Raw genomic sequence first — 66723 nt, forward strand, 5'->3', positions numbered from 1 at the left:
ATTTATGTGGTCCAGCGTTCTTCAAAGGGATTGCGATTGGCGGAAGAAAGCGGAACGGGTCAGAACAAAGCGAACAAACGACCACTCCAGGGGGGTTTGATGCGAAGAATAAAAATAAAACCCGAACCCGAACGGCGATTCGCCTTGGCTGACGAAGGGGAAGATTAGAAAAGTCCCGGGTGACAATGTCACACTGGAAAAATATGGCCCTTAAATGATACTCTTGATCGACACTTTGGGATAAATAGCTTAAACATAATTTGTGTTATTTGAAAGCGACGATTTCAGTGTCTTGTATCAGGATTGTGTCAGTTATGAAGCCTGCACAGTTGTTTCATATTACTAGATTTATTTAAACTCACTTTGAAGCTTAAAAGATATATTTTACGATGGAATGGTTTGTGTTTAATGTATTATGGACACTTTCCAAGCAAGAAGTTCTTTATTTTTCCTTATTCAAACAAAGTATTTTTATTTCTCTTCAATTTTATAATCAATGGTTTGTGTTTATTTTATTTTGGACACTTTCAAAGCAAGAAGTTCCTTGTTTTTCCTTATTCAAACAAAGTCTTTTTATTTCTGTTCAATTTTATAATCAATGGTTTGTGTTTATTTTATTTTGGACACTTTCAAAGCAAGAAGTTCCTTGTTTTTCCTTATTCAAACAAAGTCTTTTTATTTCTGTTCAGTTTTATAACACAAAATAAGGTGTTTTTTCGTATGACAAACAAAGTTTATGATAGCGGAAGAGGACCGAACTTTCAGAATACGATCATTCTACTGCCAATAAAATTAATATCCTTGGATTGGATGTGGCAACGCCGAGAGCCGAGAAACCAAAAACTGTGCGCAGGTACTCGCTTCACGGTAGTTCTGGCAATACACAATTGTCAAAGTTTTATGTCCCGGGACCGTGAAATTCATAAACAAACTCCTTGGCAGCTCAATCGAAACGGACTTTCTTGCCCCGCGCCTTGCTTTGGGAAGGGAAAAGTTGTGCTCTTTCCCATTTTCTCATCCAAGTTGCAACGCCACGCCGGGGGTAAGGAACGTTTCATTTATTGTTCACTAGAATGCCGTTCGGTATTGTTTGTTAGCTTTCATTTTCCACCGAAAATTTCGTACCGGGGAACATAAATCAATTTATGGTTTAGATGACACTGCAGCTACGCCAGTACAATGCCAGACCATCGCCACGTTTTCCACGTGCTGGAAGAGGATTCCTTTTGGTTCCTTTTTTTTTTTTTACTCGTCGCTGGAAGTCATTTTCTTTGCTCAACTGTTTCACTTTGGGTTGCGGTCCTGCGGATGGATGCATTCTTCTCCAGTTGGGCACAAAACCAGCCCATGCTGTTCACTTTTATTGTGTTCGCCAAAATAAAAGCGATGCTCAAAAAAGGGAACCCGAGACAAAAGACAACCGGGCAAGGTCGTTGGCACAAGGGAGGGCGGGGGGGGGGGGATTTTCGGTGGTGCCGGTACAATTCCATCTCCCAAAACGTCGACGGCAAAGGGGTGGTTTTTCTTTTGTGTGCGCCAACTTCTTCGTTTCGCTCGGTCGGGACGATGCGGGAAATAATGGTACAATAATAGCGCTCACTTTTCGCGATTCTCGCGTGGATTTTGACGGATTCCATCGGGTTTCCACCGCCGTCCAGATGGATGTTCGTACGTCTAAACTCAGCGCTTGATAGTCTCTTGTAGTTACGGATCTTCCCCGGATGTCGGTTCGGTTCGAACAGAATTAAGAACTACACCTCAGAGCATCATCGTCCTGATTTTCCATTGTTTTTTCGTTCGACAAAAGGTGGCAAACGAAAGCGAGCCGTAACGAGGTAAATCCGCTGACGCCAAAGCGGCTCCTTTTCCAACGTTCACGAGCAGATGGGGGAGAAAACACCCTAAAGCGAAAATAAACCACTATTTCATTCTCTTCGGGTGGGGGGGAGAAAATGGCAAGAAAACCTTCTGCTCACCAGTCGTACAATAATAATTCGATTTCGATCAGGAGCTGCAGGTGAATGCAGGTGAGGTTCTTTTCCCCCCACACAAACGTGCACAGTTCTCACAAATCGCTGAAACAGCTGTTATGTGCACCCACCGTGATGCATCGAGGTGCATCAATGGAATGTCAATTTCCTCCCCCTCGAACATTTTCCCCGAAGGGTTGGACATTTGGCAACCAAACCCCTAAAATAGTTAAGGGAGAACGGCAACAAACTAATCACGCTGTAAGTAAATTGTAACCTTCATTCGGAAACCGCACGCTCGACGAATGTGCTTCCGAATTCCCTGAAACCACAAACATCTCCTTTTCCCCATCGGAGGAATACAATGTTGATCCGGACACAGCAGCATGTGGAGGAGGGGAGGTCCGATGGGGTGAGCAGATTGCCGGTATCTGCACCGGAAGCGGACCCGAAACCCCGACACAATGATGCCACAATGATGCCGTAACGACCCGGTTCGGGCCGAAAATGGATAGGTTCTGAAATAGATCGTCCCTGTGGGCGGGGGGGGGGGGGGGGGGGGGGGGGTAAATGGGGTCAACATGCGAGGGCTCATAAAACGACGGACGACGTAACGTATAAAATGTTGCACAGAGCGTGGGCTAGGGCGGAAGCGATCGAGAAAAGAGAGCCCGAAACTGCCATCGCACAATAAACACATTTTTCATTCCTCGTCAGCCCTTTTCCGAAAACAAACATTTCCCTTTGTTAGAACTTTTTTGGCCGTTCACTTTTTCCTTCTCCAAAGTGCGAGCTAATGTAAACAGACATTCAGGTTTCGATCTCCCGAAACCCGCGTGGTTTAACTTTTTGGAAAGTGCTCTGCGGGAAAGCAAAAGAAAGTTTGTAACTTCTTTGTAGAGGGCAACTATCTTACGATCGTCTTCGGGCGGAAGGGCAACTTCTCGGCATGGGGACACATTTGATAGTCAAACCAATGGCAACGCACTCACGTACCGTACAGCTCGTAAAACTCACGAAACTATGATACGATTTCCTCGCCATCAACAGTGGGACCCCATCGTCGGGCATCGGCGTCAGACAGATTGTAATCATTTTCTGTTCGGTCTCGATGGGAGATCCACCTCCGCCGTTTCTTGGCCACTTTGGGCTCGTCGAGGTGCAAGGACGATGCCTGCTTGTCGGGTGTCTTGGGATTAGAAAAAGCTATTAGACGGCAATGAGGTTACCGAAACCGAAACCACCGGATAAGGACGAACGCCGGAAGTGAGGTCTACGGCCTAAACGGAAACCGCTCGTCAGCTGATGATGAAATGGTGTATCGTGTCTGGATCCTGGGGATGGGGTTTTTCGGGGTGGTGGTTTTCTTATGCGTGTTTCGCCACTAATGGAGGCACCATAGGAGGCACAGCGAACGAAGTCCAACTAATCATGAAGCCATAAAGCTTGATTGTGCAGGGAGCTCTAATGAAGACGAGTGTTTTTTTTTGTTATACAGAAGTGTCAAAATTTTCTTTTTTACTCTTTCGCTTGTCTGACGTTTCCTGTTTTATAATTTTTTTTAAATTTTTTTTATTTTAAATTAAAACGCTAACAAAACTAAGTGGTTAGGAAAAAGGGATAAATAAGTTCAATTTTATAAAACTTTTCTATTATATAATAATGTAACAATTAAATAACATGATTTTCTTATGTTTTACTATCACGGATTATGATATTTTTGGCAAATGAATAATTCTGAATCTCTCCTTATTCTTTTTTGTGACAATACATACCTAATATTTCAAAGGAACGTGACTCATCTTCTGCCTGGAAACCTCCTGAATTCGGATGGGCAAAAATAGTCACAAGGTGATTCATTGCTTCTCTTTTTTCTTTTATTGTTTTCTAGGACAAAGTTAAAATACTCCGTATCGTACAAATGAGGGTGAGTAAGTCAAATCTCCCGATATCTAGAAGCATGAAGCTTTTTACAAAAAAATCAGTTCTTATAGCAGCTTCGAGTCTTGGAATTTGCCTTGGAACACATTGATTTGAAACGTGCAATTTCTCCTCCCCATTTTCCTCATTCGAGATGGTCCTTGCTGACTTACTGCATTTGATTTCATCCTTTCTTTGGGCCACCTCCGGCTTACATTTTCGACTGATTTCCCGCACCTTGTGCCGAGCGCTCGTCGTGCTTTACAGCTGGTGGTTTTTCAACATTTTCCCACGCGCCGGACCGAGGGCTCACCTGCCACCCGTGGAAGGACCAGAACAAAAACAAACCTTAACCTCAAACCTGGTGGGTGAAGGAAAAGCGCTGTATCGAGGACAACGAACCGCTCGAAACACCCGCCCAGAAGAGAGGTCTGAAAAAGGAACGCGGGCGGAAAGTGAAAAGGATAATAAAGAGAGAAAACACAAGTTTTTTTTCCTGCATCGAGGAAAACACAATGCCGCACATGCCGGCCCCGGCCGAGCTCAAACGAACGGTTGGAAAACAAGCGCGAGCGATTCAGGTTGCAGCAATCCTCAGGACATCGTCTGACGTTGAGGGAGTCGCATTTCTGGACGTGGCAGAAATTGAGCCAAATCGAGCGAAGCTCACTTGGACCTTGGAAAGATATTGAAGTGCTGTGAAACCGAACCTTCCCGAGGCAGACGGAGCCCGACGCAATGCCAGACGACCCCGGCGGCGGTACCAGCTGGAAGGATGCAATGGAACTTCGGTCCTGCAGTGCCGACCGAGCAAGGGCTACATAAATCACGGGCTAATCGGTCGAACGGGATCATTTCGGGCGGTGTTTTTCTTCCCATTGGCATGGTGCATAATCAGCACCGGTCGGAGGAGTGAGGGAGGGAGAAATGTGAGAGAGAGAGAGAGATGAGAGAACAGTGTAAAGGAGGACAGTTTTTAGAAAATCCGCCCAAGGACGAGAACGGGGGCCCTTCTCAGCGCGATATCGGAGCATGAATGAAATATGAGCAGGTTTTGTCTGGTAGGAGTGAACGGATAATGGACACCAGGATAAGATATCATTTTTGCAGTCTTTTGCAGTGAATTGTAGAGGATTTTTCTAAAGGACAATGAATGGAGGGAATAGAAATTCGATACCGGGAACGCAGTGTGGAAGAATGGGAAAATCATAATTCAAATATTTCAAACTCGATAAGAGTAGTTGAAGGAGTCTTAAAAATTGGAATAGAACGAACGAAAGGAATGAAATGAAAATATACCAGAAGTTTAAACAATTTATCGTAGGAGAGTTATTTTGTATCGTAGAAGAGTTTTTCATCTTATTAGAAAATTAAATCATTTCACAATGTTTTGTTAAAAAAAAAACAAATCAATAATCGTCATTCCAGCATTTTTATCCCTTGCAAGGTTTCCTGCTGTTTTTACATTCCATCCTTCCCAATCACTAGGCCGGATAAGAACTTCTAAAAAAACTCTGGCCGGAAGCATCCGATAGAAGGTCAAATTATCCTTCGCTTCGGCTGGCAAAAGTTCATTCGCTTTTCACGGACGGAACCTCAATCGCATCGTTTCCGTTATCATTTGCCTGCCTTCACCTTCGGCGTTCAATAAAGTGATCGTTTTCTTTTCCTCTTTCGGTGGCCCAACTTTAGTTCATTTCATGTGGCAACATACGGTTACGATTAAGAATGGGTGATGGAGGCAAAAAAACATCCCATGAGCTTCATTTCGTCCTTCCGGAAAATGCGCCGGGGCGAGACAAACCGGGAGAATCGCGCGTTCTCCATGCCAGTCGTAGACGTAATGGCCACTCGTTGAGCAACGTTGGACAATGGCGTGACAATTGATGTTCCCCCCCTGGGGAGGAGATTGCAGCTCGCAACACCGTGTATTGGGAGAGGGGAGAGATGCAGGGTTACTTCCTGCCGGAATAAAGAAATAAAAAAAGGAAAACGTAATGAAAAAGAGGAACGAATCAAATAGGATCGAATAGTTAGCCAGCTGAGGGCGCACGGAACCGATGGCATGCGGGGAAAAAGAAGCGTGCTCTCGTGGCACGCCATTATGTTGCATGAAATTGAAGCAACGCGTAATTACAGCACACCCATTACATAATTCATTCGATGGCAATGACACGACGAAAATCGGCCATCCGGCTCCGTGGCGCAACTGGCCCAGCATTGCCCGCACAATCAGGACAAACCCAGCGTGAGCGACCCGATGCCATTAGTTTTCCGCAGGAAATTGCATGCTAGCAAAAGGGAGGGAACAAAACGTGTCAGAAGAAGGGTTTTTAATGGGTTTTGTTAGAACTTCGCATTTAAAAAAAATCTATTTTTCTTCTGGAAATGAAATGGTTCTTTATGGCCTTTAAATTTCGTTGAACTATCTTATCACTTTTTATAGAAAACTCTTACGCCAATAGATTATGGAAAATACATCTGAAAAAGATTCGTTTAAACTACATTTCACAATTCTTATTACCTCTTTAATACAATACAATGTATGTACATGTATCCGAACATCCTTTCTAAAGAAGTAATCTTCATTTGTACTTTAAACAGCAACACTCAAATGAAGGTTCTTCATTACATTCCGACGTGATTGGAACGCAACCGGCCCTTTTATCAGCGAAGGTGGCTGTGCGTGACTGTTTTGATTATATTTTAAGAATTTCCAACTTCGGCTCATGCGCCACCGCACTCGCCAGCCCTTTGCAAACGACTTTGCTTAGAAAACCCGCAAGCCGCAACTTTCGCGATCGAATCTAATGTTTGCGCTTGGAAAAACTTTCCCTCCCATTACGGGGGGGGACGAAAATTCGCCGAAAGAAACTTCGTAATGGAAGATGTTTTTCCCGTGCGCTCGAGCCGTGTTCCCAGAAACCGACATGGAGCGAGCAAAACCTTGGGAGAACTTTTGCACGCGCCATGAAGGAGCGCCACCATACGCTAAGATGAAATTTCAAAACGTTCCATTCAAGTTACGCCCCGAGAAAAAACGCTCGAAGCGACAGAGTTGAAATGGAAATGTAACAACATGAACCTGTAAAGTGGTTTGCGAATGATACCCGGGCTCGGTATCGACGAGAGGGGCCGGTTCGGTGGAAAGGATTGATATTTTATGAATCATTTTCGCAGCTCCTGTAGTGCTTTCGTGGAAATAGAAATTATTAAAAGTCCACCGCCCAGAGTAATATGATTTATTGGGCAATCGATCTTTATAGAGTTCTAGGGAAATCGATCGATCAATATTTTCCCGAAAGTGTTTAAAATCTACCATCGTTTGGTGGACAAAGAAATCGTTCTACGAAATGTTTTCGATTCATGTCCCGGAGCATAAACATTTTACGAAATGTTATAGCTTTCCCAAAATTATCTTGTATGTTTTCTGCTGTTAGCAGTATAAACAGCTTTTAGGGAAAATTATTTTAAAAATTCCTGAAAAAGCAGTTTACTGTTGGCCACTGGTAAATAAACTTAGTGAAAATTAAAAGAAAATCCAGGACAGTTCTACATGAAAAATAGGGAAAGAGTGAACTATTTGAAACAGGACAATCATTTGCAGCGCGTGCAGCAACTATTCATTCTACCTGAAGCCACAAAGCCCTGGCAACTTCCGTCTGCCGTTAAGACAATTCGAACAACTTGCCCAAACTACGGACACACCCTTTGGAAAATTCCATCCAACCCCCTCCCCCAACCACTTCCCGGCCCCGTATCCTTTATCGGACGTTCGTGCATCCTTTGTTCCGCTGCTCGAACCTCCGGCGGGCCTCGAGGTCTCCACCGTCGGGGAATTCTCAAGTGTTCTCCAACCCCCGCCCCCGCGAGTCTCAAGCAAGGTACAAAAGAAATGAACGTCTCCCACTCGAGAGAATGGGCCCGGAGAAAACCTTGAATGAAAAGAAACAAAGGGAAGAAAAAATCGGCACAATGGAAAAGCGGCAGGGCCGCCGAAAAAGGAATCCTCTAATTTATCTTACCATACAAATCTCTTGTTCGAGTTTCGGTGCAGCCTTTCCAGCGCCAAACTTTTGCCCACTTGAGTCCCGTCCACTTGTGTGTCTGTGTGTTTCTGTGTTTCTATGGGTAGGTTCTGCGTTGGGCTCGGAATCCGAGATGCTGTAATGACGGTACCAGGGAATGCGAAGTGAAGTGTAGGCTGGGTTGGATTCCTTTTTGGCAGTTGGTTGTTTCTAGAGCGCCCCGTCATGGCGTATTTAATTATCATCTCCATACGCCTCTCGAAACCAAAACCCCGGCAACTGTTTTTCCACAGCATCCACTTCAACTGCAACCGAACCTCTTTCCCCGCTCGGTATGATTGTTATTTTATTCTTATCTCCCGCTCCATGCATGGCCAATTTCCACCACTTTGGTGTTTGCTTTCGCTTTTGTGCCAAATTTTTCACAGTTTTGCCAACGACGGCCCGGAGGGCTTTCCTTTCCACCTTTTAAGCCAATCCAACGAGGTCCCGATTTTGTGTTCCTTATTGTCATGGCCATCAAAGTCCTCGGCTACGGAACCGATCGCATTTGGACGATGGAACGATGTTTATCCTGCGAACGCTCTTAATCCTCTTTCCTGCGAACGCTCTTAATGTTTTCCTTCTGTTTTGTTGGCGAAAACGTAAATTGGTTGAGAAGCGAAGCATAGATGGGTTCCTTTTGGCCGCGACGATAATAACGATAATAAATGGACCTAAATCCATCCCGAATTCCCCGTCGATAATCTAGCTCTGGGCAGGCAGGGTTCTGTGTGCCTTCCCGTCCCTTTCTCGGATAAATATTTAAAAAAAGGAAAAACATGGAACGGCGCTGGAACTGAACCGTGCAGCAGCAAGATGATTATGCATATTGATGGGCGTCAGCTGTTTGTTTCGGCTGGCCGGGGATAATGATCACGTCGTCGCGACGTGTACGGCCATCGGCGCTCTCCCGGCGAGGGTTTCGGAACGTGTCGTAACTCATAAATTAATCCCTTTTTGCACCGGCTCCGGTGAACAAATGGGGTTTCCCGAGGAAAAACTCGCCGGTGAACGTACGGACGCTCAATCATCGATGGAGATACGATTCGGGGCGAACGTTTCTGGCCGTCCACTTTTTCCCGGGATGGAAAAACCGAGGGGGTGGCAAAGGGATGGCCAGGCCCCGGGTTAGAAGGTTTGTACGAAACATCGAACGAGCCGCATCGAGTTTGCTTCGAGTGGGACGTTGTCGAGCATGGCGTGACGATAGCCAAATGGCCGGGATGAAACGAAGCCATGATTGAGATGGTAAAACGAAACCGTTCAAAAACACTCATTTCACACCGTTTTATGAAGCTGAAAGTTCATTACAAACACGTTAAGAACAGCGACGATGAATGAGTTTTCTGACATTGATAATTCCTCGCTGGTAAAATTTGTAGATAAATAAATTGTTTTATTTTATAATTGGTGTCTGAAAATTAAGCCGCTTCTCCTCGAAACTGATGTTAAACACATGCGAAAACGCCGACGTTATGCCAATGACAGAATCTCAACAGATGTCCTAAAGGTCCACACTCCAAAACACCACTTGCCGTTGATTGATCGTCGAAAGATTTTCCGGAAATTTTTCCCAACCCACCTCACGATCGGGTTAACCTCCACCATCAGTTCAATCAGCCCTTTTCTTTCTCTCTCCCTCTCGCTCTTAGCGTCAGCAACCCGAAGAGCACGAGTCCAGCACTCGCGTCAACGCGTTTCCGCCGAATTTATCTCCATCCGGCGAGGGACACACACAAAATGGGAATGGAAAAAAGAGAAAACATCAGCACAGATGAGTAACACGTTTGTTGTCGGATGTTCCCCATCGCGTTTCAAGTGTCTTCCTACACGCGTTACGCCTCGTTACGGTTGCGGAGTAAATAAATAAAATGTTTTAAACCGCACACTCCGGAAGAGAAGAGTTTTCCCCTCAGGCGGCCAAAACCTGGTCAGGAACTACCCCAAAAAATCACACTTCTTACATGTTGCAAATGGAAATTCTGGTCAGTTTTAACGTTCAAATGATTTTATTCTGGCCCGAACAATTACAGGCAACTCGCAATGTTAATTGTTTTTTTAAATGCGACTTTTGATGTTTTGTTTTTGTTTCATCAAGATTAATTATATGCTATATTTTTATTCATTTGTCAATGGACTTTTCTTAATTTTGTAATCCGATGTCTGCTTCAATGAAAAACTAATACAATCATTACAGTTTTTCGTAAAAACAACATAAAATCTCAAAAATGGAATACTTAAAACTTTTAAAAACCAACCTTTATCACACAAGCATAAACTTTGCTACATTTTCCATGAACAGGATTGGAAATGAAAATAAGTGATAACATCTCAAAACACCTTAAAGGTTTTAAAGCACGGAAACAAATAAAACAACGCTTGCAATGTATTCCTGGCCCAACCAAGCGTTCCATGCGTATATTTTAGCAGATTTAACTTTTTGCTAAATGATTATCGTTGCATCACATCGTTCCTCCCATCTTCCCCTTCGCCACTTCCCCTCACCAAAGTGCGTCACCAAAAAACGGTCGCGACGTGAATAATTTATCTTGTCGTTTGCAAACAAATTTACTGTTACAAACATCCCCGGGAACAGTTTTGCACAACCGTGCTTAGCGTGGAATTTATTTGCGTTCCAACTGTTCCATCAATCAGAACGGTTTCCCAACGGGGCGAGAAGCGGGAGGGAAGTGTTTGAAAATGTTTCAATAATCCCTTTAGCTAAATGTTCAAGATGCGAGTTTTTGGTACTTACTCCTGTTGTCATACATTTTTAAGGCCGGAAGCGTTGTAACTTTGTTATGCATTTCATTTCATCCCCGGGAGAAGCTACACTCAAATTGATAAATAATTTCACGAGCCACCCCGTTCCCCTAGCCTGCCCCGCCCCGCCCGGAGGTGGTCATAAAACGCGAGACTTACGGCACATGCAAGAAACGGACACATTGTAGGAAAACGTAATGTAAAGTGATTCATGGCGGTGGAACATTACACCAGTTTCGCTTTGTGGCACGCTAATAAAACCCGTTTCCGGGATGCTGCTGGCACGCGAAACCGCTCCCGAAGTCCTACGATTTATCGTCTTCATTTCCATTCACGCTCGGCCGTGGCGTCTGGCCAGGAGGTTGCAAAGAAACAACCACGACCGCACGAAAAAGATGACAAGCGGCAAGAACCTCAGTCCTTTCGGGCCACATATCAACGGTTCCGAAACAGTTTCTTTTTCCGACCGAACGGCCTTTTCGGTTGGTTTTTACAGCGCATTTAAAATATGTACACTCGCGGGGTTGCAGCGCGGGCAAGCTGAAAACCATAATAGACGTGCATAAATTTCCACTTTTGCACTACTTTAGTTTTCCCTTCCCTAGTTTCGGGCGCAATAAATGTGTGCAGAATATAATCCCACCAGGAGTGGCGGAAAAGAAACACGAACACCCAGGTATCGCTGGAAGATGGCACCCTGAGGAGTAATAAAAGTGGCTCTGGTTCGTTCTTGCCTTCCTTTGCTGCTAGTTTTATCACAACTTCCGTCCCAAGCGCGGAACAAAAAAAGAAAACGGTGACAGCCCTGAAATGGAACCGAAACCGACACAAGAAAAAGGATGTCGCTCCGAAAGGGCGAGAAAACTTTTCTCCGTTCGATATCGTGCTTCAAAAAGTGGAAATGAAAAATGATACTGGCTCGTGGAAAACCCCGATCGGATAGTCATCGGAAGCATGGATCGAAGCTATGGGCGGCCGGTCCGTGTGGTGTTGACTGAAATTTTAAAAGCTATTTATTTTTCATATGTGTGTATGAATAAGGGAAGATGGGAAAAAACATGGTACGGAATTTAATAGCTCAATAAATTTACAACGATGCATATCACGTGTCTTGCGTTGCCTCTTCCCTTCAGAAAAAGCGTGACGCAGGGCTGCAGGCGGTCGTGGTTAGAAAGGGGTGTCTTAATGTCCCCGAGGATGTTGTGGGTTTAAGGGTGACACTAACGCACAGACGAGGTAATCATAACCCATTTATCATGGGAGTCAATAGTGGAATTCGGTGTAGAAATGTTTAAAATGCAAAATATCATTATTGATTGCATTTGATGACGGGCATATTTCGTGGGATACCGAATTATGGGCAAGCGCTGTGTACTTTGCATAACTCAGTCATGCATCAGGAACTCACATTCAAGCAAGAGAATCTAAACATCCCTTAGCGGGAAAACTTGCCTAATTATTTGTGACCATCACTCATCGAAAAGCGAGGAAAACATTTCACAATTAAAACCGGGAGAACTGTCCCGTGCGAACCCTTATGCCGTTCAACCGGAACATCCTTCACATTCGAAGTGTTATTAAATTATGCAACCCCTTTCTACGCTATGCAAACGGCCCTTTGCCTTTCCAACCTTCTGCAATGGCGATCTAATCTAAGCAAAAAAACCGTTAGACCATTCGTTCGCGGAGCTCAAAACCACCCTCCACGCATCCCCAGGACATGTTCCGCCGCGGGTGGAAATATAGCAAATTTATGATAATGTTGTCAAAACATTCCGCCCCCTTCATTCGAGCGCCCCGAGGGGAAAACGATTGTCCAACGTTTCTTGGCTGGCTTGGCGTTGCCTTTCGAGACTGCACCGACGGCTGCAGAGGTCAGCTCTAGATTACATTACGGGAAGCATTTGTTATCCTCTCCATTGCAGGAATCTCGCACGGAAAATCTAGCCAACGGTGGTCGTTGCCGTCGATAAAATCTAATGTGAAACCCCGTTATGGAATGGTATGCAAAACATACGCAGTATTAACATTTCCATATTGCACCCTTTTTCATCGAGGTCTTTCTTCATCAGAGTCGGATGGCATGCACCGGTTTAGGTGACATTCAAATAATCTTTTCAGATAGTGAATCAAATCTGATATTATAATTCTGATCAAATTTGTATACCTTCGGATATTTCTGAAAAAACGTAAAATTTATATTTCAAATGACGTACGAGTCCACTCGAACTCCCACCAATCCAAGCACCCGACGGGTGAAGCTTTTTGTTGATGACATCAACAACTCCCGAGTTGCTCCCGAGGATGCAATTTACATGCGAACGGAACACACGTCGGTTCGAAATAATCAGCACAGTTCGCCTTCCGCCGTGATGATGATGATGATGATAGGCTAAATTGAACGGAAACCGATGCCACGGTAATAATTGATTGATTGAATGCATGCCGAAGTGCAGTTGCACTCGACCTCGAATCGGGGGGATTGCGAAAAACAGGGAGGGAGAGACAAAGAAAGACCGATAACAACATGCACCGAGAATTGCATCGATGGGATGACGAATGAATGCGGTTCATTGATGGGCAGGTTTTATTTATGGGTGTTGACTTTCCCACCGGGCTCGGAATCCGTCCTTCTGCCGTCATCGAAGATGGCGACGATGGTGCGTGTGCAAGGGGCAGACCCCAGGGTTCGCCGGGTGGCACACCTTTTGTCCCTTGCGCAAAGTGAGCCCCCTATATCTGGGTCAATGTAAAAAGCCGCAAAGCGAGGGAGGGAGAGAGAGAGAGAGTATCGCAAAAGGCTAGTTGGACAGAAACGGAGATAATACAAGTCACACACCGAAAAACAATTCTAAAAAACATCCCCCCCCCGATCGGCCAGGTTGGGGTGGACAAATGGGAATTAAATTGCCATCGACACGTCCGTCGGTTGTGAATAAATTACTGGCACATGTCCGCTACCCGGTGGTATTTATTTTTGCTTTGTGTCTTTTTACAACTTGTGCTGCGTTCTCATCCACCCATTTGCCCCGCACACGTTCGCATTTGGAAAATGGGCGAGAACTTTCGTCTAAAAACCGGCCGGCTTTGTTGTGCCTGTTGTTTGTCGTGTTGCATATTTTCATCCGATCGAGGATTGATGTCACGGATGGGGTTTTTCTCACGAAAACAAAAAATAAGGTACATTTGAAATGGATTCGTTTGTGGCGTTTGTGATGTTTTAAATACAGCACGAGGGCGCGTTCAAAACAGTTACCATTTAGTGGGAGTCGGGAGTATAATTTGATTTACACCACAATACACTTTTATTGACCATTCCGGTCCATGGTTTGACGATAGTAAAACAGAACAATTGTTTCGAACGCAAGCAGATGGCGTCCGGGAAAAGGTATGGTTTAAGTGTGGGATTACAATTTTTTTATAAAGCAAGAAACACTAGACAAGTTACTTATCATAACCTAGAAGAGGCTAACATAGTTACCTGTATAAGTATATCTGTATAAGTGTGCTCAACTTTTGTGAAAAACTACCAAACAAATAGCAGTTATCAAAGAGTGTTGCACCGGAACAGTATAATTCCGATCGTTTCCACTGACCGAAGTCCGACGTGTTCCGAAGCCAAAGCAGAGCCATTTCTACAGTCCACGAGCTCGACGCGGTCGTAAAACATAAATGGAGCATGAAATGTAAAATAATTTGCTAAACGAATTACACACGTACAAGTGTTCCATATGCACCGGCCATTCGGCTTCGGGCCCCGTCGCCATGGGCCGTGCAATATGCGCCAGACAGTCGCACGTTCCAATTTGGTTCAGTCCATTTCATTTCATCCGAGTTGAACGTTACGCGACGGTCGCCACCGGTCGTGCTCGAGGGTTAGAGGATGGCCGACGTTAATGCGAGCCGTACTTAATTCACGCTCAAACGGAAACAGCAACCCCGCGGACAGGGCAGACAACTCGGGCCGTTCGGTGTCCGACGCTCCGCCGTCGCAGTTGCGATGAATGTTTCGGATTGTACACTTTCGACCCATTAATGATCGGTTGCGACAAGCGGGTCCGGTGGAAATGGTGGCCATGTTCATGGACACGTACGACAAAGAAAAAGGTGCTACAGTGATTACTACGAAGGACGATGGAGGGTTATGGCAATGCGAAGAAAATTAATAGCACGAGTGGAAAGAATTAGCAAATCGATGTTCATTCATCTCTTCAAATAGGAAACAAAGCGTCACACAATTTAAATAAAAAAACGATTAGAATTAATTTTATAAAAATGAACTTGATGATGGGCAAGCGGACTGCCAAGAGTTTCCTATTGTAAACCAAAAATGAGGTTCAAAACGTGTTGTGTGTGACAGTGATTGTTTAGTGAATGTTGCTGTCGCTTAAAACGGGTTTGAAATCTACTAAATGTCATCACTTTATAAAACTTATTAGAAAAATATAAACAACACGAACATCATATTTAATTGGTTGATTTACCTCTGAATTGTTACTAACATTTACATAGCGGTTGTATTTCATTGATATTTTCGTAATAAGTATTGGAAAATAGCTGTTATTGAATAAAGTTAACCCTTCATTTCCATTCCTTCGTCGTATATATATGTTTGTGTGAGTGCGTGTGTGTGTGTGTGGACGCGCTTGTTTGTGGAAATTTACTCTTAATTTTGCATTTTTGTGTGCCTTTTTAATTCGTCACCTTCTGTGTATTCACATTGTTTTTTTTTCTTTCGTAATCGATTTCATAAGCACTACTAAATACTACAAACTTCCATTAGAGCTATGCTACTATTATTCCTTTACGAATCATTTTTACCGGTCCTAGTCCTACTTCATGATCCTAGTGCATTACATTTGCATCGATTGAATCATCACACACATCGGCACACACACTCACACACACTCTCGCCGACACATATTCGCCGTACAGCCGCCTGCTGTACAGAGTGGTCCTCGTTCTAGGATTTGGCCCACCCCACGCACCCCAACGACGTCTTACTGACCACCGACGTCCGACGTGCGGGAGGGGGAGGGAGAGGCGGGCCATCATATGATAATATGTTTATACAAACGATCTCTATTTACGCCGCGATCCTGATCGCGGATCGCACTACGGTGAGGGATTTGTTTTAAAAATATGTGCTAGAAATCGGTCATCAATCCGGTGTTGTGGTAAAGAGGTAAATTCTTCTTAAATGTATCGAAAATTGTTTGGAAATACTTCAGTAGTCTCTCGTTTACGATATAAAAATATGTGTAACAAATAAAATCACTTTGCTGTCTCCGTTTAGGTGATTTCAATCTACATCGCTAGTGTTATATCATATATTGTTTTTTTTTCTTTAATCTTATCTCTTGCTCTTCATCTCCTCCGTTCCTCGCTTAACGGTTGTTACATGCAATGTATTGACTTAATCATCTTATCCACAAGTCATTCTTTACCGGTCCCGCTTCTTTTACAGCTGCCGCGAAGCGAAGAAAAGCTATCCGAAACAAACAACAAAATACGCATAAAATCACTTTCGTGTGCTTGGTGAAATTTCATGGACCCGTTTGTTAGTGAGAGTGCGCGCGCTCATTGCAAAGGTGTGAATTATTAATACTACAGATATTTCGCGTGTTTTCTTTTTCTTAAATTTTCAACGTGTAGCCGCAAAACATATATAAAATGAAAAACAACATCTTGCGTACAGAAGTAGTAAGACTTTTAAAATACATCATAAATGTTAACAGTAGTGTGCACCATCGGTATTTTCTTGTTTTTTTGTTGTTGTAGATTTTTCTTTTTTGTTTTTGTTTAACGATCATGCACTAGCACACCGGTATCACACGATCGTAGGGGGGAAGGCTACGAAGGGGGTGTGTGTTTATTCCAAATTCAAATTGACCTTTCTGTGTGTATGTTGTTCATTTAGATCACCATATTTTCCGAGCGCTACCACCCGAGAGAAGGAGGGAAGTTTACTAGTTGCTGGTTGATGCAATGTAGAAAACACTACCAACAAACCCCCGGATACTTCTCCCCAACACTCGCTCTCATTCGCTAGGAAATGTTTTTAAAACTTTTATCCAATTTAAATACTCTTACTATGTCGTCTTAGTTTTGTTTTTTATCTTACATATCTATTATTATATCTCATCATTTAACATTTCGATACCGTTGACTTTCGAATTATTATGATTTGCTCTCAACTTGCGTTACTTTTGTTTCTTTTTGTTTGTTCTCTTACAGATAAATATAATTCCTCAGTTGACTATAGGTTGCCTTCATTTAGTATACATACAGAGAGAGATAGAGGGAGGGATGGAGTGAGGACATATTTATAAACTGTTCATATAGAGATATATAGTCATATAAAAACAAAAACAATTCTCTAAGCTGCTCTCTTATATCTCTTCTGTTAGTAACATTGTTGGTCCATTGGGTTCGTATCAATCGCAACGATCTGTTGTTCAGTGTGATCATTATTATCGTGGTTCGCTATTCGTCGTAATTTAGCTCGAGCGACCGAAGAGCATAATCGGTGTATGTTGTATTGTAGTACTACGCTAAGTTATCTAGGAGATTTCGTCTATCTACATTTTAAACACCTGTCCAGAGCCAAGATCCTGTCGATGATATAAATCTATTCACCTCGATCCGGTGCAGCAGCCCAGAGTCAGCTTCTAGTGCGGTTTTGTACGACCTAATTCGACGTACGCAGGAGCGGGGATTCCGGTCAGGGAGTGGTGTTTTGAGTTTTCATCGCAGCATCGGGTCCTAAGAATGTAGCTCTACACGAAAAATACACATAAAACTAAAATAAAAACCGTCCGCTTCACTTTTGCGTTAGTGAACCGCATCGATATCCCTTTGGGCGCGGGAGATTTTCAGCTTGTCCTTCGGCGTATTGTTTTCGCCCGATTCGAGGGCAAACATTTTCATCTTCTCCTTGAACGACAACTTCTCCGGCACGGGTTCGCTCTTCTGTTTCTGCTGCTGCTCGGCCAAACGGCGTGTCCGGGGGTCACTGGATGGGGAGATGAAAATAAGATTGATCAGTTACTTGATACTTTGAATAGTTTCTCCTGCCCTCCGGCACTCACCGATAAACTTCTTGGGCGCCAATAACGCCGGGTGTCGCTTGAATTTGCATGTTCCAGTTTTCGCCCTCCGGTGTCGTCGGGGTGTGCAGCATGGCCGGCATGGTTTCGTCGATGAAACGCTGCACAGATGGAGAAAGGAGAAAGTGTTCGATTAAAGCACACCATGGAAAGCTTTCTGGGGCGAAAGCTTCATTTCATAATTTCACCCGTGTACAGTCGCGCCATCGTGTGGTCGCGCACGGAAGCACATTACTTACATCCGGATCCGGACGCTCGTGGATGGTACCGAGTTCACCGGGTTGCCCGGTCGTGTCACTGCCACTTCCGCCGACACTTCCACCGATCAGGTGACCTGCTTGCGTATATCCCGCGGGGCCAGCTGGGTTGTTGTTATTATTGTTTCCCGCATCCTCATCGTGGAACGAGACACGCTTATTGTCCTTGTAGTTGTTGTTGCTAGCTGCGGCAGCAAGCAGCGCTGAGGAACTGGCGCCTGCCACAATACCGCTGGCCGCAGTGGGTGTCGCCGGGTTGCTTCCAACAAGCTGGTTACTAATGTTATTGTTCATGTTGTTGGGGGCCGTCATAAGGAGATTGTTGTTGCCGTATCGTCCTCCCATCGTACCGCCCATCGTCGACGTGTTGGTGGTGGCGGGGTTGTTGTTCAGCATATTCTGCTGCTGGTCCACCAGGGCGGGACTGTTGGCACTGCTTGTCGGCACCCCATAGGGTAACTTTCCGCTTGACGCCGGACCGGTGCTAGTGCGAAGTTTCTGCTGCTGCTGAGACATAATCACATAGGAGCTGTTTCGCTCCGGAGGTGGTGGCGGGGGAACTGCTCCACCATTCGCGTCGGTCATGTATCCACCGTTCATCAACATTTGCTGCTGCTGTTGCTGTTGTTGTTGCTGCTGCTGCTGTTGTTCATGAACCATCATCGGATGACCGTACTCACTGTTCTCCCGATCCTCACCCATCAAGGCGGTGGCCAGATTCAACTGGTTCATATCGTGCACCATCTGCGACATCATCTGGTTGGCGTTCGTGTTGTTGGCCGTAATTTCGCTCAGGTTCAGTTGCGACCGAGCGGAGGGTGCGTTGGTTCCGTCGTGCGCAAAGCTGGCCGTCTTGGCCGCACCCTTCGACGGCGACGAAGGCGTACTGCTGTTGGTGTTGTGTTTAAGGATACTTTTCGGCTGAATCAATGGCTGTCCACTTCCTCCGGTGGTGGATGTCTGCTGTTGCTGCTGGAAGTTGGCGATCGTCGTGGACACGGACGAAACCGTCGACGAGTGTTCACTGTTGGACGCAAGGGACAGCGTGTCGGGCGCCTTGATGTCGACTTGTTTAAGCTTCGTCATCGGCGCAGTTAGTGGCGCTGCGTTCGGTTGTGTCAAGCGGACCACCTCCTGCACGCTGCCATGCTCCTTCGCGCCGTACGGTAGATCGTTGTCGTAGTCTTGATCTTCCTCCATGGCGCGCCGCTCGAAGTCACGCTCCAGGTTCAACGTGCGGAGCTGTTCCTCCTGTTTCGGGGTTCGCTGGGGCAACGATTGTAGCTCCAGGATCTGTTGGTCCCGCCAGGCGCGCACATGTTCACGCCTCAGTTCACTTTCCTTCTCCTTTTCCTCGCGCTCCCACGGGCTGCTGCCGATCGGGGGGAGCGTTTTGCTCTGCGTTGGCATCGTTGGGTAGAAGCCTACCTTCGGTGGTTCGGAGCTGGAGTAGGCATTGTTCGGACCGGATTGCCCTTGCCCTTTGAACAGTGGATGCGTTGACACGGGCGGTAGCGGAGGTTGATCTTCCTGCGAGCGCATCGGCTTCGGGGCGGTAGAAGGAGGCATCATGCCTTGCTGCGATGTCGGCGGTTTGTTTCCCGTGGCCGCCGTATTGTAAGCGACCGGTTGCTGTTGCTGCTGCTGGCGACGTTTGATCAGTTCGTTCATTTCGGCAAGCTTCGCCTGCCCGCGCAACAGCGACGAATGATGCTGTGCGGCCAACTGTTGTTGATCGTGAGGGTACATCTGTGGCGACAGCATAGGACTTCCGTTTGCACTGCCATGATAGTTGTACCCACCACCACCACCACCACCACCGGCGGGACTTCCCGGGCCGCCCGGAATCATGTTCACATTTTGCATGCTCTGGCTGGCGGAAATTCCTCCAACGGCCGACGGGTACCCACCACCTCCACTAGCGACCGAGTGGGCAATGTTCGGCATCGATGGGGCCATCATTTGGTTCATGCGGAGACTCTGCTGCGCCTGCACATCGCGCATGAAACCGTTCACATTCCCTCCAGCCGACGGTGGTGCCATGGGCAGCTGCTGCTGCTGCTGCTTCGGCCCCATCCCTCCGCCGCCCGCCAGACGGTTGTTCATCGTGTTGTTAACATTACTCTGCGATATGTTCGTTAGATTACCGTTATTACTACTACTAGGCGGTTGATTAGGCATCGTGTACGACATAGTGTTTGGTGTTGCCATTAACAAACTACTCGGGTTGGTACTGTTACTGCTATTATTGCTATTAAAATAGGCAGACGCTGGACGGTTTAGAATTGGGTGCTGCTGTTGCTGGTGGTGTTGCTGTTGCTGAAGCTGGTGTTGGTGTTGCTGTAGCAATTGCTGCTGATGCTGTTGTTGCTGACCGGGGGAATTGAGCGACGTTTGTAGGGGCATTGGAGGTCTGAAAGAAACCCGAATCGTTAGCGATGGCCATCCAATTATCTGCTTTCCTACATCGTACGATGGGATAAGAAGCGGACGAACGACCTACCTTTCACCCAGGTTGGGATGACTTTGATTTTGCGCCCGGTACACGCTGAGGTTTTGGTAAAATCCTTGATCCTGGTTGTTTGCCGCGGCGCCTACAACGCCTCCGCCACCAGTAAGGTTGTGTATGCTGCGGGATTTGTTGGCGGAAGAACCTGTGTTTATGTTTAACCGAAAAAAGGAAAAAAAAGTGCGAAACCGGTTATTAAAAAATTCTTTCCCATTGCGTGCATCTGTATTGTGATTGTTTTTGTTTTGTTTAATGATTATGCCTCTACCAACCAATATTGCCAACGTGGTGCAGTGCGGGAACGGATTTGCTGTTTAGTAGCTGCTGCCCGGTGGATGGTGATGGTACGGGGGGTTTACTAATGTCACCGCTGCTGGTACCGACCCGAGTCATGTCCCGTTCGGACATTCTTCGACCACCTGTGTGTGTGAGTGTATGTGTGATGGACGCACATGTGTGTGTGTGTGTATGTGGGGTGGTTAATAGAACGTAATGAGTTACGATGTGAAGCATGAAACAACCGTTTCACAAATGCAATTTATATAATGCTTTCGAATATTATTATTATTAATATTAGTGCACGGAAAACATTTGCACAATTTGATATCTGCTTAAAAAAACAATAACAAATGAATATGCTCAAGCAACGCAAAGCATGCAAAAATACATTCTAAGATATATGGTTAGTGAAAACGTTTAGTAATTGTAACATGATTTCAAAAATGTAATTATTATAAATATAAAATATCAACTTCCTACGGTTAATCGCAAAAGCTACTCCAGCAAGTAGTTACAAACACTCTTGGTCAAAATATTACTCATCCCCCATTCCCTTGGTGGCAGGAAGACTTTAAAGGTTCGACGAGGATGAATGCGAATGCGGGATGGCAATGAATACAAGTACAAAGTTTAAGAACGAAATAGAAGTTTAGATAAAAAAGTAATAAAATAGTGAACAATATAATCAAACTGCCAAAGCAAAAAGAAATCGTCACGGTGCATCGATTCCGGAACTGAGCACGCTCCGACAAGAAACTCCAGCCGGAATCTTGCGTGTGTGTGTTTTTTGTGTGATTGTACCGCAAAAGCAGGCGTGGCGTACTTGAGGCGTTGCGGAGCCCACACGAAACGGGTAAAAAACCGGGGGCCCCCGGTTAATGGAAGTGTAAGGTGAAAATTTGCTCAAATTTACATTCAGGTCAACTTTCGTCATCGTCGACCACTGGTGCCGGTGTCGTGTCCACGTTGCCGCCATCCAGTTTGCCGTTGATCTGACGCAAAAGCCGAAGGATGTTGTGCTGTTTCTTCAGCTGGCGTGGCGTGGTGGTTTGTCGGACCCCCGGCGGGGCCAAATCGGGACAGCTAGCGGTCGTCGGTGGCCTCGAGGGAGAAGAACTACGACCGCCGTACAGGAAGCTTAGTGCGACCGGTTGGTTTTCGATGTTGGCGCAATCCGGCCGGCAGCGTTGCACTTTGCGCAGCATGAACGCATCCGGAAGGACGTGCGGGTTGAGTCCGTGCTGTGCCGCATGGAAGTGGTTGGCCATCGATGACGGCCGACGGTGGTTTAGGGGTTTCCGTTGGACGGTGGTGGGGGATTTTAATACGCCCAGGTGCGCGTGCAGTCGGCACCCTTCGACTGGGGGGTGCCCTATGGAAGTGTCATTCGCATCGTACGCGGACATACTACTGTCGATGGATCCATCGTAGGACTGTGAACGTTGGAGCGTTGCGGTTTCGGCATCCAGCGATATTTCGTTCAGTTCGTCCCCGACCGAACCGAACTCACTCCAACGCTGCAGCTGGTTCATTATCTTCAGCTCCTCCTCGTTCGACAAGCCGTTAGGGCTTTGGTTGGCCGCTTCGGAACGCACCGGTATCGTCGTGTTTTGATTGTCCCGTTTCGGTGGATCTTTCCGGTGGGCTTCACCCATCGGATTGTTGTTGACGTCCTTCAAGGAGTCGTAGAATCTGGTCAACGCTTTCACCTTGCCGTGCCCAAGTTTAACCACCTCTGCTTGAAGCCCGTGCGTGGGTGACGGTATCGCACTTTCCATCGCGGAATCATCATTGTCGCCCTCGTCGGATACCTGCAGCAGTGCCGGGGCACAGGTTTGCGCTGAACGAACGAACGAGGGACGAGGGGATTAAAAGCAAGGAAGGTTGTAGAGACTGATTAGGGAAATTTAGGGCCATAACATGAAAGAGGCTTTTAACGACCGATGGTGAGAGAGAGAGGTGTACGAGACATTACGAGCGAAAGGGTACTCAAACAGACGTCCAGGGTCGTTGAGGATGCACACTGGGCGGTAATAAATGTAATTTGTATAGTACTGCCGCTTTAGATATACCCGCGTAATGTATATTGTAATTATTTCCCTTGGGTGAAACGTTCGCAACGCAACGTTATTGCCATGACCAACGTACCATCGGGTTTATGGCATAAGGCAGGGGTCGGCAAACGGTTTCGGCTCGCGCCCTATGCTTATTACACATTGCGTAACCTAACTTTGATGCATGTTTTGCAGTTAAAAATATCATCAGAATATACAACATAAAACCGGCACTTTTTCATGTCAATTGTTGGCAATCATTTTGGTTTTACTGTTTTTAGTTATATCTTGTTCATGAATCTCATTGGAAAGGAGAACCCTTATGTTCTGAACGTTTCGAAATGGACCCCAGTTCCATTTATCCGAAGGCTTGCCGACCCCCCAATGGACTAACACATACATATTTTCCTCGTTGTAAAATGCAACACAACCTTCCCATCGACAGACGATTGGCACCGTGCATTGCATAAACAAACAGCAATGGATAATACGATAATTTAACAAGACGTAATATTCATAGCAGACGGATGTGTCCGGTTGTAACATCGAAAAAAAGTATGTAACATGCAGAACGAAACGGAGCAAGTGCCTTGGCCATACACACGAGTAAAAAACGGTAAACAATCGAATCGAAAAAGGATAACGTTTGATTAATTGAATTCATTGGGGGAAATATGTGTACAGTGCCCATGTGTGTACATCGATTTGCGGGGCTTAATGGGTGTTGCATTTTTGGTTGTAACAGCATTTTTGTGTATAGCATAACGGATATTGTAGACAAATATGAATAATTTTTGTATTTTGTAACAACGACACTTATACGATAAACAGCCAGAAAGGAGAAACTGGTGGAACAGAGAGTAAAGAACCGTAACGAAAGTGCATGGAGTGGAGGAGTTTTGGGAAATCCCACGGCAAAATGCGGGGACTAGATTACGAACAAGAACAAGAGGGGAAAGAGAAAAAAAAACAAAACGCTTGCCGTCTGTCTGCGGTCACTTACTTAAGGAGAAGCAGAAAATGGGAGCCCCGCACGTGGCGTGTATGAGTGTGAGTGAATGGTCCGACTGGCTAGAACCGACGAAAAGACAAGCCGTTCGGGGTCGCTGTTTTCTGTCGGCGGTTAAAGAAAAGAAAAACAGAGCACAGAACAACCAACAACAAGAAACGCACGCACGCAACACACAGCCCCCAGTTGCGAAGAAGCTGGGATCCGCGTGGGAAGGAACAACCGTGCTGAAGGAAGGAAACCCTTTCGGGGCACGCACTCTTATCGCAGCATGTTTCGAAGAAAGTGTACAAGTTGTCTCGCCGTACCTTTGGTGCCCCCACTTCCACCGCCACTACTACTGCTAGTGGCCAGGCCTCCTTCTCCTCCTCCTCCTCCTCCGCCAGCTTGCCCGTGTTGATGATGATGATGGTGAAAATAATGCGGCCGATCCGTCGTCGTTCCGTCGGCTTTGAGCAATTGGATGTTTCGCAGTAGCTTACAGTGATCGTCGTCGCTATCCGGCCCCGTGCCCCTGACGATGGGCCGTTCGTTATTGCTATCGATTGCAAAGTGCTGCTGTACCTCCCGGCAAGGCCGCTCGCGGTGCAAGGGATGGCCCCGCGGACACGGCACGCTCGCTTCACTGTCTAACTTTGCGTTTCGTTGTCGCCTGTCGGCAGTATTGCTGCAATAGTAGTTATTATTGACATTGATATTGGCCGTCCCACTGAAGTGGCGCACCACGTAATCCCTAATTGTGTCTATTGCGGCCCGCGGTTCCACACCGCCCTTCGGCGGCTCCGGCGCGGTTACTATGATTGATTTCTGGGGCTCTCCCCCCCCGACATCCCGTTGCTCGTCGTTATTGTTGTAGTACTCGGGAGCGTCGGTTACTCCGTAATTGTTATTATTACTACTATTATTATTATTATTACTATTATTGCTATAGGTGGTCGAGCTAAATGGCTCTGAAGTGGCCGTCGCCGCGGGTGGTGCTGCTGGGCCAATGTCGGAATAGCGACGCTGTTGAAAACTTCCCCCGGAATATTGCTCCGAGCTGTGGTTACCGTTGTTGTTCAAGCGGTTCGCCACACGCGACGCCAGTGACGACGCCGATGGGCCAACAACAGTGCATTCGTCACCGTAGATGTCGTAGTCGATTTTGCTTTTGCCAGTCTGTTCTGCTCCTTCACTATCATCGCTATCATCGTACGGATGATGATCGTTAATGATGTCGAAACTAACCGTTTTACGACACGACGCATTGCTGCCGCGACGGCTGGCCGCGTTGACCATGATGCTGGGCAGGCTGGTCCCGCTGGGTACTGCCACCGGGGGTGGCGGTGGTGGTGGTGGATCCGGCTGCTGGTTGTCCACGCCGGTGCCACGACTCCGCGAGCCCGGAGCATCTTCTTCGTCGCCATCGTCTTCGTCGATGAACGGGATGTCGTCCAGGTTGACGTCCGCCACGAACGAGAGATTGGATTCGGTCGACGGTGCTTGGACGCGTATCTCGAACACGCACGCCGTTGACGACCGTCGTTCCGCGACGGGCGTTTCCGGTTCGGCTGCCTCCTCAATCTTGATCATCTCCCTGCTGCTGTGGCTATTGCTGCGCGTGTCATAGTCCTCGACGTAGATCGATGGCGGTGTGTCGTAGCGCAACACCGGAGGAGGCTTCGCGATACTGATTCGACCGATACTGTTCAGACTGTTGCTTCGGTGGCGATACTGCTGCTGCTGATGGTTGTAGTGGATGCTGTTCAGGCTCGTGCTCGATCGGCAATCCCGGTAGCGAGGATCGAAGTGAATCTGCTGCAACTGATCGTTCGAAAGGATGTCCTCGTTCGAGAGCGACAAGCTGTACCGCCGCTGGTGGCAAATGTCCGGGTTCGACATCCGCCGGTACGACGCATCGTGCTGCGTAAGGAATGGGTTCGAGTACGTTTGGTTTATCATCGACGTGGAGAGCGGCTGGCGGAGCGATCCCCGTCGCGATTGACGGCTGCCACCGCCGGAACCGTAGAAGTTCAAGCTCTCATTCGACCGCCCAAAATGATACCGATGATTCCCATCATTATCGTACACATTGCAATTAAACTCGTTTTCCATTTCTGCATCCCCCACCCCCAATACGATGAACGAGCGTAACGCAAGAGTTAACAAAAATGTGGACAAAACGAGGCACCAAACAACAGAAACGAAACAAGCACAAACAACGTCATGTTATTATGTTACCATCCGGAGTTAGTTGATGTTAGCCAGAGATGTTAAGATGACCAGCGATAAATCCAGAGCCGCAAGATAAATGGTAGGAAGTTGAAGAGAAAACAACGAGCGATAATAGAGCGATACCATTTAGCTACGCTTAGCCGGTCATCATTTGTTAGTAGCCGTTTTTAAATCTACTTTAGCTTACATACACACCATACACCAGAACCTTCGAAATGTGTTTTAAATAACATTTATTCTAGCAGGAGTTAATCAATGAAACATGATATTATATGTTCAAACTTAAGTTTAAAGAAACAACCGTAGATTATGGATTGTAACGCTTGTCAAACAAAATAGAATATTCGAAAATTTATTTTGAATAGTTGAATATAATTTAGATCAAACCAATTTTGAGGTTTTATATTTATTTTACACAAATTTTTACATTGACAGAAATTAAGGGTTATGACCAAGTTTGAATCAGAGTAAGCGATGCATTACAATCCGTAAAATACTATGCATTTCCTAGGATGATGGCGTATAATGTGTTAGTCCACGGCAGAGAAGGAAAGCGTTGGGGAAAGCAAACTTACCGCGCTGGATCACGGGACTTGGCTGCTGGAGAAGGGTGGCTAAACCGTGATAGATGGCACCTTGCTTCGCGACTTTCAGCGTAACGATCGGACCGGTGCGCACGAGGTGGTCCGCCGCCCGCTCCTGTGTGATACCGATCAGACTCTGCCCGTCCACTTCGAGCAGCTGATCACCCGCCTGCAGTCGTCCGTCGATGTCTGCCGCACCGCCACCAACAACCGACTTGATGTAGATACCGAGCCGTTCCTGACCGGCCCCTTTCGCCGCCACGATCGACAGCCCCATCCCGTTGGCGTTCTTGTGCAGTTTGATGATTTGCACTTCCGGCTGCGGAAGCTTGCTCGACATTACGCTCGGCGAGCGACCCTGATTGAACTGATGCATGTACACCGTCCACAGGCCGATGCTGGTCGGCTGGGAGGCTAGCCGGCACCATCCGGCCATCTGGAAGGGGTTCAAAAAGTCCACCAATCCGGCCGGAATGCCGCGAACCACATCGCAGCTGAAACCGTCGTCGGGAAGGAGCAACGCGAGTGGCAATTCCGGTGACTCCTCCAGCCGTATCTCGCGCCCATCGGCGCGGCTCAGCTCGTCCGCGACCGATTCGGCCATCCGCACGGCCGTATCGATTAGGTTCCGTGGGATCGTCTCTTGCGATAGGAGTGCCGCCATTTGGAGCGAGTTCAGCCGGAAACAGGAACACGCCAACTGCTGCACATCCGGGACGGACGTTTTGGGCGCTTGCAGGAACTGGGCGCACTGGTTAATCTTCGCCAGGTGACAGTCGGCCGCCAGCTCGAGACCTTGCTTTTCCGCCCACAGCTCCAACAGCGACAACCGTTCGCTAAGCGCCTTCCCCCACGCGCTGGTGCACATATGCGAGGTCGTTACAAACTGCAGGAAACAGGGAGAATGAAACACATAAACTTGTAGCATTCATAAATTACGGCGTCGAATTTGCTCGTTGCTTACCTTGTTGAAGCACACCACGTTGATGTAGTGAAACAGCTGGGAGAACAGCTGGATGGTGAGGGCCGCGTTGACGCGACACCGGCGCAGCAGGGCCATGGCCGAGCCGAGCACCGACAGCACCAGGCCGGCGGCCGAGTCGTGATCGATGTTCTCCGACAGGAACTGGTTCAGCGTTTGCGACAGCTCGACGTGAAAAATCGAAACGAGATTGCGGAACGCGGTCTGCACGCTCTCAGCCAGCACCTCCTGGGCCTGCACGCTGAACGCCGATATGTGGCGGTCCGATTTGAGGAAGTGCAGAAACTCGGAACTGTTCGCCATCCAGAAGGAGAGTATCTTCGCGTCCGTGTACTGCTCCTGCACGACGTTTTGGATCAGATTGGCCACGTGATGCAGGAACACGGTCAGCTTGTGGGCCCGCTCGGTTGGCTGCAGATCGGGGCGGTAGTGCGTCGACGCGCGGTACCGGGCGCACAGGTAGAGCGTGTAGACGGGCGCGAGCTTAAAGTTGGGCGAGTTCACATCCAGCTCGCTGATGACGGACTGAAGGAATGGCTCCTGGTTTTGCTCCGGAAACTCCAGCACCGCCGGAAGGATAGGTTCCTGGCCGCCCGGTTCACCAGCGATCGATGTGGCCGCGTGCGACGGTTGCAGCTTCGGGAATGTGCTTGTCCTGCGGAACAAAACGGGGGCGAAAAAAAAAAAACACACGAGAGTAAAGTTACACCGTACCGTTAACATTGTTCTAGGCGAAGGAAAGCATCCTACGCTATCGCATAAAGCATGCAAATTAATCGCCCCAAAACACAGAAAGCCTTTCAACGACGGTAACGCGCACACGGGAACGCCCACGCCAGACCAGCGAGACGCTTTTTTGCGGCCGAAACTAAACCTTCCGATAGCTGGCAGGACGGACTGGCTCGTGAGTTAGCTCGACGACGACGACGACGACGACGACGGCTCAGATTTGGGTGGTGCGTGAATTTGGTCGAGCAGATTTGGGAGAGATAGAACCGGTGTTGAATGCGGAGTACGGGTCGGTCGCGACCCTAACAGTACCTGTCCGTGGTTGATCCGATTGACTTGTAGCTGGAAATGGATTTCGTTTCTGTTTCACCGCCATTGCCAGCTCCACCCCCGTTCGGTCCTCCGGGTCCGGCACCTAGATCTCCCTCGCCATGCTCCGTCGTCCCGGTTGGGTGCATCTTGGAGCCACCTCCTCCCGCCTCATCGACCGCGTCGGGACCATCCAGCGCCGTCACGAGCAGTCCGCTCGGATGATGATGACGGTGCATGTGCGAATGTGGCTGATGCTGTTGCTGTTGTTGTTGCTGGGAAACGCCGGCCGCGAATAAATGTTGCTGATGGTGCTGCTGCTGCTGCTGTTGCTGCGCCGATTGACCAACTTCCGCACCGGTCGGGGGAGCATTGTCGAGGAAACTGCCAACTGCACTTCCTCCGACGGTGGGTGGAACCGTTTGCACGGAGCTGATCGGGCTGATGGGGCGACTTTCTTCCTCGTTCCAGGACGTCGGGGAGGTCGGTGATCGGCTGTTGTTCAATGGCGCCGTTGGGCAATTCAAAGGTGCAACACGAATTGCGAGATTTTTCAACCCGGTTTCGATGCAAAATGTGGTGGGCGTCGTTTTCCCCAGACATTGGCAAAATGATGTCAATGAATTTCGAAAGATGCAACGACAATAAATGATGCAGGTTCGTGGGTGGTGCGGGTGATTTTGTGCACATTTTGAGAAGAGCGACGGGTGTGTGTGTGTTGCAAGCGAGGGTTGGCGAAAACAACACAAAAGCGTTAACACCAAGTAACGGCGGCCACGGGATGGTGTTACATTAGCGTACAACAGAACAAAACACAAAAACACATAGAACGAAAAGAAATAAATAAAAAAAAACAAAACAATGTTCATTAGTAAAACAAGTATGATGAAAAAACAAAAATGATGAAATTAACTGAACAACAAAGAAAATGAAGCTGATGTTATTTACTTTCACTATGACAGTGGAACCGGAGGCGCAAGGATGAAATGAGACATACAAAAATGCAAAGCAACAGGAGGTCGATAAAATTAACAGATTAAATAACTAAAAATATTATATTGCGACTTGATTGTGTCGTTGCGAGCGGCAAAATTTATTTAATTAAAACACTAAAGATAAGCGTACAGAAACCGCACTGGATTGAACAAACAAAATTAACTGATAGCGTGTATTTAAACACACATACACACAGAACTACACAGCAAGGAAAAGTGAAATTAGTTAGCTTCGTAAGCCTAGGTTCACTGCATTAACCACCAAAGGCACGTTCGTAGCATTTTCCTCCCCTTACCTAACACCTTACCATCGAATGTCAACTAATTTGCTAACCGTCGGATTCGTGGCCGCAACTTTACGACCACCACCATCCCAGAAACTTACCTTTCGTACAAACAAGCCGAATCCAGCTGAGATTGCGACAGCGCCAGATTGTAGCGTCCATCCGAGGGTGAGTCGACGAACCGGTAGGACGCAACCCGCCCGAACATGACCACCGAGCCGTTCTGCAAAATGGAAAAAGAGAGGAAGGCATTTAAATACACACCAAGTGGGAGAAAGTGGGAAGACGGCGAGCCGAAAAGGGCGCAAGGACGAGTCGGTGGAAACAACCGTTCCATACACACACACACAGCCCGTGTCGACACCCGCGCGTCGGCAGGGATTTTTGTCGTAAAATTCAATACTTTAGCTAAGAGAGTGCTGCGCGAGAACAAACCACAAAAGTGCGCCAACCGAGACCGGAAGGAAGGAAGGAAGGAAGGTCTCCGTTTTCGGTGAAGGCGGCTGACAACGAATCTTGCTGGCACGAGCTCGAAGTCAACGACGACGACGACGACGGAGCAAGTTTCCGTAAGGTAAACGTGGCCCAAATTGAAAGTACTTTATTTTTACGACTCCGGCCTTCGCGTTCGCTTTCGCATCGCTTCATGGCGGTGCATCGTTTTAATTTTGAGCCCTAAGGATTGCGCCATAATAACTTCTCAATTTGCCCGAAAGCTTAAATATAGTTGTAAAAAGATGGGCAGCCATAGCCATTGGGGAGGGTTGAAAGAAAAGCAAAACAGAACTTCCCCCCCCAATCACGCAGAGCCCTTAAAATGGAGCAATGAAAATCAATCGGGCAATATTATGCGAAAAGCGCAGCTGGGCAATCAAAATTCAATCAAAATAATGCGCGAAAACGGCCCGAGCAATAATCAATTGAACGGGCGGGAATCGAATGTAGAATAAATAAAAACAATTGCCCTCGGTTTGGAGGTCGCAAGAAATGTCCCCTTTTTTTTCGTTCTTGAACTTTTGTTGTTTCGCACATTTTCCCTTTTTCCCGCTGGCGGCACTGGTTCCGCCGTCGGTTAATTAATTTTTAAGTTTTCCCAAGCACTACGTTAATTCACTCAATTTGCATCATTATAAAGCTCGCGGCGAAGGAAAACTCGCGCGCGCGCCAAGGGCAAACCCTAGCCCGTTCCCAGGTGGTATATTTTTAATTAAGAACGCAGCTGCGACGTTCGTCATCCAATCCTGGCTGCCACTCGGCGTACCTTACCCCCCCTTCCGCAGTTGAATCCACACACAACTCTGGAGGAAAAATGCTAGCAGCTTAATTTAATCTCTTTCCGTTCTGCTCCATTTCTACCCTTTCCTTCCGGCAGGTGGTGGGCCGGTTCCTTTCAGAAAGAGAGCGAACCGAGCGGTCCGCTTTCCATTTTTCCAGCAGACGCAAGGCAACCGGAAAAGCTGCAGCAGTAAATTGCAAACTATTAATCATCATCAGTGGCCGGAGCACGGGCTCTCTTGTTCTTGTTCTATCTTATCCTTTCCAAGCAGCCGGATGTAGGAGGATCAATCGAACAAAAAAGAATGGAGGGAAGAAAAAAACGGCGCACGCGACAAAAGGGAACGCGAAGACTGTAATCCATTCTTTACTTCTCAAGGGGGGTTTGCTTGCTGTAACTCGGACGGGACTAGCTAACCCATTCGGTTGGAGGCTCTTGTCTAACCTGAACACTGTGCAAAAAAAAAAAAAAAACCAGGAACGATGAAAAACGATTTGTGTCGAGTTGTCTTCCGTGCTTCCGGTTTGGGTCACTAATCGAAAGGACGGCGAGCGGAAAAAAGGACGATCTTGAGTGGAAGTCTAAAATTGGTTTATTTCACTCTGCTGAGCACCATTCGATTTCCACATGCCACGGTCAACGGACGGAAGGCGAAACTACGAGACGCTGTCGACGTCAACGACGACGTGACGTTTAACCTTTTCTTTGATTCTTCCGCATCCGCTTGGGAACCACCGCAGCAACCTTCCAGGGCTGCGAATGGCCAAGACCGAGCGACAAAAGACGTGTGCTTAGAAGACACTTAAAAACCATTTCAGATCGTTATTTGTCCCGCTGGACGGTGGACGCATTCCTTGGAGCATACCAAAAAAAAAAAAAAAGGGAAGCCCCAACTCTGGAAAGTCGGGGGAGACAAATCATTTCTAATTTAAAACAACCGCAATTTTAAACTCAACCATCTTCGGGGCGAGGACAAGAAAAAGCTCGCTAGATACAACTTCCATTTATTCCCAAACCGCTCGCTCCCACTCGCTCTCTCTATTAGCTTTGCGGTTCGACTTGATTGTGGTTGACAGATTTATGAGCCAGCAAAGTGGTTGACATCATCATCAACGTAGGGATTTTTGGTCGGTGCTGTTTTTCTTCCACCACTGAGAAGAGGCTTTTTTCTATGGCAACACAATTTGCCACCATTTTCCCTTTTCGCCTTGTGTTGTATTGTTTCGTGGCCCATTAACCCGAATGCTTTTGATACACGTGACGGAATTCGGAAAAGGTTTGGGAAAGGTTTTTCCAAGGAAGAAGAAGAAAAAAATGGGAAAAAACTTGTCCGAAAAAGGATAATGTAAACAAACAAAAACATTAGGGAGGGTCTAAGCTGCTTGATCTTGGGCGGGAAAAAAAATCTGAATCTGTCGTCTTCAGAGCGCTGAATTGGTTGGAGAACCCATGGCATCTTTTGGCGATGCTTCTCTAAGGACGTTTGGAGTACTCTTAAACTCATATGTTGTTTGCTAACTTTGCAAACATTTGGAGTGAGGTCTGAAGATGATGCTGAAGATTTAGTTTGAGATTGATTGTGAAGAAAAGCATCGTAAACATTTCGCTTTAAAAACTAACCTTATCTTATACCGAGAGCAGCCAAGCAAATAAATCAATTTTAAATTCTTAACAGTAGGGATAAAGTTCCCTGTTCACAATTTGCGGTTTAAATTTTCAATCAGACTCGAAAGATAAATATTTTTAAGTGATAATAATAAGTCAGGATCGAGTGTGCAAATGTCTTAAAACTTAGTCCAGTGTATTTGTAAGATGGAAGAGTTTCAGGTAAATCAACACCCATATTTAAGCTGAGACATCGGCAAGTTGCTGTTTATAAAGTTGAGGAAAAAAGTCATTCTGAGAACGGAGGAAAACCTTCCTGGCACGTGTCCTCATTTTAACGGTGGTGCAGGTAGCAGATCTATTTTCAAACGCCGCCTTTTCTATTCTAAGTTCAGCTAAGCACGAATATGGGTGAACTTTTCACTCCCCGACTCACCCAACGAAGCGCTGGCTTTTTGAGGGCATTCAATCGAAACCATTCTCACCAATTTGTGCCAGTGTCGATGAAAAACAACCGATTGTGACACGAAAAGTGCATAGTGCACCAGGGCAGCATCCATGCTTCCCGTTCTGCTCCCGACGGCCAATCTGTAACCGTGGTTGGTTCTATTTATAGAACGACGAAATCCCACCACGTAACAAATGGTGCTCCGTTGGGTTTGGCTGCTGCAACACCACGAAAGCTAGTCATAACAGCTGCTGCTTCACGCCGGGAGAAATATGCACACGAATTTGGGTCAATGTTTTCTCCCAATAGCAGTCCTTCGGAACGGTGGTTTCCCACCCGTCGGGGAACCGTCCACATCCAACGATGCCATCTACCAGATTCCGCCGGGGCGAACGATGCAAAGTGACAAGTAAATATTATCATAAAACCAATTTTCCCCCATTTTCTAAAGTTTGCTTTTTGTGTAACCAGCGGACACCCGGTCGACGCTGCATTAGGAAATGCAGATAAAATATAACCCAATCTCGGGAACCCGATTGGGGGGGGGAGGTCGGTGCGGAAAATCTCACATAACCGTAACCGAATTCATATTTTTGAAACGGAAACCAAAGCGCAAACCTTCTATCCATGTCGGATGTCGACCGCATCGGATATTAACGAATGTTTTAATTCCATAACACCGAAGATGAAGATTTAAGGCTCTGCGGGAGAAGCATTTGTGGAAGGGACAGACACACACACACACACACACACACAAACACACTCTCCCAGCACCATTATTGGCGGCCCGATTCACGCTTCGCCGGGCCGTAATCATCGATATAAATTATTTAACGCTCGGAAACGGGGGAGGAAACTTAGAACGGGACCCCGCTTTTCCCGGCCATCCACGAATACGTTTACGTTTCGATCGGGCGCCATCGTTTGCACGCCATCAGGCAGATGCTTTTTCCCCGACCGGTGAGAGGGCCGGCATCGAAATATTCAATCAGTGAAGCTCGCCACGGACGGAAGGAAAAGGGTACCGGAGATAATCCCCGAACGATTCGGCGTGCCGGCGTAGGTAGTTGTTTTTCCCGGCGTTGAGAAGACGACCACGATGGTATGGGGTGTTGTTTCGCGAGACGGTATTAAGACCGTTTGCGATTACTCCTTTTGCTTACACACTCGAACGCCACGCAAGAACCGTGCTATAGCTGCCAGACGATGGATGGATAATCCCTCATCCGATCACACGGTTTTTCCGATCCCAGGGTGGGACGGAGATAGACGCGGGATGGGAAGGGGGAGGGAAGATACTTGAAACCGATCGCTTCCTCCGTTTGGTCGCTTGCGGGAACGGGAAGAAGGGATGCGCACCGTAGCATAATGGCTGGGAGATTAGCTGTGGAAACTGTTTCATCTTCCATCCTTCTTCGACGCCTTGTTGTTCGTCTCGAGACTGGGCGCCTCCATTCCTCGAGACCACCCCGTCGGTTCATCAATGATTTATTCTAGTCACAGCACCAGTGCCGCTTCACCAGCGTGGGATTAAAGCTGTGTGTGTGTGTGTGAGTAGAATGGGATTCCTCCTTGATGATGTTTAATGTAAATTAAATCGGTGATGTGTACTAAAAGGCCCCCTCCGCCGTTTCGGTATTCGATTCATTGGCTGTGTAATATTGTCGACCCTGAGCGTTACCTGAGCATCCCCTGCTGCGAACTCCCCCAGGGAGGGCGAGATGAGCTTCATTCAGCCGCCGTTCAACGGCTAAAATGAGGCGAACGAATCATAATCGGGTCGGCTGCTTTTGGGGGCTTTTTGAAGTTGATAAAAAATTCACGTACCGCTTAGCGGACGCGCACTCGATCGTTCTTTCGGGGTTTCGGTTCAAGCATCATGGTAGGGGATATAGTGAGGTTTGAGCTACTCGCTGGCCGACTAAGCCAGCATCTTAATCGGTTAATTTAAGTCATTGGGGATACAGGTTTGCGACTCCCGAATGCCCTGCTGGGGAGATGAGTTTTTTGTTCTGGCAATTCCGCAATTTTGCCCCCGTTTAATTATGCATACGGGCACGGGACGGAGATGGTGTGCGTGAGGGATTTGATTTTAAAGATGATTTTGCGGTACAGTGAAGTAATGAACCAATACCAAGGATATGGAAACGGGGATTTTTCAACAGGCGAGGCAGCGGGTAATACCACAAAAATTAAATTTAAATTAAATTTAAATTTAATTAAATTAAAAACAAAAATATCGAAAACATGTTTTGCTCATATTTTGATAAAAATGGCCAACAAAAAAATGGGAAAAGATAGCAGTTTATTATAACTGTGTCAGTTGAAATCAGAATCGTAGCAGTTGATATTATAATCCTCCTGGCACAGCAGCTTGAGCGAAGTACGCAAACTAGCGAATGTGAACGTATACCGCACGAATGACAGCCCAAAATTGATCTACATAGCAGGTGGGTTCATAAAGAATGAAGCTCTTCGATTTCATTGGAACGAAACTGCTCACAAAAATAAGTAAACAAATGGCATGCAGTCGTTTTATAATAAAAATAAAGTGATTCATCCGAGATGAACCCACCTCATATGTTGGACTACCTTCGAGTATCATTCGTGCGATATACGTTTACATTTGCTAGTTGCGTACATCGCTCGACTTGCCACACCAACTTTATAATATCAACTGCTACGATTCTGATTTCAACTGACACAGTTATAACAAACATTATTGCGTTATAAAATCAACTGGTACTGTTGGAATATCATGTGCTGCAGTTGGAATAAATGCTGCTACTGTTATGAAATCATCTGAAAATCCTTGTGTATTAGTTTTAAACCTTTTTAGGTTTTGGCAGCCTTAACATTTTACCATTTCTGATCAAATCATACAATGTGGCACATTGCATGTAGGAATCATGGTATCATTAAAAGATAAATAAAATTGAAGGAATGTTCAAAATACACATCTTAGACAGATTTTCTATTTGGAGGAAAATTAAAGGAAGAGTGTTTTCCCTAAAAAGCGGTTCAATAATTTCGCTCCCAGCACGGACTTTAGGATTTATCCGATCGCCCTGATTATCGTCATACCTTGGTCGGGCATCTATTGAAATTTATTTTTGTCCAGCTTCAATTGGTTATGAAAAGTGCTAATGATTGTATGTTCAAGATCTTCAACACGTTGAGGAAAACGTTACAAGGGGTGAACAATTCTTGTATGTCATAACAATCATGAAGTTTGCACCAATACTTGAAAATGAGACGTCAAGTAACATCCTAACATGACGGAGAATTTATGAATATTACAAATAAGCTGACTATTTGGAAACGAACTAAATATTTCCTTTTACCAAAATTTCTATGAGAAAAACAAATCATTTTTCCTCTCAACTTCATCAAAACCACATCACAATAAAAGCTGAAAAATGTACAAGAAAAGCAGCATAATTAAAATAAAGTCACTTACATGCAGTATCGTCGGCTGCTGGATGTGGTGGCCGTTCACGAACGTCGTGCCGTCGGCGTGCAGCGGCGTCACGGTGCACACGCCGTCGTGCATCGAAATGAGACAGTGGCGCGCCTGGATGGACGGGCCGAACAGCTGCAGGGCGTTGGTGTTGGCCGACCCGACCTCGATCGGTTCGCTGCCGAGCTTCACCCGCCGTCCACCGTCGCCGCTGTGCGTGATCTCGATCAGCATCGGGCCCTCGCGGTCGCCCCCGATATTGTTGCCACCGTTCGCCACGCCGAGCGGTTTCTTTTTCCGTCTGCGCGGCTGCGAATCCGCCGGTCGGCGACGCACGTGAAACATTATCGAACCTGCGGGAGAAAGGAGGAAGAATGAAAATCAATTTAGCGAAAAAGCGAACCGAGAGCGCGCGCGATGCGGAAAACGCTAGAATGGACCTCATTTGCTTGCTTAATGTTTTGTTGCCGGTCCTTTTCTTCGGCCTTTCCTCCCCGGCCCGACGGCGAGGATGGACCGGAATTTCCCGGAGCTGTTTAATTATCTTCCTTGATGGTTTATTATTTTACGTCCGATCTCCGCCGACCCACGAGCACGAGCGCAACCCCGGTGGCGATCGGCTTTTCAACGTAAATTACATTTTCGAGAACACCTAACCCCTTATGGAAACATTCATACCCGTCCCCTCTCCTCTCTCCGTTTGCCGTTTCCTTCTCAGGAAGTGTTGGTAATTTGAATTCTACGCGGAATACACAATTTACGTGCGTAATCGCACCCGACGCTCTGTGTCACGGTTGGCCCATTGCCCGGTTGCCGGAAGGTGTTCTAGCCGTGAAACTGTTTGCCCACAAACGACGAAACACAGAAGGTTCGCATAGCATCAACACGCCGAGAGCCGGTTCTCGCATGCAGAATGGTTCTCGTTTGCCTATGCTAATTACTACACATGTACATAATTAAATGCCTCGACACTCGACCGTTCGGATGCTGACCGAACCACCTTTGCATCGGTCGTCCCATCTGTATCGGCGTTTTGCTGAAGCAAGCAACGACCAACGGTCTGTGGTTGCCCCAAGCACACACAAAACCCCACACACACACACACACTCATATGCAAACGAGAGCGGGGCGTAACAGCTTGGTGGAAATTGAAATCCATTTCCACAGCGGCTCAAGTGTGCTGCCCGATCTTCAAGGGCGTCACTGAACGATCTCGCCCTCGGTCGAAGATAATGCAACGGGATGGTTGGAGCCCGCTGCTCCAATGTTACCAGATGGGGTAACTGTGCGCAATAATTAACCGATTTCATTTTCAAAAATATTGTGTCTTGTATCTGCTCCATTGCGGTGAGATGACGCGTATGGTTCGAAAATGGGGTCAGCATATTATTTCACGATTAAGATTGCTGCTATTTATAAAGCCGAGCGTTCGAATGTCGTAGAATGTTAAGTGGATCCACTTGCAAACCAATTTATCTCAACGTCGATGGATCGTTTTGAAACAGCTAAACGTGACTGACGCTACAAAGGAGTTTAAAAATAATAAATACACATTCAAATCATACATTCCTTTCCTTCAAAAACACAGCGGAAACGACTGGACGATCTACGATCGATTTGTGGTTTACATTTGCTTTCCTTTCCAAAACATAAAACTCCCGGGAAACGGTAGAATAATACCGATCCCACCCCAAGCTCTAGCGCCGCCCGGTTACAGGATAAACATCAAGGAGATCCTAAAACGCCCGCTCGGTTAAATGATACGTGTCGCTAGAATAAACTCTTATCCTCGGAAAAGCCGACAAATAGCACCACTTTCAATCTCGATAACATAGAAAAAAGAACCGACCGGGATTTGGGAAAGGGCAAAAAGAAAAGCCGTGTGCTTTAGACAGCAATCTCCCACTCGGTGGCATTCCGTACCGGAACCGGAGAACCCCAACGGTGCCGTATTCTGTGTGTATATATTCTGTGAAAGCAAACAACAACAGAAGCCGACCGAACGCTGCCTGCTTTGTTTTTTCCTCACCCGCTGCCGGAGAACGCACACCAGGCGCCTACCTAGTGGTAGTAATCCCTGGGATAAGGAACAACCGGAATCCTGCCAGTCCCGTTCGGAAGGGGCGACGACGGTAGATCCTTTGGCGACACGTGTGACAGGCTGGTGGGTAGTAACAGTAAGTAATAGGGAAGGGAGGCAAGGAAACGGACACACACGCTTGCAAACGCTTATCCCCCCATGGAGTGTCTCGTGTCAGTGTCTCCGATAAATCCTATAACATTTATTAAAAGCTTTTTCGGTACGGTACAGGGTCTTTGGCGGGCGGGGGGGGGGGGGGGGGGGGGGGAGAAAAAAAACCGGGCGAAAAGGGGAGTGTGTGGGTGTGTGGGTGTGCGTCCTGCGGAAAGATCATGGCTCCTTAATGTTACGATGGGTTGATGCCGTTGGGCCGTTGGGAAAGCAAAAGTAGCAAAACATACAAGAACCGCATTACGACACACCACATGTTGCCTCTAGGACGTTCGTGGGGGTGGAGGGCGACGAGGAGGGGAGGATTTTTTCTTCTATCCCCCCTCTCCCCTTCTACTTTCCTTTACCCTTTTCTCGGCCAATAGGCAAGAGTTGACCCGTTGACCCCCGGAGCGAAAAAGCGCTACGCGATCGTTTGCGATGGCGAATGCCAGACGAAGGCACGCTTCGATAGCGATTTGGGGGATGATTCAGGAGTTCTAGCGTAGAAAAAAGGAAGCAAGAGAAGAAGAAAAAAGCTCGAGCCATGTTGACTGAATGAAGGTCATGGGGCACTGACGTTGTTTTAACGTATAACCAACCAACCCCGCCTTTGCCGACATAAAAACAGAATCATTATCTATCGCCCAAGCGAAGCACCACATCGAAAGGTTAGGCCAAACGAGATGGCCAGCAGGCACACACACACACACACACACACACACACACCCAAAAGCACATCATAATTGAGCTGGTAACGATGGATGGCCAGCCGTAGCCACGTTCTTCAGGGTTTGGTGCCGGGCCTTGTTTTTTTTTGGTTGTTTTTGTGACGATATTTCATGGCGAGCGTCAAATTACACGCTGGTTTTTCCACCCTCACGTCCGAGAAATTGGTGAGAGTCATAATCGGGAGGCAGCCATCATTATTATGGGGTGCGGTAAGGATTGGGATTTTTGTTTTTATTACTCCACCGAAGCAATTCACATTTCAACGGTAGATCATTTCCCTCCCCTCGCCAAAAATGGCACGCAGAACGCGAACTGTTTGTTTGGATGATGATGATTGGTGCAGCGCCGCATGTGCGCCACCAGGCGTCTCCATCGTTTGAATAAGATGAATCGAACACGTCTTCGGCTTCGGGGCGCGCCGAATGCACGTCTCGTTATTGCTTTTCCGCACGTTCCCGCAGCCGGGCGGTTTGTTTAAAAACCGTTGTTTACCGTCCGCATTACGAGATTTCGTTTGCGATTTACCATAATGAAGGTGAGGAGTGGCAAGGCACGGAGGGGGCGATGAGGCCGACCCGGTGGATCTTCTCTCAACGAGCGTCAGTGTGCGGTGTATTTTATTTTTGTTTTTTCCCCCATCAGCACGAAGAAGAACACTGACGTCATTTTTCGCCTTTCACGAGCACGGACGATGCAGATGTGCAAAACTGCTTGGAGAGCTGGAGTAGCGAAGGAAACTTAAATATAGGTGCAAAAATTCACGGATCGTGACGTCACGCGGGGATGCGGAAAAAAAGCGTTCTCCGCGAAGCCATTCTTTCCCTTCCTTCACTCATTTCTTATTCCCTCCCTTTTTCATTCCATTGCCTTCGCTTCTTACCGTGTTTAACTTACTTCTTTTGCAAACAAACGCGCACACACACAGAAAGAAACCACGGCATCCCAAGGCATTTTCTTCGCCGAGAGATATACGGCCGTTGCTGCTCTTTTTGCTGCGCGTGTGCTTATCTTCATCAATTAATCAAGTTCACTTATGCTGACTGGAAGCGATTTTTCAACCGCTGTTGTTTTTACTTAGTCTTACGAGTGCGCTTCATTTTCCTTCCCCATTTCAAACCGCAAGCAGCGCCGGACCGGAAGAGCTCTGGCAGATCCGAGTCGAGTAGATTCTGATTTTCACAAAATCACACCCCACCCAACAACAAAGGCGGAGTGGGGCCGCGCGATCGTTCGGATAAGACCCCTTATTACTCGGCCGGCCACTCGAAGATGGAGAGGGGAAGCGAAGGACGCCAGGGGAGAGGATGGGGACAAAACAGTCCACTTTAAACTTTTTCATTAATTTACAACAAGCACCAGCACGATATGGATCGTATTAAAGATGGTGGAACATTGGGGAGGATGAACTAGAAAGTCAGCGAGAAGAGCGGCGTGGAGGAACAAACCTTGAACCCGCGTGACATTTGTAGTTCGTCGATAAAGTAAAGCTAACTCCTGGACGAACTATACCCCCCTCGAGAGAAGGCACGAGGGAAAGATGAAGCCTGGAATGTGACAGACGGTGTCAAAGCGAGAATTTATATCGGAAATACTCTGAACCGACGCTGCCGGTGTTGACAGACACGGTGAAAGCAAGCAGACACGTCGGAATGCTGTGCAGCTTACAGCAGGTGAAATAAAATCAATGTTGTAAAGTGGCACGTCCGACGACGTTGGAGAGGAAAATTTAATAAAACCCCTCCCCGACACAAAACGTACGTTCGAAAGTGGCAATAATTTATCAGCGGGCGAACGGAAATCAACGGAATGTCACCGATAAGCGCCGGTGGTTGTAAGCTCAGTGGCTCCGCGTCACGCCGAGTGGCACTTTCAACCAAATGGTTTAAATATGCAAACCATGGCAGAACCCGGTAACCGTTCCGCAGTCCAATGGAAAAGATAAATATTCCGCGAATTATCGTTTCAAACCGTCGTGATCCGTTTTCGCAGAACATGCAGAATGATAAATGAATGCTGAAAAGGTCGCACTCGCGAGGGGTATTATTCCAAGTAGCCATCTGCAGTTTACCGTGAATAACGGATAAATGAGCGCACATTGATTTTTGGGGCGCATTTTAAGCTGCCATTTGCCCATTAATCTTGCTTCAATATAAACTAATTTTTCAATTTTTTCTCTTTTCTTTTCTGTGCAAAATTCTTTTTTGAATTACCATACTTAAAATACATAATTACATTCTATCTTATTTTGAACTTGAATAATTAATTATCGTTTGCATTTAAGACATCAGCTTTTCTTAATGATTCGTATGATGAAATTAAGAGGTAATTTTTATACATCGATTTAAAAATAGGAATTTTCAGATGACATCATAACAGTAGCAATATTTATTCCAACTGCAGCACATGATCTTCCAATAGCATCAGTTGATTTTATAACGCGATCATTTATATTATAACTTTTCAATTGAAATCAGAATCGTAGCAGTTGATATTATAATCCTCCTGGCAGGAGCAGCTTGAGCGAAGTACGCAACTAGCGACGTATAAACGTATATCGAAAGAATGATAGCCCAAGGTTGATCTACATAACAGGTGGGTTAATAACGAATGAAACTATTCGATTTCATTCAAACAAAAATCGTTTCAAAAATAAGTAAAAAAAAACTTGTTTAAAAATTCCTTTCGTTATCTAATGAAATTAAAGCGATTCATGCGAGATGAACCCACCTGATATGTTGAACTACCTTGGAGTCTCATTCGTGCGATATACGTTTATACTTTCTACTTACGTTACATACCACCTTTATAATGTCAACTGCTACGATTCTGATTTCAACTGACAAAGTTATAATAAACATGATTGCGTTATAATATCAACTGGCACTGTTGGAATATGATGTGCTACAGTTAGAAAAAATACTGCTACAGTTATCATTTGAAAAACCGTGAACAAAGTAGTTGAACATAGAAAGATACTAAAGAAGGCGAAATGATTTCCGCAGCCGAAGGTGCACACGCCAATCCGCGCCATACGGAACCGCATTTCCAGTCGTGTGTCAATTCAAGTTCGAACCGGAAGGAACGAAAAAAAAAAACAACCGGTACCATTATGTGGTTTGCACGTGATAAAGTATTATGCAAATAAGGGCTTACGTCAACGCGTGCGAATCGAATGCAAATCCTGCGGAAAAGGCAGAGGGGGGCAAACAAACAGCAACACACTTTTTCACATACTCGCCCCGGTTGGTCATTAATAAACCACCGAGCCAGCAAATGATTGGCGTGGCGAATGAAGCATGAAACCATTATAACGCCCACCAACTGCCCCTCCCCCACCCACCCCGTTAATCCAACAGGACCCGGTGGCCTCGTTTCCCGGGGCTGGCGGAAACGCATGGCCACGAAAAAAAGGGGCAGATGGAGTCATATGACGACACACACAGACGAGATGCACACCATGGTGCTGTATAGAGTACGCCCTGTTTCATTGCGTTATCGGTGGAATTAGATTTCCTGACACACACTGGCAGTGACACGCACCCTTTCTCTCTCGGCCAGGGCTCCCTCCCCCTCCCCCACCTGCTGCCTTCTCGTGGGCACTTGGGGTGTTCTAAAAGGGGGTGGGTGTTCCATTATCATTCGAATTCCCGAGTTCGCCCTTTCATCCCGTTCATTGTTGTGCCAGACACCACCACCGCAGCAACACCCCCCCGGGCCCGAATCCGTCAACTCCAGTCACCACTGTGGAAGAATGGCCCCGGCTCGGTGTGACAGAGAGGCACAGCACAGCACAGCAAACGTCAGGTTCCGTCACTGTTTGACCGGTTTCCGAAACCGACGCCATTAAGCGCTGGACGCGATCGATAAAACGCTCGTTCGACCGGCCCCGAGCGAGCTTCGGTGTTTTTGTCGCACACGCAGATTATTGTCGCCCCGGCAAATTTTGATTTTGACAGCGAGTAGAGGTAGTGAGACAAACGCGGCCTGCCTTAATTGAGTGATCGATTTGAAGGACGACCGCTTGCGAACGAACCTGAGCACTGACTCGGCGACACCCGCTCGGTCTCGGAGTAAATCCTGCGGTCACTGGCGACACTCGGTGTTGCGACACCCAGACACACACACACCCGGGGTGTTTAACGCATCCCTTAATCGACCGATCGAAACCCCGGAACGGTCGTGCCAAAGCCGTTACACCCCGGAACGGAAACAACAAACAGGCAGGAGCAGCACCATCCGCACGGGAAACCTGACACCGACTGCACCGGCCGGGAAAAAACGGACTGCCCCAGACCGCCACCGTTGATGTTTTGGCGGCCCGATCGTGACTGGCCCGAACCGAAAACTCGACCGCGCGGCTCGCCCTCCGGGGCTCACTCTCTCTTGTTCGCTCGTCCTGGGCGCCGCTGAGTTTATCGTCCCGGGTCGGGTTGAAACCCCGTTCGGGGCCATCGCCGCCGCCGGGGGTGGTGTGTTTGTTTGGAGAAAATGACTGCCCGAATAGGAACATATGTACTAACCCCATGTGCCCCACCCTCCACCCTGTGCTCCTCCAGCATGCTACCCCTTTTAATTCCGAACACCCCTAGAGAGGGAGGGAGGGAAAGTTCCTACGAGTGTGCTCCAGTATCCAGCGGTCCAGGGGTGGCAACTACTTCGAAAAGCCAACCGTGCGCTTTTATTCCCCCACCTCCCATCCACCCTCGCTAGCTCCTCTTATCTCGTGCGAGGATGGTTGTAAAAACACAGGGGAAGGAAGTATTGGAGTACCATTCCACTCTCACACCCACACACACACACACACAGAGCTCCGTTGGCTAGCTGGGAGGGTGGGAGGGCCTTTCCATCAACAACTACACCGACACCGAAGACGAGAATAGTAATCGACAACAAAAGAACGTTTCACTCGACTACGACAAAGCACCGATCCCCATGCTGCTGCCGGGCACCCTCACTCTCTCCTGAGACACACACACATTTGATACCACCAGTGTCACCCAAGAACTCAAGAACCTCAACTCGACGCTACCGCAAACTCGTCCTTTTGTCGAGTCGTTGTCTTGTCACCCGATCAAAAACCGCCCGGAGTCTCCGACCGAACTGTGCGGGGTGGAGGAAGCGCAAGGACGGCTGCGGGAGAGGTGTGTAGAGAGGACACAGGTCGAAGTGATAAAGAGGGGTAACAAACGCAAAATCGGACAGAGAGAGAGAAAAAGAGAGAGGGAGTGACAGAGAAAGAGAAAGCTCCTTTGAACCGACGCCGATGTAAGAATGATTAAGGAATTCAGGGAATTAAATTCGGATAAGTAATTTTTGGTAACTCATTTGGGGCCCATTACGACCCAACGGGACGAACCCAACCCCCCCCCCCCCCCGCCCCCTCCATCGCCCGTGTATGGACGAAATGGATGTGTGCTGTAATAGGGCAGGGTCATTATTACGCCACCGCCGACGCCGCCTTGTTGTTCCAGGCTTTTGCATGTTTTGCAATGCTTTTACAAAAGAACTTTTCCGAGAAGCCAGTACACCGATACGTCACCGTGGTGTTCGCGTGGCCTGTTTGCACATCAAACCCAAACCGAACCGAAACCAAAAGCTGCTGCTGCTGACGTTTCGAGGAACTTACTCTCGCCGGCATCGGTTGAGGGCGGTTTTGCGAAACGAGCAGCACAATCGGAACAGTTGGGGAGGGTGGGGAGGGTTAGGAGGTCCGCACTGGGAGTAGTGGGGAGCCTGGGAAGTCGTCGTCGTCGAGTTTCTTCGCTGCTTTTGCGCTGCGGGAAAACGTATGTTGCCGAAATTCTCGAGGAAAATTATCCTCCGGAAGTTCGGTGCGCAAGGAATATGTGCTGGCATGTGTATTGATCTTGTGTGAGGTTTGCCCTCGGCATGGCAACAACGCTTTTGATCACCGTCTAGTTCTTGTAACAAAGACTTCCTCCGTCGATGTACGTTTCCACCGAGAAACTGAGGGAATGAAAGCATTAAATCCCGCAATTACTCAAAAAAGGCAATCATCTTAAGCACCAAAACGCGGCGGAGGAACAAAAGCGAAACTACTACTTTTGATTGAGAAGGGACGAAACATTTTTCAATTTTCCTTTCGGACACCGGTGCGAAACGGAGAAGAAGCAGAGAAAACCCAGAAGAGCCGCGGTCCGGTTTACGTTGGCTGATTGATTGCGAGCTTGAAATAAGCCCGACCCGGAGCCGGACACAATACACGCCCCGGTAGTATTATCGATTGGTTGATAACCTACATTTCTCGACGTAATCCCGTGCCCTACCCTGCTCGGTGGCGCTTTTCCGAATGTCGCGACTGATCCCCAAAGGCGTATGATAAGCATTCGATTGGAAATGTGCGCAAACTAGTAAACAGTCCAGGAGTAGACGTTGGCCATCGATTACATTGTAAGAGAAGCAGAAAGGAACGGTAAACGGAATGGTTTTGTTTGGTATTGATTTTCCGGATAAGGTTTGATGCTGGCCAATATTTAAATCGAGTGCATTAAAACTGATCCATTTGTTTTATTTAATAAATTCAGGTTACGAAAACAGTCAAAGTTAGTTCTTGTTACTTTGTTCTCCATAAATCTTTCTTTGTCTCTAACACGAGTAGCATTCCTTACAGACTATTTGCCAAATCGAACCGACGAAAGAGAGGAACCACCATGTGGCTGTAACCAACCGTAAAACAATCGCACGACGACAAATCATATGCAATCATCAATGCTGTCAGGCTCAATTGGGGGAACACAAAAACATGTGGAATATTTGCCCGCTTTTCCTCTAACGATTTCGGACCGCAGCAAAAGGAATGCTTCCCCGGCGTACCGTACCGAATGTCCGTACCGGTACGTACGTAAATCGATAACGATCCAGGTAACATTCTCGAAGGCCGGGAGGACCTTTTCCTTCCTTCCCTTTTCTTCCCTTTCCCGGGGGCCAGTCCAGTCCCGAAACCGATAAGGAAGTCGTCATGTCGTCAACAAAAGCGTACTGCTCGGCCCCCGGAGGGACCGACGGAGCAAAAACTTGAGCCGAAGTTGAAGGAGAGCATACAAACACACACACATACACACACAAATATGTGCGCGTGACAGAGGAGGGCACACGGAACCGAGCGGCCGGAAAACTCGGATGGCAAGCGTGTGCATGATATGGTGACGTGGCTTGGCAATGGGGATTTGGGAGGGGGATGAGGAGGGGGGTTAGGTTGGTCCTCGGTATGAATATACATTCGAGTATGTATATTTTATTTCCACCTCGTTTGCCATGCATACGAATCGGTTTCGGAGTCAGACGAAATAAAGAAATGAAAAAAAAAAACGTCTGACAGTCAATCCCACAAACGGGATGATGATGTCTTGTGTCCCCCGCCGCCGTCTTCAGTGCGGGACGGCGAAAAACGGTGTGGGCGAGACCAATTTTGCAGCGCGGAACAACTTCTGCAACTAATCTCTGTGGCGTGGTAAAGTGTTTTGCAGCCACGAGCGAGCAGAACCAACCCGCAAAATATGCTGATGGGGCCGGTTTTTTCCCCTGCTGGCCAGAATATCCGAAAGCACAAGCACCCGGGAAAGTTCGCCAAAGGTGGCTGCTCATTTCACCCGATGCAAATAATCTACACTCCCAAAAGAAACGCAAAAAGAAGCACAACACCTGAAGGAGATGGAGCCGCCCGGTGACTCGTTGTAATGAATAATGAACGAGGCTGACTTGTGTCGTGCGTCAACATACGCCTTGGGGATGCTGCCGTGAGGCCACACGATGCAGCAGTCGGCGCCACCTCAAGCTCCCGCAAATGCTGGCCCAAGGGTTGTGGCGTATAATGAAATTGTTTGCACCTTTCCCACACAACACTGGCTGGGAGGAAAAGTTTCGGACACCAAACTATGCTACAAAAAGGCGGTTCGCATCCAGTGACCTCCACACGCTGTCCTTTTCTCGTCCTCCCCCTCGTCACGAAGGTCGATTAATGGCTCACACACGGCCCCGATTGGATGAAGGTTGTCCGGTGGTCGTGCTTACCACTTTCGAACGAAACTAACACAAAGAATCGGCCAAATCTTGCCCGTTTAACGACTGTTTAATGTTTGCTTATGTTTCCATTACCGGGGCTAAACTTCTACCGAGCGTCCAAGTGGGATTATTTGCCAATTTGGGAAACTTTGCGCAAAGGCGATAATAAGCGCTCCCCCACTCTTGATTAATGACATTGAGACGGTGGCAGGGCGCGGTGGGAGGATAAAATATTAAATACCCAGGAAACACTGCCCCTCCGGATGGTTGACTTTGAAGAAAACGCGATGCGTTCATTAAGAAATACTTTCGTTCCATGCCGAACAACGCTGTTCTTCATCGTTTGTTTTCAGGCAACTTTTTCTTCTTTTGTTTTTGATGCTTACAACGTAATTATATTTATTCATCATCACATTCCTGCACGATGCCCGCCCAAGTCATTAAAGCTAATTACTTGAACACGAAATTTTATGTAGCACCCAAAACCAAAAAAAAAAAGTGAAACAAAAGAGAGTCAAACGACCAAGTGCTTCTCCGGGCGCTCGCTTGAAGGACAGATTATAGGGCCGATGGTGCTTCAGCGCAAGATGACGACCGAAATTTCCACCCCCCCACACCCTCCCCTCGCGTAAGGTTTTCCATCAATAAATCAATCAATTATCTTCGGCGGAAAACTCCGGCCCGGAAACATCAAACGTTGAGTGGCCCATCATCATCGTCGTCGTGCTGCTGCTGCTGCTGCTGCTTTCTGAAAAGGGTAATTCACTTTGTCAGCAGCACAACAAACCAAGACCATACGCGCAGCATACGTGAGGAGGGGTTTGTGTGGGGGGTGAAGGGAAAGCGAAAATGTAGGCGATAAATTAGCACATACAAAAAACAAAAATGACGAAAATAAAAAAAAACATACACCGAAACAACCCGAGAGTGGAAAGCATCCGGGGCGCACGTAACTGCCTACCCGCCTGCCATTCTGCCAGGTACCGGTGAGGGGGGGTAGTGATGAAAATTTAATTTGGAAGCCAAACACCGGAATGGAAAATCGGGGCCCCCATCGTTAAGGTCGGTGGCGGCGGGGGGAGGGGCGCGTACAGGGGTTTGAGGGTAACGTAAATGCGCCGAGTTCCGAATTTTCAAGGATTCTACCGAAAGCTCCGTATAAAGCACCGGGCGCCTCCATCGCTCATGTGGAGAAGGTCAAAGAATCGGGTAAGTTTAGAGGGTGTATTATTTTTTCTTTCTTTTTCGCTCTAAGCAACCCCCGAAAACAACGATCAAGTGTTGCGGGGGGATGGCTAGCAGTGCTTTAATGTATTTCCCAGCGGTGAGCATGATGTTTTGTTTGCTCGAACCGTCCGAAAGGATGGCAAATCTGGGAAGTACGGGCGTAACGGACCTTCTGTTTTCCTCCACACTTGTAATGAGTTAAAAAAAAAGTGGTAAAGAGCAACACCAATGCACAAAGAAAACACCGTGTTGCCTTCCATTTTCTTCTCGACGCCACGAGGCAACATGAGCGAAGAAGGTGGTGGTGGTGGAGGAGAGAAATGGCGTAATAAAACCCCCCCGGGGGTGAACTGCAGGCGGCCCTGACGCATCTTCCTAACGTCGTCGTCCTCGTCTCCGTCGTGGTGGTTGTTGTTGCGTTCGGAGGACAAATGTGTCTCCGAAATCATTAAACGGAAAATGTAAAACGCCAACATGCCGCCGCACTCGACTCCACTTCACGCCTGTGCCGCGCTAAAAGCCGCCACCGCGCCACCGACCTCACCATTTGTCCCATCGTCCCACCGGGGCAGATGACTAGACGGAAGTGAACAGTGTATCAAACGCCCCCCTTACATGCTTTCTCTCTCGTTTTGTCCCGCCATCATCCCCACATCCAAAGCGACCGTGACGAGGTCCCGGGTGGTGGTCGCCCTGCTGCCACTGCACGGTTGGATGCTGGTTTATTAAGGCTTTTCTCCCGTGCGTGTGTGTGTGTCTGTTTGAGCTATTCGCTCTTTGACCTCCGCTGGGAAACAGCGTCAACATAGACCGACGGCGTCGCGTCGCCGTTTGGGACGTGAGGCACTTAAGAGACGGGAAGGGGAAGGAAGTGTGTTAGGGGTACGGGTCGGGCTCGAGCTTTGTTTGTTTATTACATCACGTTCGCTGCTTTCTCCGTGAGCCCGTGGCGACGAATGAGAGTGAGAGAAAAAAAAAGCAATGACAAGGACATTAGAGTTTGTTGAATGACTCCAAGAATGGAATGAAACACGAAATGAGATCCACAAAGAACAGGAAGATACGCTTCGGAGACAATCACGCTTGGAGAAGCGTCGACGTAAATCACCTTTTTTCCATTTCCATTGTTCTCCAGCTATCTACATTTCTCTGTATGTGTGTATGTGTTTTTTTTTTCTTTTCATTTTCAACAGCAAAGCAGCAAATGAGCGATTGCAGGATTCGGAACGCTGAATGTGGTAAATTCGGAAGGGCCGAGATAAATCACACTTACGTCGTATGCCCCAGTCCATCATGGTGCTGCCCCCTTCGTGCTACGACCTCCGGCCGTCGGTCTCGTGGTGGGATGTACGTCCTTTCGATGGTCGCCGCCGCTGGGAAACCCGTGCGGCATGTGAGCAGCTCCGCCAATGATACGCGCGCCCTTCGGAAAATCGCTAAACCCAGGCGAACGCACGGTCCGTTTGGGAAGTCGCGCAATTTTCTTTTCCTTATTACACTTGACTTTATGTGTGTTCCCGCCAAACTTGGACTAACAACTTTCACCCTCTCTCTCTCTCTCCTCGACGACGACGGCAAGGCACAGACCTCGGGCTTAATCACACCCGCGCGCACACACCCACAAACAAACTTTTCCACTCATTGGCGCGTGCGAAGGTCGAGAAAACTTTCGCCTACGCCACACAAACAAACACCCCAGTGTAGCCCGGCACAACCGGACGGCCGCTTCCGGCCGCTTGCCGCGCACACCCCCTCGTCCGGGTGAATATTATCACCGCCTAACTCCCGGTTGGTTCCGTTTCCCGATCACGATCCGGTTGTTGCTACCCTCGTCGGGGTGTTGTTATTGTTGCTGGTGCTGTTTGGCCGGTAACACTCACGTGTGAATATTTAATTTCCGATATGGTGCGTTTCCAAATGAGCTCTCGGGGGCGGCCCACTCGGGGAGGAAAATATTAAACGTTTGACGAGGCGAAAATTACGCACGGGGAAAGCAGCGTAAGCCTTTGTGCACGTGAAAAGCTACTAATCGCCCGTGGCAACCGCAATTCAACATTCGTTTTCGGAAATTGTATTCCACGTCAACAAGCGGGTTCGTTGGAAACTCGTTTGAAGTCTACGTTCTGTGTGTGTGTGTGCGATTTTTGTTATTTTTGCTCGACAATTTATATTGATTTCGTATCGAACCCGACGTCCAACTGTTGCCCGATGATGGGTTTTTCAAGTGCACCGTTCACGAAATATATCGCACCCGAGGGTTGAGGAGAGAAAAAAAAATACACACACAAATAAAACCCACACTTGCTGTGGTCCCGATTTACCATCACAAAGCCACCGCACAAACGAACGCGTTTAATCGAATTTAATATTGGATGCAGCAAGAGCATGCTCTCCGTTGATTGTTCCAGTCATCCGATCGAGTTCCACACGGGAATGTTCCACAACGGCAAACCGAGCCGGGAACAACGTCACGTCCCGATGGACCATTTTAATTGCCGTTTATTCTCAGCACACTCGAAGATGCACCGGGCGGCGGGCTTCCGGATACAAACTGCCTATTTTTAAAACGCAAGACTTCGCGCGCCGTAGGGCATTTGGCAGGAGGGACGACGCTTGGGTTTTTTTTTAGTTGAATTCACCAACACCAACAGTGCAGCAGGCACACGTACAAAGGCCCACGAAACACTCATAATGGGCGGGTAGAAGAAGATAACACCGAATGCGGTTTACTTTTGTTCCGGTTTGTGTTTTTTCCGTTACAACATTGAATCATCTCCGTTTCGGAAGGGCACGTTGGATTGGTTTCCTTCTTTTTGTACTGTACACACACACAAACAAACACTGCCTATTTCTCATGCCCCGTCCAGGAAGCGCATTCCTGGATCCCACAAAGGAATTCCCGTAGTAAATATTCCCTTTCCTTTTCGTCTCCGCCACAAACTCGTACTCGTACGCGGCAAAATTAAGGTTCCGAAGGGACGGGACAGGAATGTTTACTCTACGAAACGCACGTTCACAGCGGCCTACGACGGTCCGCACGGTTCAGGAGCATGTTGGTTACTGGCGGGCGTCACTGGTGTTGAAACCGTCGCCGAGCAAACGCCGCCCCGTGCGTACTGCTTGCGACACGACTACGGGCACGACTGGTGGCCGCAGCCGCAACGTATCGGTGCGCTACCGTGCCAGAAGACAGGCAGGCAAGCGTCAAACAGAGACTGCATGTACACACGCCGTGTCGCATCTTCGGTTCGGACACGCTCTCACGGGAGAACGCGTTCTCGGTCGGGAGTCCGGGAACGTTTTCCCCGGAGGGGGCTAGTGGGTGGTGGCTGTGCAATCGGAGCACGGAGAACGTTCAACGCCGGCTGTGTGTGGAATGATTCCGGGTTTTCCGTCCGACCGAAGGAATGCGCTTCCGGTGGAGGACGCTCTCCCGAAGGAGAGCTCGTTCTCTTCGTTTCGTGCTTTACGTTCGCTTCGCAACGGCATGCTCTGTCGGGTTGAACGTATGATTTGGCCACTTTTTTTGTCGTGGCTTTCCGGTGTATTATGATTGAAAGCGATCGGGGAAACTCTCTCGTTGGACGGTCAAACGTGGTCAATAATTTAGGACACCAAAAACCAAAACAAAATAGTACAGAGACGGAACTGGAAAGGTGCAGGCCAGTGAAGGAGGACGATTGTGGCTAGATAACGCGCTACTACTAAATAAGCACACAGCGCCTAAAGCCCACTCTCTCACTCGATTGGGTGTCTGCGGTAAGCCCTTGTGATACCCTCCCTCGCGGTCACTCCGTTGATAAACATTTCACGTGTCAAGTCGTATCGCATCAATCATAGGAATTTTTGGGACCGGTTGTTTTTTTTTTGGTCAAACAAAAGTGTAATATTTTCACATTACGGACGGCGGGACCGGAAATGGAAAATTGCGCTATAAATCAGCACTTACAAACGAAACATGGCAGAAACGTGGACACAAAAGAAGAAACTTGAACAATCTTATCTTTAAATGGATATAAATAGTGCCATGAAGTTTATGTGTTTCTAAGACGCTGGAGCTATTTAAACTTACAAGGTTATTCTCGAAACCTAAGTACCTAGATAACAATAGGTTTTGTCCGAGTGCTTAAACTTCTGCTTCATTACTTTTCATTCTCAAAACTAGAAAGGCAAGTGATTTTTTTTTCTAATGTAGTATTAAAAGTTCGCCAATATAAATACACTTTAAACCCAGGCGAAAAGCACGGTCGAGCCAAATAAACGAGTTTAATAAAACTGTTACTTTCCATATGCCACTCCAAACCTCAATCGTCTTATTATTCGCTATCAATAGATAAGCTAAACAAAGAAACGAGTCATATGCTCGCCATGATTACGTTGCCAGAGTAAGATAAGCAGGTGCATGCACGTGCGAAAGTTGTACCTCAAAAGGCAGGTGTTCACCTTGATTTCATAACATCGCGTATTGGACCTTCAATGGCAGAATGGCACAAGCAAATGCAGTGAAGAAAACCAGACGATCATTAGCGATAACACAACTTTCACAACACAAACACTAACACGGTCAAAGTGAAAACTATTTGAAACAAGTTTCCTCCAAGAAAGATCTAGTTTTGTATAAATTAATCGGTTATTCAGGAGGACAATCGCAAGGAAAAAAGAGCAGAAAATTTATGCAAATGTAATACATTATTTCCTGCAGTTCAAAAAAGCAAGAATAGAAATAGGTTTTAACTTATTTATTTTACACCGACACCCGTTTTAGCGCGGGTGAATTGTTCGGAGCTTTCTAATGCCAGCTTTCTCCGCCGAGATGGCGCTTCTTAACGTCTCGAAAGCTTTCAAATTTACTCGACGAGTATTGACTGCTCAGAAGAAATTTTCACTTTAAAGATTCCAGAATTCTAGTGTGATACTACAATTGCGATTTTGTAAAGTGGTTTAATGGTATGGTAGAATTTCGAATAATTCGAATAATTCTTTTTTAGATTTTCCAAATGGTCAGCCGAATCTTATTTGTTGATTAGTGTCGGTACTTCCCAATCACAATTATTTATGCTGTCCTTTAGCTAAATTGTGGAATAATCGTTTATTGCACGCATCTATACATTTAAGCTCCACAAAAGCCGATTCAACACAACCCCAACCCAACTGGTAGCTTGAATCCGATGGGTTCATTCATCAGAACATTTGGTTCCGCTTGAATTAGTATCAACAAAAGTCTACCCGCATTGTCCAATCGGCCGATCGAGTATATTTCGTGTCATTGTTGGCCAGCACGTGACTGTGGGTGGACCTAAATTCTGGGTTACAACATTGGCAGAACCTTCGCATTGAATGTACCGATGCGACAAACAAATATGTTCGACACCTTCACATGACAAATGCAAGCTTATTCCATTATTACCATGATAGGTGTAACACTTTAAACATTGAATGCTATAATGCAGGTTCGATGTTCGTGTGCTGAAGCGGTACATTTTCAAAAGCAGTATCGTGAGAAATAGGTCAACCGTTGACCTTGCGATCAATGTTGCCACCTAACCGTTGCATCACCAACGGAGTTGAATGATCAGTTGTTTTGATTTGTAAAACGATTTTACATTTCAGTTGAAACACTATTGAAAAAAAAACGTTTTCGTCTATTGTTCCGCAAGAATATTCCATCAACTTGAAATAAACCTTTCGTAAGTGATTTCCAAAACGATGCTTGATGATTTTCAGAGAAAATGGAAACGTTTCCATATGTCCTTCAATTTCCGTCCACAACCGACAAAAGGAGTGAAAGTGTGATTTGATCCCCATTTCCACGGAATGGAAACGTTTCAACAAGGTTGGATTATCCCCGCTTATAAACAGATCCGATTTCCCCCGTAGGAAATATCATTCTGCAAAGTTAAAGTGTTCCCACACTTACCCCTCGATGTTGGATGATTCATCAGAATCGAGAGTGGACACTCGTCGTCGTCAAGAATGTACTCCGAGCCATCGCTGTTAACCTACGAGATAAGAGAGATTGTAAGGGCTTGACCATCGTATTTTGTGTCCCTTATGAATAACGACATGTACTCCCCAAAGCTACGCTGGGGTTCGTTTCAACGCGACGTTTACCTGCACAAGACAGTAGTGGAGCGGATCCACTTTATCCATGCCGTACTTGGAAAGCATCTCCCGGACGACGGCCTGGGCGCAGTCCCGTATCGAGAGGAGCAGCGTTTTGTACGGCACGTCGCGGCACAGACTCTCGCCGTAAATCTTCAGCGTCCCGCCGGTGTCCGGTCCGCCGTCCCTCGACCGGAACTGCTGCAGTTTCTTCTCCAGCTTCTGCTGCCGGCGTCGCCGCATCACCGCTTCCGGATTAGAGATGGATCGTGTGAAGGACGTTTCCGGCAGCTCGGTATACAGCTTCTCCGCGACGTGGTTTTCCGAATCCGGTCCGCCCGCGCCGCCTCCCGACTGCAGTTTGTTCAGCTTTTCCTTTTTCTTCTGCTCTTTCTTTTCCCGCTTTGAGAGTTTCCGCTTAAAGCTGGGCTGGTCGGTGATGCTGTCGAGGGTCTGAAATTTTTCAGAAAAGAAAAATTGCATTAAAAAAATGAAACAACTTCCTATCCATCATTCCTCGGGTCCAAGGGTCCGAGCGACTCACATTTGTCTTTTGGGCGCAATTTTTCAACAGAAACCGTCCCTCACGGTCGTCGTTGTGCCAGTTGAGCTGCACGAGCAGTGGTTTCTCGTCCGGGTTCAGCTTCCGCTCCTCGCCGTTCGCATGGACCACGTACAGCGCGTAGTTCGGAAGGGACAGCATTCGCATATCGGGCCGGAATTTTTCTATCAACGTTTCTGCAAAGCGAAAAAAAGAGACACACAAACAAGTATCAGTAATGGGATGCCAGGTTCCATTTCCATTTCCGTTTCACCTTCCGGCCCGCCTCGCATCGGGGAAAAGGAAACCACTGGGAAACTCACCGATAACGTCGGAAACGGTGGCGTCGGAAGCGACACGAATACATTTTGTTGCTACCTTTTGGCCCTCGTCCTGAAAGTAAAATCGCATCACACCGTGGAACTCCAGATTCTGCGGAAGAACGATAGATAAACAGCGGAAGTGAGTGGTACCGTTGGAAAGATATTTTCGAACCGGTCGAAAGGAAATGTTATCGCTTAAGATAATTTTCCGGGAATCGTGTTATGTTTGTTTTTCGTTCGATCTGAACCGTATTCTATGAGCAGCAAGCACGAATTCGGCCCCTTATTTTGCCAGCCATGCGCAACTTATCAACAGCTCTGTAGTATGACTAATTCCAGTTGACATCGGTATCGCTGACCTGCCCGAAATGTTACGGAGACAACGCTCTGCGCAATGAATCATCCGTAGACTATTAATTGAAGTGAAACTACTAGCAGAACCTTCTCAGATCCATCTTTTTTGTTATTTCTATTAGCAATGGGACGTCGTTTTAATAATCTGAATCAAACGGAACAATCATAACAAAGATTCTAATCTTTTCGTTACTCTTTTGATTTAAAACGTACAACATGATTCGACTCTTTTAATAACCGTTAGGATTCAAATCTCTGAGACGACATTCACTTTTTTGGGATTCGACTCAGGGATTCGAGTTGAAAAAACTGTCCGAGAGCATTTAAATCTACTATTAAAGTTAACATCTATTATAAGCTTCGTTCTTTTCAACATTTTCAATATTTTCAACTCAAAATCCGTCGACCTGATGACTTGAATGATTCCTTTGCCTACCGAATCTCCCCTAAAGAATTCCGCACCTATCCTTATTTACGAATATACCAAATGCAGAGCATATCACAGCCTTAAATACCTACCTCATTGGGCTCGGAGAGCGCAAAAATATCCAACCGAACCGTGTTCCATTGCTGGATGACGGATCGGAGTGTTTCGCGATCAAACATGCGTTTCTCGTTCAGCGACATCGTCGTCGTCATCGATCGTTCCGCTTACGGGGGCTTGCGTACCGGAAATGGGGTGGCCGGTCACCTAGTCGACCAGACCACGTTTCAGTAGGGTTGGTGGTGGCAATGTTGCCGCCGGAGCGGCCACCACAACCCGACGACGAATCGGGCACGCGATAGACGGTCTCGCGCTGCTGTTAGACGTTGCCGTCTATCTGGTCTTGCTTGACTTGTGCGCGTCTTTACGCCGGCGGATGGTAACTCGAGACGGTGGTAATGCGAGCCGGCGAGTGTACTACAATTCGATACCTTTTCCTACTAGCCCTTTCGAGCAGCTCCCTTGAACCGATGTCGGCGGAATGTTTGTGTGAGTTTTTATTGGTTACGTTGCGTTCGACCGGGACGGGGCGGAACTGGAAGGTGGTAGATGAGATAATTGGATCCTTCTTTCTGGCGGTGAAAACTTCCTTTGCCGTCAGCACGCAACCGTCGGTTCAGCCGGCAACGTTCTTTCCGTACGAACGAACGGTGGAATGTCTCGCGCTTCCCTGCTGTCCTTCCTACGCGCGGTGCCGGTTGTGCTTTCTGCAACGAAAACAAACGGTATAAGGGAAAAAAAGGTTAAAACGGAGTAAAATTCTATCCATGCACATTGTGCACACAAGTGAGGTGCAGCTCGTGGCCGGCGAGCCTGAGCTTATGAACGTTCAGCCGAAGGTAATTGCTTTTATTAAGATCAATTAGAATCGAGGCAAAGGCGAAGCGTGCCACTCGGAGGGTACGGTTGTTGCACGGGATTTCTTACTTATTTTTCACAGGCAACGACAGACAGAGAAGATCGCAGCCTGCTGTGTGCAACTTATGGTGGGAGTTATTGATATTTACTTATGGGCCGATCTTCAACACCACGACCTGTGTTTGCTCTAGCGTCTGAAAATTTGTGACGGAAATTAAACCGACGAAACTGAACAAAAAAGAACGAACCGCTCGGGAGGAAAGAGTTCGGGCAAAGCAAAACAATCTCGTTGAAAAATACCGAGTAAAGAAAGCCATCACCCACCCGTATGATGGGGGAAATTGCCGTGAAGATTAGGGTCGGAAAAGCTTACGAGAGCCGGAGTTGAAAATGGGGACGTTCCTCCAGCCAGACATTCATTTCTCCCGGTGCAAAAAGCTTCTCTAAGTCTGCCCCTTTCGGGATTACGACGCGCCCGGCTAATGGCGAGAAAAACTGGCGGTTCAGAGAGTGCAATTATGTTTGGTGTTCTGATTCCTTTTCTTCCACGGCCCTCACCCATCTCGCATGGTCTTTGTGTTCTCGGAAAATTGCCCCGTACCAAGATAGCGAGCATAGGGAAAATTCCTTCGGGTCTACAAGGAGGCCCAGTTTTCCAAGAATGGGGAAGCAATTCCTCCGTGTACGCTGACAGTGATTCGTTTAGACGTGCCGGTAAAAATAAAGTTAAGTAAAAGCGACGTGAAAAGACCGTTGTGGCGATCGCCCGTGGTAACGTTGAAATGAATTCCCAGATGAGAGAATCCAATGGTGGTATATGAGTTGATCCATCCGTAGCTATTTCTTTTTTTTTCTTCCGTTTTATTAGCTTGACTCACACGACATTCGCTCATGCGGAACAGGGGTTCCGGCATGCAAAAAAGTTCTGGCAAACTTCCCACGACGGAACCGGCCTACCGTTTGTCTCTCCGGGCGAGACAAGTTTGTGCGTTAGAAAATACAGCCCTTAAATGACGTGTAAGCAGCGCAATGTCAATATTGAATTGCGTATTAGTCGACGGGGAAAGGTAAACGGTAGCCTCGAGTGGATTTTACTGTAGTTGAATTTTAATAACCATGTGGACCATCGTTTTGTCGTACGTGTGTGGGTGCAATGTGGGGAAGTAATTATCTTATCTGGTTTAAGTGATTTCCGTCGAGAGGAAGGGAAATATAAACACGTTTTAGCAAGGGACACAAAGTAATATGCAGCCATGAACCAAACGCTAAAGCTGAGATGGTTACTCAGCTGAACATAAACGCCCTTCGGAACTAGAGGTGGGCGTATAAGTAACGATGAGCGAATGAATATAATCTTACAAATAGATTGAAAGTTTTAAATCATCCTTAACAGGAAATCAAATCCTTAACAAGGAAAAAAGTCTCTATAGAAATTTTGAAACCCATTGAAACGTTGAGGTGTTCGAATTCTTCCTTGGAATTTAAATCTCTGGCGCAACCACTAACTTTTTAACCTAAACGTTCACTCTTTTGGAAATCGAATCTCTGTATAGGACCTATTTGTTAAACCATTTTAACGTCTCGAAATGCTAGACAAAAAAAAAGATTTAAAAAATCATTATGAATATTCACTCAATCCTTAAAGAGAGTTAGAATTCCCAACACTAGCTGAAACTAACAGCTTCCCGTAAAAAGCGACTAAACTATTGCATCATTGCGCTACGGTGTAATAAGACTCAGATTTATGGCTCATCTGATACGCCTTGACTTCTCCAACCGCTTCGGAGCCAAAAAGGTGATACAGCTCGCCCTGCAACCATTTAAAGCCTCCACATTTCCAGCTTGTTCCTCTCCTCTTCAGTGGCTTTTCTCAGTGCAAGCAGTCCGAAGTAGCGAATCATCTGAGCCATTTCACACGGCGAGCATACTCGACCATCCAGGCACTTCGGACAGATGACTCCCAGGTGTGGCGTTACACACTTGTCAAGAAACAGGTACACATCATTACTCGCAGCAGGTTAACCGTTAAAAAACCGCTCCCCCTGCGTCTCCATTCAAGCTTACCGTCACCAACACCAGCAATCCTTTCGAGCTCTGGCTGTAAAATGTAACCTTATGGCACTTATAGCTTAGCGTTCCCAAACGATCCAACCAAACCTCGACGTCGGATAGACAATGGCAAACGGTGAAACGGGGCGAATGCTTAATGATTCTAACCATATCGCCCCCTTACGGAGGAGCGCGAAGGTGCGCGCGCGTCTGGTATGTTTTGCACGAATTAAAAACAATTGACAGGAAAATATTGTTACGAACGCCGCGTGCTCCGACGCCGCGAGGGAGAAGGGCCCGGGCGTGCCGAAAATGGGGACATCTGCGAGGTGGTGAGCACGTGCAAGAATGTAAGAACACGAGGCCTGTAAAACCCTGCGGTGGGTACGTTTGTGTTCGTTGAATTTAAATGGGCTCCCATCGAGGAACGTACAATCCAATTAATGATCTTCCACGGTGGAACTTCTTCGATGATCATCTGCCACGAAGAAGTAGAAGAAATGCCAGCCGGAGCGTAATGACTTGCTTGCGAACCACTTGACTAAACTGGACAACTGGAGGGAGGATGAGCAAAGATTAGATGACACAGTAAGACGAACGAAAAAATGTGCCCGAATTCCATTAGCTAATTAATCCAATTAATTGCGAACCCCGAGTAAACAATTCTGCAGACATTTGACACCGGCGGCGTTCTTTTCCAGGAGCTCCGTTCGTTCCTCGACGTAGGGGAAAAAAAAACCTACGATCCTTTCGAGGAAAAGCCCACGATCCAAAATATAAGAAAAATGAACATTTGACTTCAGTACCATATCGATGTATGTGCAAATGAAATCTGTTTCTTCGTACCAAGAACAATCGGAAACTCATCAGAGGAAAGCCTCCGCGCTCAAAGCCGAGGCAATCACTGCCGCGGTAACGTAAGCATAGTGATTTTGTTTATTAGATCGATATGCGGCGTCTTTATTCTTCCCCCCTACAGTTTGTTTGCTCGCCCGGCGACAGCTACCACCTCGGAAGACTCCCTTAATTTATTATCTTTCGACGGAGCGTTACTCCCAACGCATCAACTCACCTGCGCACGGAGGGGGGTCCGTTCAGTCCGTGAACATAAAGCACCAGAGAGGGGGGGTGGAAATAGATAATGCTCAACCGCAACCACTTTTCACCCTCCGAATCCAAGGGAACGGACAAAGAAGGGACAAAGAATTTGATCGATAACAGCTCCTACCATTTGCATAGCTGCACGTACGCAAGGAAAGACACAACGGATCCACAAGAATGTCGGCACGAGAAGGAAGAAAGCTCACTGTTGGCATAACAAGTAATGCTAACATTTCGGTACACAATATCACTTCCAGTTCGAGAGCCAGTTTATCGAAGGGAGGGACCGTACAAATCTTCCTGGCATACCGATGAGCATCCCAATTTATGTCAGTCAAAACAATCAATAAAGCACATTTCATTTACATAGAAAAAAAATTAGGCACCAGTGCTAGTCCCCGATTGTTTATTAAAGGAATAATCATATCGACAGTGAAATTAATGTCGGTACTGGTGTCCCTTAAACTTAGGTAACAGAGTATATTAATCGTAGAAAATTGTATAAAAAAAACCCGAAGAAGCTGATTTGACAGTTGGATCAATTATCGTAAAGAAAAATTAGACAACATAAACACAAAACTACTCGAGGTCGGTTGACTGTTGTTGGGAAAAATAAAACAGGTTATATTCCCAACCCCGACTCAGGTACGATAAGAGTGATCCAAAGCATACTCACATTGGGTCCTATCCACACAATGTACGCCAAAGACCGCGAAAGCATACACCTTTTTCCCTCCCGTTCTCGGCGAACCGCAAACCCACAACAACAAAAAAAGGAAAAAGGTCGCTCGTGGTAAACCCTAAAAAAAACCCCTAAGAACTGTAAGTGTGAGAATTTTCAGCTCCACTGCACTTCCCAGCACCAGCTACCAACATCCGAGCGCGAATAGCTCGGGGAACAACTAACTTCCGAGCGAAGGGAAGGGTTTTCCGAAACCCGGTCACTTCCTGACTCGCTCGTACTATCGCCGCACTTCCGCCAGGGGACTGGAAAAAAAATGTGTAATGACAGTGAGTGAGTTTGGTGGCGACGCTGGCGACGATGCTGGACGTTGACCGAGGGAGAACGAAACCCGGAGAACCCTTCGGGAAACGTGGTCTCCCACCCCTAGGGCTCGGCGTTGGGCAGCACCTGTGGTCATTGAAGCGAGCCGTTTCTCAGAGGTATTTTCCGATTTTATGAAGGGTTTTTCTTTTCATCGTTTGCTACATTTGGTTCTCGGAAGCATGTTATTAAGGATAAGGCCATGACTTGCCGTTCGAATTTGAACACAATAAAAATAAGTTCAAACTAGTTAAGTTAATAAGCTATTCGTAGATCGTATCTACCCATCGTCATGCTAATCGCAAACTAACAAAGCACAACACGACATTGCTAATTAAGTTTGGTATGGAAACAAATTCAATTCATCTTCTTGTTGCACAATACCGATTTCACCGAAACCGTAGCTTCGGTTGAAAACCCCATGGGTTCATGAATTCATAATATTTGTTCAATCAAAACTCTCAACCTGAAACAACGTAGTTATGAATGTGATACACAAAGTTCCCCCAGGCGACGCACATCGAAAACTCCTACGCTTCGCAAACATTGACTCTAGAATTGGTCACCAATCGAACTGTAAGCCCGCAAACAACGTAGGAATCAATCAACGATTTTCCCAGAACTCATATTGCAGGGATGCAAGCATAAGATGGAAAAGTGTACCTTATTCTAGAGTGTTTGATCCAGTGCAGTAACGAGTGGGCGTGAAAAACATGGCCAACATTTCCATGAATGAATATCTCCATAGAGTATTCGAGTGGTTGTGCATCAAACCAGTATAATTAATTAACCAATGCTTCTATGAAAGTGGAAAACTATGTCTTCTAGCGAATGAGATTCATAGAACACAATTCTAATTCTGATAAATAGTAAACTCATGTTTTGAAATTGAAATGGTATACAAACTACAACAGTGGGTAAATTTGTTTTGATAACAGGTTCACAAGTACAGCCCAACTTCCTCCCTCTACCTTGGTTGCGAAAGAAAATTGCACCCATTGCAATACGATAGTGTGCGTGGCGAAGTGGAAATTTGCCCCGAAGCATCGGCCGCACCAGCGATTGACTTGTTCCGCCACTTTTGTCCACTCAAATGCAATCAGTGCAATCAGGGCTTAGTCCGCGCCGAGGAACATAATTGACCTCGACCTGCGGCCATTAAAAGGCCATCCCGGAGCCGAGCCCGGAGCAACCCCCGGGGGAAACGAACGACACAAGGGTAGCTACTCCGTGGCCGACAGCGGACGACAGGCGGCTTATATCCATCTCCATCGCCATAACGATCGCGGATTGCGACCTCTAGAGCCCGCTAGAGCGCTTAGGTGGAACGGGAGGTAGGGAGGGAAAATCATATTTACACATCAGCATGATTCATTCGTTGTGTCGCGAAGTTCTGATGCGCGGGGGGGGCAAAGAGATCAAAATGATTATGGCGATACCGGGGCGGGATACCGTCGTTGCAGCGGTTCCCATGCACGGCGCGGACCCGAACACCCACAAGTTGATCCAATTCCACTCCTATCGCCGTTCGAAAGGTAATTCATTTTGCAACGGGTAGCGCAAGGACTACAATTCCCGGGGAACTTCTGCCATATATGCGGTGGAAATATAAATATGCGGGCGGGCATGAAAAAGTTCCACCGCATCAGAAGCGCATCCTGGCCGCAGCGTGAACGAATGGAAAACTAATTTCCAGTACAACTTAATCCACGATTCTCATGAATACCACTCAGCGTAATGATATGCTGTGATTGGAAGCTACGTTCACGAACTCCAGGTCACATGGAATGGTAATGAATCGATGTGAAACAACAGGGCAGCTGTAGTTTCCAATAGATTCTCCATATGGTAGTGATTCTGTTGCCGCATGGTGATTTTATGATAGAGTAGAGAATAATGATTATTAAGATCTCTTTGCCTTTGTGATCGAGACGAAGTTGCTTTTGCTTTTTATTACTTAAGCTGCGGATAGACGGATGCAATATTTCAATGCAATGAAATAAAATTTGACGTTTCTACCAAAAATGACAGTCATTGCAATATTTCTATGCGTATTTCATTGCAACATTGCAAAGATCCAAACGGGAATGTTAAGCATCGAAATATTGCTTTCACTGTCATTTTTGGTAGAAATGTCAAATTTTATTTCATTGCAGTGAAATATTGCATCCGTCTATCCGCAGCTTTACTTATTTGATGATAAAATATTTCTTTGAATTCAACAATATTTAAATTTTAATTATTCTTACAAGTGCTTACACCTTCAAATAGAAAATACACTACAAAAGCAAAGAGAGTCTGTATTCTGGGAACAAACAAATTTTAAACTAAACATGCATAGCAAAAATGTTTTCTAAGCGTACCGTCTGCCATGCGAATAATGAGAAAAATCATTATCGGAATTTACGGCACCACAATCCACCACGTCGCCATGGTTTTTTCAGCGTCTCGACGACGGACTGTGTTACAACGTAAAATGTAATTCGTTTTCGGGGACCACATGGAACCGTGTTAAATATTCTTCCCTTTGCTAAAGGTCACAGTTCGTGAAACCATCCACAACGGCGAGACCTTTATGATGACACTACCTGTCCTCGGAAGCCGGCTGGTCCCGCCATAACCTAACTGTCTCGCCAGACAAGTGACATGTATGAGTGTCAGACGATGCCACTACCTTCCTTTTGTCTAGACCTGAACAACGGAACGTGGTGTTAAATAAGGCCCAGAGACAACGCCAGAGAACCCAGGTAAGCAAGCTTACATTCGCGTCGGTAGAAGATCGAAGTGGTTCCGATGAAAAGATACACTTCCGGTTTATCGGTCGAATGCATTTTGAAGATGCGCTGCGTTATTAGCATTCGAACCGTGACAATGCCGCTAGGCATATCTATAAATAATTTCTATGTTGGTTTCCCCGGAGTGACACTCCCTCTTCCAATTGGAATGTGCCTTTACAACAAAGCGCGCCATTGAGGTTGAAGATTCAATTCCGATTCACTTTGCATTCGATCGATAATGAGATTTTATTTCTCTTTTCCAAATCAAATCTCCTATGGAAAACCATCTGGAACTGCACTCGGAACGCTTTCTGATGAAGATGGCTAATGGATGGAGCCACTTTTCCGACCTGCGATTCATTGAAGCATGATGTCGGAATAACGGATCGATTGGAGAATAAAAATGACAATAAATGCTGGCATCTAGGCGCGATGGCTGAAACAAAACAAACCAAACCGCGAACATTACAATGCGCAACAAACCTCCGAACCTCCGAATGGGAACGTCGTTGCACACTCCGATGGACGCCTCCTTTCCGGCCCAAAACAACTGCAGTTTACCTCGGGTGTGTGCAACGGGCGGAAAACCTTGGGCCGGTGTGTGCGTTTGGTGTTTTGTGAATGAGTTCGCCCCATCGCCCGAATCTTGGAGCCCAACCCAGGCCTTCTGCTATGCGCTCTGTTTGGTCTTGATTTGTCTTGCGATTAATGGACTCTCTCTCTCCCTTAACTGACGGCATCCTCCTCTAAGCCACGGCGCATCGCTGGCTGGAAAACGGGTTGATGCATAAATCACAAACCCATTACGGTGTGCATTCGAGCGCACGCGTAAGCTCGTTCGCTTCCATCCCCTTTTCCCTGCCCCCCACAGGCTGCATATTGGTGGTTGTGTGCTGCAGTTTTTGGGATGCGCCCAAACGTTTGCCCGACGTTTGCCGTCGTTTAGGCAAATGTTTGGTAAACTTCCCTTTTGTTTGGAGTGGACGCTACGAACGAACGGGCGTCGGTAGGCAGGTTTTCTTAACGCACTTCGGTCGAACGATTTTCCCACTGCTTTTGGTCAAACAACATGCGCCCTCCGTTAGGTCCGAGACTTTCCTCGCTCGGACGTGAGAAATTTGGCTCGACGACGAATGCAGCAGGGAAATGCAACGTTAGCTAAAGTGGACATGTGTAGCAAGCAGACAATGGCGTATTACTTCCGCGTTTTCTCACAATTAGCAGTGACGAAAATAAAAGAAACTAATCAACGGGAAACGCTGGGAGGGGATTGGCACCACTTTTGACCATCATCTGATCATCTTGGTTTGGCAAACTGGTTCGACCAGTTTTCTGCCACCTTTCTTCCATCCTCGGCGCAAATCGACTGCAACGATTTAGCGAGCCCTAACCCTGAACACTTTGCCCTGAAACTAACGCGCCTTTTTCCATCAATCTTGTCCGCCATCGACGGCGTCATCGGTGGCAATATAAATGAAGGAATGCATATGCAGCAGAGCTACAAAGAAAAAAAAAAGGGGGAGAAAAAAAACCGCGCATCCACCGATCGGCCATTTCAATGCCAGCTATTTGCCATCGCTATGCAAAACAACAACAATACTCCAGAGCATGGGGAGAGAAGAAAAACCGGTTCTGCCCGTCCAGCTGGATTTTTTAAATGCACCGTCAGAAAACATTCCTCGGTCGGATCGGTGAATGGGATGCTTGGAGAAGTGTTTGTAGCGGTGATGGATGGAGTGTATATGTGTTCCTTTTTTTTTTTCATCCAACCATTATTTCTTGGAAATCGATATCGACACCAGCACACGGAGATTCGCTGCTATACCAATATCTCTAGTACGACTTTCTTTCCCCCAACGTGGAATGCAAATCCGTGGAGCAAAATAACACAGCTATCACTGCAGCAGTACCAGTGTGGAGGTGTTATTTAAATATTGAACAACAAATGTCATTCACAACCCATTATTGGAACCGATACGATACGACGATCGCATTTAAAACTCGCTTACTCGATGCACCACGTCATATAAAGAAAACGGAGAACAAGCGCGT

At 47.0% G+C, this 66723-nt stretch overlaps 1 protein-coding gene across 1 annotated transcript; it reads right to left on the reverse strand.

The window, feature by feature from the left end:
* Positions 1 to 16591: 16591 nt before the first annotated feature.
* LOC131288297 (afadin) lies at positions 16592 to 57095 on the reverse strand. Its single transcript, XM_058317416.1, has 15 exons — positions 56877 to 57095; positions 56004 to 56112; positions 55684 to 55877; positions 55149 to 55592; positions 54955 to 55036; positions 36827 to 37179; positions 30139 to 30260; positions 28762 to 29253; positions 27703 to 28375; positions 26730 to 27624; positions 20871 to 21017; positions 20593 to 20743; positions 18072 to 20502; positions 17815 to 17933; positions 16592 to 17738 (listed from the first exon to the last, which is right to left on the reverse strand). Exons 1-15 carry the CDS (start codon positions 56994 to 56996, stop codon positions 17558 to 17560), a joined length of 6513 nt encoding a protein of 2170 aa, XP_058173399.1. The 5' UTR covers positions 56997 to 57095; the 3' UTR covers positions 16592 to 17557.
* Positions 57096 to 66723: the final 9628 nt, after the last annotated feature.

This window comes from Anopheles ziemanni, chromosome 3 (assembly GCF_943734765.1).
Source record: "Anopheles ziemanni chromosome 3, idAnoZiCoDA_A2_x.2, whole genome shotgun sequence".
NCBI classification, from domain to species: domain Eukaryota; kingdom Metazoa; phylum Arthropoda; class Insecta; order Diptera; family Culicidae; genus Anopheles; species Anopheles ziemanni.

Bases quoted from the DNA above. Each gene is read 5' to 3' on its own strand.
- LOC131288297 (XM_058317416.1), bottom strand. From the start codon at position 56,996: ATGACGACGACGATGTCGCTGAACGAGAAACGCATGTTTGATCGCGAA. The intron at 55,037-55,148 runs GTAAACGTCGCG...CTTATCTCGTAG, and splicing joins TCCACTACTGTCTTGTGCAG to GTTAACAGCGATGGCTCGGA. The intron at 20,503-20,592 runs GTAGGTCGTTCG...GGTTTCTTTCAG, and splicing joins CATCCCAACCTGGGTGAAAG to ACCTCCAATGCCCCTACAAA.